Source organism: Coffea eugenioides, chromosome 2 (genome assembly GCF_003713205.1).
Source record: "Coffea eugenioides isolate CCC68of chromosome 2, Ceug_1.0, whole genome shotgun sequence".
Taxonomy (NCBI): domain Eukaryota; kingdom Viridiplantae; phylum Streptophyta; class Magnoliopsida; order Gentianales; family Rubiaceae; genus Coffea; species Coffea eugenioides.
This window is the reverse complement of record NC_040036.1, coordinates 39,258,822-39,310,269: the sequence shown is the minus strand read 5'-3', so window position 1 is coordinate 39,310,269 and position 51,448 is coordinate 39,258,822. Positions and strand designations below refer to the sequence as shown.

At 35.7% G+C, this 51,448-nt stretch overlaps 3 protein-coding genes across 4 annotated transcripts; 1 reads left to right on the top strand and 2 right to left on the bottom strand.

Annotated features, from left to right (window-relative positions):
• Positions 1 to 8,725: 8,725 nt before the first annotated feature.
• LOC113764159 lies at positions 8,726 to 15,077 on the bottom strand. 2 transcript variants are annotated; one of them, XM_027308234.1, is made up of 9 exons: positions 14,905 to 15,077; positions 14,721 to 14,812; positions 14,361 to 14,432; positions 13,482 to 13,588; positions 13,092 to 13,147; positions 12,689 to 12,863; positions 12,137 to 12,220; positions 10,295 to 10,594; positions 8,726 to 9,842 (listed from the first exon to the last, which is right to left on the bottom strand). In XM_027308234.1, the coding sequence occupies exons 1-9, from the start codon at positions 15,067 to 15,069 to the stop codon at positions 8,989 to 8,991; spliced, it is 1,905 nt and encodes a 634-aa protein (XP_027164035.1). In that variant the 5' UTR covers positions 15,070 to 15,077; the 3' UTR covers positions 8,726 to 8,988. The 2 variants fall into 2 exon arrangements, with proteins under 2 accessions (XP_027164035.1, XP_027164036.1); XM_027308235.1 differs by lacking the exon at positions 12,137 to 12,220.
• A 2,617-nt stretch (positions 15,078 to 17,694) lies between these two features.
• On the top strand, positions 17,695 to 19,462 carry LOC113764117 (geranylgeranyl diphosphate reductase-like). The gene has a single exon (XM_027308179.1). The coding sequence runs from the start codon at positions 17,959 to 17,961 to the stop codon at positions 19,318 to 19,320; it is 1,362 nt and encodes a 453-aa protein (XP_027163980.1). The 5' UTR covers positions 17,695 to 17,958; the 3' UTR covers positions 19,321 to 19,462.
• A 19,842-nt stretch (positions 19,463 to 39,304) lies between these two features.
• On the bottom strand, positions 39,305 to 40,245 carry LOC113759690. The gene is made up of 2 exons (XM_027302267.1): positions 39,783 to 40,245; positions 39,305 to 39,435 (listed from the first exon to the last, which is right to left on the bottom strand). Exons 1-2 carry the CDS (start codon positions 40,243 to 40,245, stop codon positions 39,305 to 39,307), a joined length of 594 nt encoding a protein of 197 aa, XP_027158068.1.
• Positions 40,246 to 51,448: the final 11,203 nt, after the last annotated feature.

The window sequence follows — 51,448 nt, the reverse complement described above, 5'->3', positions numbered from 1 at the left end:
CTACAGTTTTTGTATTTCTTGTTCATAGTAGAAATATTGCTCCTCTTCCGTCCGTGGACGTAGGTCAATTTGACCGAACCACGTAAATTTCTGTGTCTTTTATTTTGCTTTGTTATTTGTCTTTATTGGGTTGTCACAACCCTTTTATATGGTCGGTTTTACCGTCTAATTATTATATGGCTAGTGTTTACCGCCTAACCATTATATGGTCGGTTATACCGTCTATTTTGTTCTAACTTTAGTTTGTTTATTCCTGGGCCAGTCCTAACACTAATCCTATGCTGTGTGGTGCTCCAAGATTTCTTGTCCCTCCATGCACTACTTCTCCTTTTCACACATCAAGTAGGAAGAAGATATTATTAGTCATATGCATGTCGTCAGGTACTTTTGTAACAATGATTGTTCCTACCTCAGCAATTTTGTTTGTGCGATATAGAAGGAAGAATGTGGTTCCAGCAACAATTGATTTATCGCCCAAGAGAACACCAGAAAGAATCTCGTATTATGAGCTGTTACAAGCAACAACGGTTATGACGAAAGCAAAATGGAGTGCTTGTGGCTGTGAAAGTGTTCAGTTTGCATATGGAGGAAACATTTAAGAGTTTTGATGCAGAATGTGGAGTTTTAAGCAACATTCGCCATAGAAACCGAACCAAAGTGATTGGTTGTTGCTCTAACCTCAACTTCAAAGCCTTATTGCTTGAATACATCTCCAATGGGAGCCTTAAGAAGTGGTTGTACTCCAACAACCATTACTTAGATTTAATGCAAAGGTTAGAGGCCCTTAATTCAACATTGTAGAGTATGGACTTGAAGGTCTAGTGTCAACAAGAAGTGACGTGTATAGTTTTGGCATAGTTTTGATGGAAACATTCACAAGAATGAAGCCAGGTGATGACGTGTTTTCCGAAGATATGAGCCTAAAGCGCTGCTGGATTGAAGATTCTCTGCCTGACACAACATTTCAGGTCATAGATACCAACTTACTCGGGCCAGAAGATGAGTATTTCACGAAGAAGCTGGAGTGCATTTCCTTGGTTTTTGAATTGGCTTTGAACTGCTGCGCTGTAACTCCAAGAGATAGGATTAACATGATCGATGTCGTCACATCACTGAAGAAGATAAAACATAACCTCAAAGATTTTGCTAGGGAAACTTGAACAAAGAAAGTATATTCAAATTGATTTCAAGTACCCGTAGAACATAAGCCACGAATTCTACTACTCACAACTGATGCTCGAAACATCATCTTTTGCAGGACGATGCCAAATTTTGAGATATAAGCTAGAGTATTGTCTTATCCTCTCAATACACCAATGAGTTTTTTCCATGCCATTGCCAGGTTATAGTTATGCAAATGACTTCTTTGCTCAACATAAAACTCAATAAGCATGCTGTAGCTTTCTTAGGTTAATTCTTTTGCCTACATTCGGTTGAAAAAACTCTAGAGCATCAGCTTGTGATGTTTTCTTTAACCTGAAATTTAGCTAAAACTCGATAAAGGAAGCTAGGATTTTTTTTCCAAGTTTTCAGGTTGACGTTTCAAAAAAGGAAACAAAGCAACACATCATATGCCGGAAATGTTGATGCTAAATTGCAAATATATCTCGTCGGCCTGTAATGGACTTGCCAAATTGTGAGAATAGTTCAAAACTAATGTCATGTCAGAGTTTAGACTATGGCAAATATTTCACCTGAATAAATTATTGACTATCAATACCATATTAAAGCACAAATATGATTTGGTGATTTAGCGATATAATTTTTTCTTTTCTAAAATGCCCTTAGCAGTAATATTAATGATTTTAATCATTAATTTTAGGGATTAGAACGAATCCCCTATTGCTTTTTCTCTCAAAATCTCTCAAATTGCGAGAGGCAAGTACTAGAGTTTAGAACTGGCAACCATGTTTGATTAAATAATCCTCAATTAGGAGATAAAATCTGATGATTAGAGGTGGATCTCTAAGGATGGAGAAAGCACAAAGCGTGCTGATGACATAGAGAAAAATTGTATTGAGAATTTGAGGAGAGAGTTGTTTTGGCATAGATAGTTAAGTAAATGCGTATGACAACCTTGATGTTTATTCGGTATGCTTCAAATTTTACTATTCTCAGTGATTACATTACCGGAAACTCTATGTATATGTGCTGCTGCATTAAATTGCATGTTGCTTATTTGTGTTAATTCTGTTGCCTGTTACTACAGTCTAATTACATCCAAATTGTAAATATTGGTATGCACACGAGGGTAATGGTCAACACTGGAAAGGTGAAATTAGGTGCATGTCACTTGCCCGGCTCAGTTCTTGGTTTTTAGCGTTTAATTTACTGCACTACCTAGCTCCATACATGGTTCAATTGGAGCGCAGGCCCTTGGAGTTTGTTAACTAACTAGGGGTCGAATAGTAAGGTGATGCTTTACAATTTTTTTTCAGTATCGAACGCTGGGAACTTGGTGGATAGTATTTCTTCTTAAGAGTGTAAATGAAGTTAGGCCTGAAGGTTTCTTATCTGTCTCTTATTCTTTTCATGAAATTTCAAGAGATTAAATTGCTTGCAGGGAACCAGGGATTCTAGCATGATGTTACCGAATTGTGCTCAAGAACTACATCTTGTTGAGTTATGCTTAGATACCAAAAGAATATGGTGATTTGAGTCTGGATTTCTGAACAGCTTACTAGTGGCATTCGGATTGTGTTGTGGAGAAAGAAGTTTTAATTTAGGTACATATCAAGTGTAGAATCATTTTGATTGCAATTTTTTTTTAATTATCAAGTATTTATAACAAAATATATTTGTAACTCTTGTAAGAGTAAGATGGGAAGTTAACACACTGAATGCCCTTAAGGAAGTAATATACTCCCTTTGTCCTAATATTAGAGTCGTTTTTTGGGAATCTAATTTTTTATGCAAACATGGTAAAATCATTATATTTAGACAAGATGGCATTAGTAAATTGACAAAAGTGTTCTTTGAATTCAAAATATTCTCTTATAGATGTGCATTGGGATTTTAAAAAGAAAATTAAAAAGCATGTGTTAAATTTGAAATAGTAACTCTTATTTTAGGACATTAATAAAGTGAAAACGTGATAATAATAATAGGACGGAGGGAGTACTAGTTACTTCATCAATCTGGTGCATCGTATACCTTCAACAGGTTGAGTTTGCTGGAGTTGCAGGATCATCGCATGAGACAAGTAGGGGTCTAGATCCAATGGTACTGTCTTATGTGGCATGATTTGGACTGTGATTTTAAATTTAAATTCGCAACTGGTTCTGGTTCCCTATTTGCCTGGTAAAGTTGCAGCTGACTGCACCAGCAGCTATTTATTATTAACTTCTGGGAACAGTTAATTACATTGACCTCTAAAAGGGTTTATTATGACTAATGAACACATCCCTAGATTTTAGAAAGTAAAAAGACCTCCCTATTTATTGGGATTTGTTTGATTTTGGAGCTTGAAGCATGAACTATCACTAGTTTAACCACTAGTCGTGAGGACTAGTGGCCAGGGAGTTGAATTCCCGCCTGGTAGATCAGAGTTCAATTTTTGACTAACAAGTTTATGACGGGGAGGGAATAAAGGAGTGGGGGAGGTGAAAAAAAAAACAACTATCACTCGTTTGCAATAGGGATTATGTTGTGTAGAGTAAACTCATTCCCACAAGTCAGAGATTTTAATAAACAGAGAAAAACAAGTGAAACTATTTGGTAAGACCTGTGTATAGCACACATAAAAACATGTACATTAGTAATTGAATATTGAAATTTTGGACCAATCTTGGTCCTGAACCATCATGTGTATTTTGCAAATTTTCTGACTATTCTCCATCTTTATTTATAGTACTAAAAAAATAAAAGAAAAAAAAAGAAAAAGAAAAAACAAGGCTAGAGGAACATTTTTACAAACTTGGGGATCTTGCTAAAATCATGACAAAAACTCAGGCGAATTTACTATGATTTACCATCTTTTTCAGTTTTGAAGGATTATGAGATCATCTATTAAAGATAAGTCTGAATTTGCGCCCACTTTATGGGAAATGGTCAATCTCTACCTACTTTCTAGAATAGTGGTAATTTCAAAGGTCAAAGGAAAAGACGGACTGTTTTGCAGTACAATAATACCCAAATCTCAAGTAAATGACACTGATATAGTACAATGGAGGGCATTCAGACAAAAGAGGAGTACATGGTTGTACTAAACCAAACCCTGAATTCTTTTGGTCTATGTTATAACAGGAGCAAGGCAGTACCAAACATTGGCTCCTACATGTATCACATCAGGCATCATGGTTGTTATCCTTGTGCTGTCATGTCCAAAAATGCTTCAATCTTAGTCATGTCTATGCATTCTTAATTTCTTGTGTTAGATATATGGTGTCATGAGAAAGGATAAAATGTGGAAGGATCCAACAGGGGGCAATATAAGAATACAGTTGTCACGACATTGCTATTGTCAAGAAAAATCTCTAATTTGTGTCCCATATGTTCTCAGGTCAGCCCCTGCAGGATCTGTGTTCATTAGGGAAGATTTTGCAAGAATATTCTCAAGTGTTGGATGAGTGGTAAACTTCAAGTTTACCGCACCACTGCTTGATTTTTTTCAGTCGTACTACAAAATGTATAAATTCTCAAGAAACAATTTTAGAAACTTTCCTTGAAGTTTCTGACTGACTATTTTACTGACGTCCCTATAAATTTCGTTGATCTCCCCGTTACAATCTTGGGACCCAATGCTTATATCATTTATAGTGAAATGATTTTACTAGCCTCGCAACTTTTCAAAATATTATGCAATTATGCTAAGATGATCAATTAAATTGTCCTTAAACATTATTAAATGAATTTAACCATAATTATGAAACATAGAATTTTTTGACATACAACCAAAAAAGGCACCAATTGTAGGCACCCTTTTCTGATTGACAAACCCGACAACTTGTGTGAATGTTTTCACTCTAAAAAATATTGATTATTGCCTTGAAATTATGTTTGTAAAATCTATTCTTGATGCTAAATGTTGTTGGTGAATTCCATGATTCGCCTTTAAGGCTTGAAGAGGCCATAATTTTTCTTTCCAATTCTTGAACTTACTCTCGCAAATTCCAGCACTACTTAATTGACTACACCTCAATTGTTGAATGTTAACCAACGAAATTTCCTGTCAAATTCTATGTTCCTGCTGTTACATTCAATCTCAAGGAAATGGCCGCAAACACTTTGAGTTGTTTCTTACTTTGCGGTTGCCTTGCAATTTCAACAAATTGCGCTTGCGCACTCCTTCAAGTTTTCATTTGAAAAAAAAAATAAGTATTTATTTTTCATACGAGATTAACTAATGTAGGGCCCAAACTAACCTAGGAGAAGAGTGAATTAGGTTGTTTACAAATCAAGTAAATAAGGGTTATTATCATTTTACCTCCTTAAACTATATCACTGCTATTAGTTTACCCCCTAACGTTATCTTTTAATTACTTTACCCCCATAAGTAATTCAACTCAATATGTTAAGAAATTTAGGACAAAAATACCCTTTTATTTTATAGCATTACTACATTGTTATTATCACTTTATTCGTTTAGATTATAGTGATACAATCACTTTAGTTCCTAATATTATTTTCTAAGCATTTTAGATCATCGTTAATCTAACTAGTATGGTCAAAAAATTTTAAATATATTTACCCTTTTTATGTATAATTAAAAATAAAAAAGTTGGAATGGTTATTCTTCTTTTTTTTTCACTTTAAGAGATCAAAAAACATAAAAATAAAAGGGTTTTCTCAAATTTCCTTTTTTCACACTTATTAATACTAGGAAAAGAAAAAGAGATAGAAAAGAAGATGAAAGAAAATTAGATTTTGCAAAGAAAGAAAATAAAGAAAAGTCTAACATTATTGTATTACATTAAGGTTGTCGGGATTAGGATTGAAATTTGGTAGTAAACAGAAAAGTGAAATAATTTTAAAATAATAAAAGTATTTAATTCTTTCTTATTTGTAATTTTTTTTAAAAAAAGAATTGAGCTCTCTTCCTCTCCATCTTTCTATTCTTTTTTTATATTAATAAGATTGCCAAAAAGAAATACTTTGACTTTTTTTCTTGATACTAAAAAGGGAGAAAAGCCACTCTAAATTTTTTATTATTTTTATTATGCAAAGAGGAGGGTATTTTCTTCTAAAGTTTTTTAACTTGCTAAGTTGGTTTAATGGTAGGATAAATTGCCTAAAAAATAACTCTAGGGGGTAAATTGATAATGAGACTATAGTTTATGGGGGTAAAGTGATAATAATTTTAAGAGTTAAACATGTCTTTTCACTTTAATTAACAAAGGGTTAATCACATTTTATCCCCTTAAAGAATACCCCATTTCTCAGTTTACCCCCTAACCTTTAATTTTGCTCACTTAACGCCTTTTCGGACAAAATTGCCCTTGCATTACTTTGACTTTTTATTTACCTTATTTTCCTTTCTTTTATTTCTTTTTCTCTTTTTTCTTTATTTAATTTTTCCTTTTTCCCACAAAAATCTTCACCTTAATGATTGAAATTAAAAAAGAGAAATTGCAGAGATCTATCTTCTCCTTAAATGATTAAAAAAATATTCAAATCATTTCCTAAAGTACAATTTTTTTAGCTTTTCAATTCTTTTAATTTTGGATTTTCCTCTTCCTTTTCTAGTTTCTCATTTTATTCTCAAGAAGTACATTGATGTCCTTATCAATTCAAATATTCTTGCGGCCTGGGGTCCTCAAAAATCACTGGATTGGAATTGAGATTTGCCTTTGCGTAAAGTAAACTCCATCCTAGGAGCAGTGATTTTATTGAACAAAGTGTATTACTTAACACTAGCTGGTGAAACCCATACATCACACGCAAAAAAAATGTACGCTTGCTAATTACAATTGTACATTTCGACAATTAAAACTTTGGCTGGCCTAATCTTGATCCTGAACCATAGGCGATTTTGCAAAGTTTATTTAACTATTCCCCTTCTTCATTTTCTTCATAGGTACAGTGCTCATCACTCGTCAACGCACTTAATTTACACCAAACTTATCATATAAATACACGTAATCATATGTTACTTGTATTCCTTATATATATATATTTTTTGGTGCTTGTATTCCCAATGTTGGGTACCATGTAAAGGAGTCTTGGATGTCAGTTTTTCGGCAAGAGTTCTATTAATTTGAAAAAGTATCTAACTACAAGAGTATAATATATATAAGTGTGTATATTTATGTAGTAAGTTTGGTGTATATTAAGTGTATTATGAGTGCTCACTAGGCAATTGTTAAAAAGATTCGAAGAAAAAAATTCCTCGAGGGACGTGCGTTGCGATATTTGCAAACTTTGGGATCTTGCTGAAATGATGACAAAAACGCAGGCGAGATTACCATGATTTACTCTTTATCATTTTCAGTTTTCAAAGATTATGAGACCATCAATGAAAGGTTAAGTCTTAATTTTGCACCCACCTTCTGGGAAAGAAGGTCCATCTGGAGAAGAGATTGATTCCTACTTTCTGGAATCGTAGTAATATTATAAATTGACACTTTCAAAGGCAAAGATGGACTCTTTTGTAGTACAACAATGCCCAGATCTCACGTAATTGACACTGACATAGTACAATGGACTGTATTCATGGTTAGAGATAAAAGAGGAGTACATGGTTGTACTAACCTTGAATTCTTTTGTCTGTGTTAACAGTACAACCAAGGCAGTACACAATTTTGCTCGTGTATATATATATATATATTTATAACATCAAGCTTCATCATTTCCATCCTATTTCTATTATGTCCAAAAATTCTTCAACTTGGTAAAGAAAAGATAAAAAGTGGAAGGATCCAACAGGGGCAACATGAGAACACATATGCCACAAAATTGCTGTTGTCAAGATAAAATCCTTGATTTGTGTTCAATGTGTTCTCAGGTCGCCCCTGCAGGATCTCTTCACTAGCAAAGTTCTGGCAAGAAAACATGCATGCAATCAGTGTTGGATGAGTGGTAAAGTTCTGATTTACCACATTACTGCTTGATTTTTCGGTAGTACTAATCACTCTATAGTTTGGTTGCTGTACTTTTCTATTAATCACTACTACTTACAGATTTTGGTGACCTAATTCAAAAATTTCCCATGGATTTTAAGATTTATGATTAATCTTGTTTTCAACCACGAACTCCTTTGCACTTTTCTTCTTAGATTTAAAATTGTGCAACTCATTCTGATTTGGACCATGAACAGCTCAGACTGGGTAGGCAACCTATAAATTAAGCGTCAGACTGGTCAGCTATGTCCTTCACTACCTTCGACACATATGTATATGTTGTAAGTATGTATGTATTTATGTATATGAACATATATATCCTTCACAATCTACAATACACATTGGGGAGTATTTCAACAGCCTACATATTCATCATGTCAGGTGAACTATCCTTCTTTCCTTGACCCTAGAAATCAAGGTTGCTAGTTTATATTGGACATCACAAAGTGCTTTCACCCCAGAGCAAAAACTTCAATAAGACCCGGTCTACTAATCATTTTGATATTGTTACAGAGGGCATCACTTCAGGATACATTATTGTCATTTTGTCACCCTCATTTCTTGATACATCTCATGCTACTCCAGTTCTTCACTCTCAGGCCAGTTCAATACCGAAATGTTTTGATTTGATCTATGAAAAAGAAACTCAAATCATACGGGTTTTCAGATAGGGCCAAAATCAGGATGGAATAACTTTGCTTGTAGCCTTCATATCTACAACATTACAATGGCATACAAACAGAAAGAAAAGCTATAGCAGAGCAACGACAAGTAACAACCACCGAGATGAAAGAATACAACATTAGTAAAATATAAAACAACAGAAAGGGGCAAGGGACAGACAAGGAATCAGATTTCTTGAAGTTGAAAACTAAGGATCAAAATTGCTGTTCCGTGACTTCCGTCTCCGACAAAAACCACTAGAGTTGCTCTAAACTAAAATCCTTACAGCTGATGCAATGGCAAGTAGTTCTTCCTCACTAGCTTTCTTCCATACTCCACCTATCATCATATGCCCCTTGATATCTTCGGAAGTAAGATTTTCCTGGTCATCTATTTCACAACCCTCTATTGTCTTTCTTATTTTCTTTACATTCATCTTATCTAAATCATCGGCAACAGAATGAGGTTCTCTCTTCTTAGAGCATTGGTTTGGATCCCACTGATCTTTCCTAATTGCTAATGTTGGGATTTCAGGAGCTTCAAAGTTGCAGTCAAGATCTGGAAATCGGCCAGCAGAACCAAGGGACTGAGGCAACATACCAATGGGACATGGATTCCAAGATTTTACAATCACCCATCTCGTATTTTTCTCATTGTTGTTTGTTGACATCAAATTCTCAGTCTTCCTCCGATGAAGTTTGATTAACTCAAGGCTTCTGGCAGCAAAATCAATAGATTCTTGTTCATGGGAAAGGAAGTTCTCAGAGACACTATCATTGGAAGGGAAAGCTTCACTAACATCCAGATCCGGTCCAGTCAGCTGTAAAAGTTTCTCAAGTTTAGAAATCAAAGATCTATCTCCCAGCATACGGGCAAGAACAAGAGCAGAAGTCCTCAGCTGAAGGTTGCTGTGAGAGCAGGTGACAAGACATTTACGTAGAAGCTCAAAAATAGTTGCTTTAGGATGATTCTTCTCTATAAGAAAATCTTCACATTCGGCAGCAGAATTTTTGAGCTCCAAAGGTTTCACTGCACTAAGATGTCTGACAAGCCAGTCAAATAGAGTAGCAAGTTGTTCAATTTGGTGAGACTCATCAATATGGGCTGAGGAGAGGTGCTCATCTGATGAGGGATCAAATTATTTATCATCAGGTCACAAACATAATATGTTATCATTTGAAATTAACACAAGGGATAGAGAGACAAACTTTGCATGATGACAAACTGTGAATTGTATTTAGTTCTTATCAGCTTTCAAAAGAGTATCTATTTATTTGTCTAATGGGAAAAGGCATCTTAAAGAGTCTAGCCTCCGAATATCCATAAGTATTCTTTAATCTGATATACGACTACTCGGGAAACCAGCAGAACAGGTATAACAGTGTGCTTGGGTTTCCAGTATTGCATACGATTTTAGGTGCTATTCACTGAAACCAAAGCTTTTTATTGGCGACAATGTGAAAAATCTAAACCTATAAGGTTACACAACAATATCAGTGCAGTTTAACAAGACATCCAATGTGTATGTATCTGTGCATGTAGAAATGCCAAAATCTCAGTAGGTACTTACCTACCTATTTCATTGTTGTTGCCTCCCTTGGTCTCAATCTTTATAAGCACAGCCTTCAGAAGACTCCAAAGCAGTTCTGGTTCCTTCTTGAACAATTTTATGACAACAGGTTTCCATGCATTGGACACAGTTGGTATAGTCTCAGATCTATGACGGGTTTCTTGATTCTCACAGAGCTCCACCATGTTTGACAAATCCATTGCCTTCAGCAAGAGTTCCAGTAGAACATCTACTACTTCTCCAGAGAAGGAAGAATATAACCGTCGAACATTCTTTAACAGCTTGTTTACCTGTTTCTTAGAAACTAATAACAGCCAGCAAACATGAAATGAGGATTTCTGCCAATTTGATAACTTCTTTCAGTAAAAGAAATTAATGGAAAAATGCTCGAAAATTTCATCCATATAATAAAAACTACTTGTCCCATAGACAAATTTCACTATCTTACTGTTTGCTATTTAACCCCAGGGCTTGCGAAACTCAAAATCTCATACTCACCACAAATACAATAAAACTGACATTAACCTCAAGTGTAACCTCAAGTTTAATGCATGTCTTATGCGAGACTTAGGGCCAAATTTACTTAACCGTAAAGAGCTTCCTACAAAGAACATTTACACAATTTTTTTTTTTAAAAAAAGAACCTTTCTTTTAACACTTTTTGGTATGGATGAATTCGAAAAATATGACATAACTATGATTGCAATAAAATCGCCATCTTGAAAGCAATGGTAAAGAAACATTCTTATTGTATTTCCTATTGTTACCTTATGCCCATTGCCTTTGCTACTATGACAGCCGACAATACAAATAACACAATAGAACTAAAGAAATAGAATCAGAGTAACTGTAACCACAGAAGCAGTAACATTCTCAATAAGGAAAGACTAATTTTAGTAATGAAAGTCGGAGATCAGAGGTTTCCATCAGTGGTAACTAGCAAAAGTAGGAGATATACTGACTAGTAAGCAAGCAAATGGAATCCTAGCATAGTTAGCTTAATTTTTCATGTCAGGGTGTTAAATAAGGGAGGGAAATCAAATTGTAACTAGAAGCAGTTGAAAGGGGAGAACACATTGTTCTATTCATGAAGGTGAGGATTTAATGGGTGTGGAAAACTGTTGGTGATGAGGGCCATTGAAGAATGAAGACAGGATGTCTACAGCTAGTCAATAGTCAAATGACTTGTGCTAACAGAAGCTGAAAGTGAGTCCAAAGAAAAATATGTTTTTCATACCAGGCATTTTGTCATTCAGCCAAATTTTGTAAATACTCTTCAAAGATATCATGGAATAGACCAAAGAAAATTTACCTTCTAAACTCACATATCTCCTAGCTCTAATGTAATTTTCCAATCAGTTATGATTTTGGTGCGAACTTATTCCAATTTTTCCTCAGAGATACATAAACAGTTCAAGAATAGTACAGGAAATACTTCATATTGACAACTATCGTTTGATGAACACTTAGAAAATAGAAATATTTTTTCCAGTAAACACAAATCATCAAAAATTACAGCATTTTGTTGGAGACATGATCGGGAAGCTTTCAAGAAAAAATGGAGCATATGCACTTATTGCTTGACAGAGGAAATACCAGCTTATCCACTTTCTGACCTAGCAAGCTATTTTGTCTCCCAGTATCTGAGCAATCATTTTCTGGAATATAAACTTTTCTGTTTGGTAGACCATATAGAATAAGGCATGCCTTCCAAAATTTTGATTAAAACAACTAAGTTGACATCTAATCTTCTGAAGCATGCATTGAGTTTAGATATGGAAAACTCAAATAATTTTCCAAACCATGGATTGTCAAGTGTTCATTTACAGTTAACAGACTTACTCACCAGAAGATTTAGAATTGGTATACTTCATGGCCATTAAAGAGAGAAATTTGTTAGGCCCATGAAGACATTCTAAATGCTTAAATCCTGAAAAAGCATCAATGTAAATTATATAAGAATATAATCATTGACAAAGAATAATCCAACAAGGGAAGGCTAAGATTACAGTGTTTATTCTCAACAGTAACAATTCTCTTCCTCTATGTCTATCTCTCTAAGTCTCATGATATTGAATATTTGAATGTTCAAGACCAAGGAGATCTTTTTTAAAATGGTAAAGACTAGAATTGAGGGACGCGTCACAGCAGAAGTAACCAAGTGCCCTGGTACCATTAATTTATTAAAGACTGGAACTTCTAACAAGTAGTCTATTGTGCTGCCAAAGCAAGGTGAAAACTTTGAATTTCATCTAAGGGTTAAGCATATAAAGGAACTAATCTGGCGAAAATCATTGGACAAAAGACAGCATTCTGTCATCTATTTTCAAATAGAGAAAGTTCGACATGAAAAGAGTATTATGAACTAACATAGTGAAGAATGAAGGTATCCACTCACGTTTCCCTTTAACTAGTGAAGAGCCTGATCTCAAGCCGCACTTTGCTCTCAAACAAGATGCCAGTTCATATAACCTATGCTTAATTTCCACTCTAGCATTGCTAATTACGTCTGCTTGATTTGGAATAGCATTCTTCTGAGGTTCCCAGTAATATTCTTTCAACCAATCAAGTGCCTGAACGTCAAAATCATGTTAAAAAAGCTGTGATCTTCAATTTCATACAAAGAATTGAAATGATTAAGAAGTATGTTAAGTCAAATGAATTCTCACACAAAGCTTGCATGTGCAACTTCAAATGAATTTCCATTACTGTGCTCTCTTAGCCAAGCAAAAAGTTCATGCATGACAAATTCCAGTAAGCAGTACAGTTGATACATATATAGATCAAGGACAAAATGCTACCTTCATGGAGGCAATACGAACCAGGTGAAGAGAAGGGAGATCACGATGAGAGCCCTCTACAAATAAAGAACAACCAACTCAGATGAAAACTTATCCATAAGTCAAGCCATTCCACATCATTTATTACTAATTTTCGTATTAGGAATTGAACTCAAAAAATATGCATTGGTAAATAATCAAGGGAACAGATGAATACCCATTTTTCCTTTTTCTTTTGGAAGTACAGGAAAACAAGGAAGCTTAACCAATATTATGCATCTTATATGCTGACAATCAGCTACTACAACATCAAATGGTGATCTGCGTAACCTAAAACTTTGTCGCTACATTTCTTAGAAGAACTATGTGAGTAAAATAAGAAATGAAGAAACAGGATGTAAAGTTGTTTACCATGACGAATATCTATCAGCATACGTGGAATACCAATAGCACCAGCAGCCTCTGCTATTGAGACCTCTGTCTTCTTGCGAGTTTTCTCAATGATACCATTGACTAGCCTTAGAAGACAAGAAGCAAAATTTTTAGCAAGAGTTTAAGGATAGAATAAAGCATGCAAGGAAGATACATGAAGCAAGTTCTTAATTAGGCATACTTTTGCAGGGGTCACATAAGTACTTGGGCCACTACTCAATGACTGTAGTTTTAAGTATACACGCACTCATGGCCCTCACACCCCGTTTTGACAAACATTTTCTTTCCATCACACAGCCAATGAGGTAGGCAATGAAGAGTGAAGAAAAATGAAAAATGACATTAATTGGATGCCTTGGAAAACAATGAATGCAAGAGAAAGGCATAGACAAGAGCTGCTTATACTATAACATAGCACTACAGAAATTTTAAAAGATTTTCTTACTGTCTGCCTTTTATTTAATAAGTCACTTCAATTTTCTTCTGAAAATTTTGTATTCATTCATGCCAATCACAACAAAATAAAGAACTGGCACAATAACACTCTAAAAACCAAAAGTTTTTAAAATCTCCAGGGGTAAATAACTTCCCGAGAACTGAACCATTATTCCTTCATGTCCTTAACCATCAGAGCTTAGCAAAATGTTTTCATCACCTCATTGATGCTTTTTAAACAACACACAAGTATACCAATTGAATCTTCACCATTGACACCACAATTACTTGTCAATATTGAAAAACCCAGTCTTCTTGGAGCACTTTCATTCTAGTTTAAATAAGCAAGCCATATATGATGAGATAGCTCAATTGATCCCAGAGGTAAAAATACATTAAATTTGCTAAGTAATGAAGAACTACCTCATGATTGCCATACAATACAACATGGCCAGCATTTCCTCTGAGTCCACAGCTTCTCCAGGTAAGTCATGCCTAAACAGTAAAAATTCATACCTCCAATCAGCACAAAATTCACAGATTGCAATTTTCACGAAGGGCATGAATCGAACATCATGTAAGTACATTCTAAACAAAAAATGATAATAATAAATATTCCAAATAAATTATACATTTTGATGATTCATGGCCTTACAAAGTTACAAACAGGTAAATACATAAAAACTGTGTCCTATTTATGAACGTTCATTTCAAAAGCATCAGACAACAGACCATTTCACTTTTAGCCACCTTAAACTAATCAAATTTGTAAATCAGGGTTACCTAAAAAAGGGATCTTTCTGCTGAATTTCTACAATTGACGCAGTGACTTCAACCACTACAGGCAGGCATCCCTTGCTCCGCCAAGCCGTAATCTGAAGAAACCCCCAAAAAAATCATTCTTTAACATAATAATAAATGAGAAAAGAATAATAAATTGATGAATTTAAATTTGGCCTTCAATTACTCGTTGGAGAGCTGAGGCAACGGATGGTGGAGAAGAAGAGAAGAGGGAGATTCTGACAAATTCCCACTCGTCCCAGCTAATCCATGGTACCAATTTGAAGCTGTGTGATTGGTCCAGAACGACGTCGTTAGCAGGTGGTTCAGTAAACCCTAGCAGAGGCTCCATTGTTGAAGGGTTTTAGCTTCTATAAGCTCTGTGCAAAGTAATCTAAAAGGAAGTTTTCAATTTGCCCCGACCCGAAATATTATTGCTCCTAATTAAAATTGGATAAGAAGAACCGGACCCGATGACCCATCAGATTCTAATAACTAATAAAGAGTTTTTTTTTTTTTTTGTCTGAGGACCAATAACTACTAAAAAGTAAATATGCATATTAGAGAACTAAAGTAATTTAGAATTCATTTTGATCTAGTTGAGATTTTATTTTATTTTTAAAAATTTTTCAATATAGGGAGGGACGAAATTTAAGAAGTGAAGAGAATGCAGCGGAATTTATTAAAGTACGAATTATGCACATGAATATTAGATATAACTAGAGGTTTCTTCTCCTATTTGTGGACATTTTGGGATTGACTAGTTTTACAATTTCTTTTTTGACTGATGTCTATTAGATTTACATAGAGGTGGCAAAATGGGCGGGATGGGCGGGATTTGCTTGGGTTTGAGATGGAACCGAGTCATATGGGTTTGGGCCCAACCTTACCCATATGTGTTTTGGGACTAACTTGGGCGGGATCATTTTGGGATGGGTTTAGATTGATCCCGCCCAATACCCAAATCCATTTTCTACATATTTTTTTTCCTTTAATTCATTTTTTATTTTTATATAATTTTAATATTTTTGATTTATTAAATTTCTTTTAGTTTTATTAAATAAACATGCAAGTGCTTTATACTCAAGATTCCCACCAAAAATTGGATTAACAAATAAAGGAAAAGATAGATATACAGCCATATTCCAACATATATCAAGATGGCCAAGGTCCTTAGGATGTTGAATATTTATCCTTATCATTGTCCAAGGATGACATGTCTAAACTAACTGAAATGCTGGAAATTCTTGTGGATAATGACTAGGAAGACTACTAGATTATATTCGCTGGTATGACTATAAAAATGATTAAAGATAATTTTTGAATCTAAGATTCCGTTTGGATTGACTTTTTTTTTCAAAAAATAAGTTTTTCAAATACAATGTTACAGTAATATACAATAACTCAAGAAACATCCCATCCATATTAATATATCAAATATTTCAAAAAAATTTTATAGTAAAAATTTTTCATATACATTGCTACAATAAAATATTTCAAAAACACCTACCAAAAACAGCTAATCCAAACGGAGCCCTTGCCATTTGAGCCCAATGGGTACCCAAGTATTTCCCATCCTTTCCCATTCATTAATGGGTATAGTTGGGATGTGTCCCAACTTAAACCCAATACCAAATTATAATACCCATCCCGCCCAAAGTTCCTTTGGGCATGGGTAGCCCATTGGGACTTGGGACAAATTGCCAGCTCTAGATTTACATATTAGAGAACAGATGTTACAAAGTGCTAACTCGGTAAAAGATGATTATTTGACCGTGAAAGAAATAATTACTCCAAAATAAATGAGAATTTTTATTTTAATCGATTCAATATTTTGACAAAATCAACGACTTGATTGAGAATATAAGCAAAATCAAAGACTTGAAGGAGAATAATAAGTTTTTAGAAGTAGTGTTAAATTGTCAAAATCACAAGTCCACTTAAAGGTGGCAAGAATTTTTATTTTATGTTGCTCAACTTATAAATCTTTCAGTACACTAGTAGTAAATTAGGTTTGGCCACACAAAGCGACACATGCCAAACTCAAAATCCACCAAAGGTGACAAAGAACTTTTCTCAACTTTATTTCACACTAGGAATGTGTGTAGAAAGGATTCATATATTACAATTAAGATGCAGGTATAAAAAGTAATCGAAAACTTAGGTTGAAATTAAATTTTATGAGCTTTTTTTTGTAAGAAAAGTAATGTTATCATTTTAAGTAAAGGACAAAAAAATGTAAAATGTTGTGAGTGGATTTAAAATTAATGTTAATACTTTATACAAGATGGACTTTTTTCTGTCGGTGTTCCTTAATTTATATATCCAGCACATTTATATAGTATTCTTAGATCAAATGAAATCATAATATCTCAAGTGTTTAAGCTGTAAAGTATAAACGTAAAGTATCATTGACACTTTACGTATTATTATTTAAATAAATCTTATACACACTAATAATTCATACAGTATCACGATTAGATTCATGACACACGAGCAAAATTTGAACTTTAAATTTAAATTCGGTGGTGATGATGGTGTATATACTATTAATATATAAAAGATTAATTCATGTTATTTTCCTCCTAAATGTCAACTGATAGCATGCAAATGTTGAGCATAAATATACACCTGCACATGGTTATACAATATTCTAGGCCTAAAAGCACGCAATTGCAAAGAATTTCTTAATCAAATTAAACTCACTGTTCCTTGCGCCCCAATCAAAATGTCAATACTTTCTATTTTGAAATGTCCTAAAACTTTTTATTCTCTCCTTTCAATACAATCCCCCCTTTAATTATATATATGTTATCATTTAAATTCAAATTTTGAATTTACTGAAACAAGATAAAAGAAAAATACAAATATTTATAATCAGACTTAAAAAGTTAGACTCCCTTTGATCATACGAGACGGATGAAGTATTATATTCCAATTCCCGAGGCCTTTATCCTCTCTTCCTCTTGGATTTGTACAACCAAGGAGCTGATAGATTAATTTAACTTTTTTTTTGGGGGGTAAGAATAGACTAATTTAACTAAATCCAAAGAATAAAGCACCATTAGTACATATTTTATTCACTAATGGCACAACTTTACATAATAATCAAAGATTCCCATCAATTTTAAACAAAACCCTGTTGCATTCACCATCCCATATGCACTTTCACCGGTGGGATTCCATGTACTGACGACCTTAAGAACGCTGGTTTTTGCACAACCCCACAAACCACCAAGAAATGGCCGCCCAAACTCACTTGTTTCATCCACTCCACTCCTTATCTCTGCCACTGAAAACCCGATCTAAATCACCTGACTTTAAACCCAAGCTAAAACCCTCCACATTCATCGTCTCCAGCAAGCTCCGGGCAGCGGTGGTAGGAGGAGGTCCAGCTGGATCCTCTGCAGCTGAAGCACTTGCTGCTGGTGGCATAGAGACCTTCCTCTTCGAACGCAGCCCCTCTACTGCCAAACCCTGTGGTGGAGCAATCCCACTTTGTATGCTAGATGAGTTCTCCATCCCTCCTCACCTCATTGATCGGAAAGTCACCCGCATGAAGATAATATCTCCGTCTAATCTGGCCGTTGATTTTGGTAAAACTCTGAAGCCCCATGAGTTCATCTCCATGCTCCGCCGAGAAGTGCTTGATGACTTCCTACGCCGCCGTGCTGAGTCTTGTGGCGCCGCACTTATCAAAGGACTTGTCACAAATGTGGAGGTTCCCCTAACAAGCAGCTCTTCATATGTTATTCACTATAATAAGAATAATTCACAGAAATCTCTTGCTGTTGATGTTGTTATTGGTGCTGATGGAGCCAACAGTAAGGTGGCTAAGGCCATAAAAGCAGGAGATTACACTTGTGCTATTGCTTTTCAAGAAAGGATTAAGTTGCCTGAGGAGAAAATGGAATATTATGAAAATTTGGCTGAAATGTATGTCGGAAATGATGTTTCACCTGATTTTTATGCGTGGGTTTTCCCCAAGTGCGATCATGTGGCAGTGGGAACGGGGACAGTATGCTCAAAGAAGGATATCAAGATGTTTCAACATGGCATAAGAGCAAGAGTTAGGCCAAAAACTCATGGCGGTCAAGTAATTAAAGTTGAGGCTCATCCAATCCCTGAGCATCCACGTCCAGTTAGAGTCAGGGGACGAGTGGCTCTGGTGGGGGATGCAGCAGGATATGTGACGAAATGTTCTGGTGAGGGAATTTACTTTGCTGCCAAGAGTGGAAGGATGTGCGGGGAAGCAATTGTCAAGGCATCAGAGGGAGGTGAAAGAATGATTAGTGAAGAAGATTTAAAGAGGGAGTATTTGAAGAAATGGGATGAGAAGTATTTAACTACATTCAGGTTTTTGGATTTGTTGCAAAGGGTGTTTTATGGTAGCAATGCTGCTAGGGAGGCATTAGTGGAGTTGTGTGGGGATGAATACGTGCAGAGGATGACATTTGAGAGCTATCTGTATAAGAAGTTGGCCCGGGGGAATGGATGGGATGACATTAAGATGGTCATGAATACAATTGGGAGTCTAATTAGGTGTGATATTGTAGGCAGAGGGATTGAAATGTTTGACAAACGAGTTCTTGCACAGTTGTAGTGTATCAGGGAACTAGTTAAAATGAAAGAGAATCAAATGAAACTTCATCAGTACTTCCCAGAGAAGTACAGATCCAGGAAGTTTTAGCTTTAAATCACCTAAAAACCTTTTGGTATGAACAAATGGTTGTACTATTACTCTATTTCAGTTCTTCATAAAGCAGATTCAAATTGTTGTTTCCAAGAAAATCTTTGCTGCGGTGGTCAATTTAGCCTTTCATCATTGCCTTAAGTATCATCCTGTAAAGTAATGAATAATTAAGAACTTGACTGCATTATTATAACTTCTGGGTGCATAAATACAGCTTTACAGTGGAAAGAAGTGAAACATTTAAGCAAGCTATAACTTTTCAGCAAAGCTTCAAGTTGAATTAACAGTTTCCTACCATACACACACTATTTACCTTGATTCTAACATTATAGCCCAGTCGAGCTAAGAGTTTCTTACCCACTTTGTACCTCGATTCTAACATTAGCCAGCTCCTGTTTTTGCCTCTACTGATACCACAATTTATTTGTACAACTTATTCGCTATATGCATAGAGTTCAAGTGTTTCAAGAGAAAATCAAATCCCATTTTCACACCATTCTGTATCCATCCTTTCTTGACCCCTCTGCCCTCCGCCACAACCAATTTCTTTCTTCATGTAGTGCACATTGTGTTTGAATCTTTTGCGACAAGGTTTTGAAAATAAAAAAAAAACCCAAGTGCCTAGTGATGAAAAAGTAATTAGAGCAGTAAAAGGGTTAAAGCTTGATATATTTCCACATATAATAGGACCCAAATAACAACCTAATAGTTGAATAGGTGGCTATGCAGCCACCAATCATCCCTCTTGGTTAAAGACATACAAGCATAGAGGATATAGGCTCTGATTTAGTAGACGTAGTTTGCAGAACTTGGAGGAATATGTGCTTTGCTGCCCGTGTTATGCAGCATTTCTGGGACTTAATTTAGTCAAGGGAGAAGATTTTGAAAGCAATGCAAGGCAGAGATGGAGTTGAGGATTGAAAAGAATGAACAGGAGAGGAGCATGCATGAAAAACATAGGCAGGGGGGAGGGGACTAGCCAAGGTAAGCCCCTTAATTATGACAGAGAAAAGACAAATATGCAAAGAGGAAATTACAGAATATTAAGGAAAAGAATTCACCTTATACTTAGAATCTCTCTTGATGAAGTGCATAAGATGCCATATTCTAGGCCAAAGAAGTTAATTCTTAAAAATGCAGAGAACCAAGGCTTCAAAATAGAATGAAAAAATCAGTTTATGATGCTAACTAGCCTCTTTGATTTTAATAACTATTAATATACTAGGAATAGAACTATATATGTTTACACATACATATACAGTACGGCCTTCAACCCACACTTACCTGACTCCACCCAAAGTGCCCTTAGCTAAAGGTTTTCTCAAAAGATTAATGTTTCTTCTAAATGTGTTTCAATTTTAGGTAGCCATGTAAATACTATATGTATGCCTCTGTGATTTATGTCAATTTCACTCTAAACATTTTAAAGCTTGGGATCCTCCTCAAAACACCAGAGTATCTTAATCTATAACTAACATGGTCTTAATTGGTTGGGCAGAAAACAATCACAAGCATAAAATGTAATTATCCTACTCATGTTAGGGGTTAGCATTTTTGTATTTTCAGAGACCCTATCCAACATTACTCCCCCAATTCAAAGAATTTCAGACTCTCTTGCAATTACTCATGCACTGTTAAGCTGCATCTGTATATTAGCATAACACCAGAGAAGCCTAAGCAGTATGTCTCTCATAATATAACATAAAAAGGTTTGCTGATACACAACAAAGTCACTTAATACCTGCAATTCACTAAAACTTTTGCACAAAGGGTACTTTAAAGTATCAAGATGTCACTAATTTCACCAATGATCCACTTAAGGTCCTCTTTAAACCATACGCTTCAAATTCTTATTTGGCTAGAAAAGTCCAGATAACTTGCACCTCAACTGCAATTTCTCATATTAAATCTCTAGCACAAAGTAGCTTCATATAACTACGTTTTGATATTAACAAAAAAAAAAAAAACAGCAATACAAGAACCCAGAAGAACCAAACCGATGAAATCCTTTTATTGTTCTATTCTTAATAACAACAAGATAACATGAAAAAAGGTTGCTGCACCATATTTAATAAGCATTGCAATCAGACCATCAAAATGAAGCGCAAAAGGTCGAAGTTGAAAGAATGTGAGCTGTGAAACTAATAGACATGAAAAATACAAAATGATCTTAATAAAAGCTACCATAAATTAAGGAATCAAAACTGTGAGCATAAGCGAAAAGAGTTCATGGAAGATAAAAAGAGTTAAAAATGTTAAAAAGCAGAGGATCTTACGTTTTTTTTTTGAAACCTTTTGTCATTGAGATCAGATAGAGCCAGCAATTATATTCTTGTAACAAACATAACCAGAACACAAACTTTGAAATTTCCTCAAATAACCAAGACAGGGAGGTTCCTTGCTTGTCGGCAAGTGGACAGAAAACAGAAATACCTACAAAAAAGAAAAAAAAAAGTAAAATGGAACCAAAAAGTAAACCCGATACTCCGGTATTTGATGCTGGAGATGGATAGTTTGCATCCACCTGTTGATTTTGCTGGAGATGAATAGGTTTACTTGGGGCTGATACGGCTGAAAATATAAGGTTGGAATTGAAGGAATTTTGTGATGGTTGAAGATGATACAATCATTCAATTGGAAATTCCCTGGGAGAAAGAGATGAAATTGAGGTGGAACAATGAGGTGGAGAAGGAGTTTTGAGGGTTGGATTTTTGGGAGAAGATGGATTCCGGCGTTCATGAAGCCGTGGCGGCCCAGGAGGACGACGCCTGGAGCGAGGAGGAGGAGAACCACCCGTACTAAAGGACTGGACGGCGCCCTTTTTTTCTGACGAGGACGACACGTGGCAGATACGTAATGTCCTGCTTAGTGACGTGTCTATACAGTCATCATACACATAAGCATCATGAATGACATGGCATCCATGTCATCATCACACGATTTGTATGACTCGCTGTACGGTTGCAATTTCTTTCACTTTCTTCATGGTTAGGTCATTGAATTTGAATTTTCTAAATTAGGATTTGATTTTTATTTCTGGCAAGGTTTTTTGTAATTAATTTGTTAGTTCAATTTATGGATTCACTCTTTAATTCATGTAGAACACATATTGCCTTTTCGGTTAGTGATTTAAAGATTTTTTAATTGCCTTTGACAATTTATTAATTGTATTCGACAATGTATTAATTTTTTTTAAACTTTCTAGGTTTCTGGGATTAGAAAATTTTTGTGCAGTTTTCAATGTTTTTCTTTTAGACTTTGGTAGAAAGCAATATACATCACACTATTTAGATTTTTTCATGTTTTTGACTTAAGAGCAAAATACATTTGTTCTTTTTTGCCAGCAACGATACATTGTATAACCTACTCTATTCTAATTTAGGGGGAGAGGGAGCCTAAGGAGGCTTGTGTTAGGAGCTAGTGGGTATACAGACCCAACTAGACTAAGGGAGTGCTATAACACTACTTTTAAATTTTTTTTTGCTGCATGTGAGTTTTGAACCCTCACCTACAGCCCAAAAAAGAATTTAAGTCCCTCCCTCCCTGGTGGCTACTGAGCTAAGCTCAGTGGTTAAAATACCTCTGTTCGCCAAATGAAATTATGTTTTCGTTTTGGTTTCTATTAGTTGTGAACAGGTTTAGAAGGTTGCTGTGTTACTAGCAGTTTTGTTAATACTTCATTCAGATTTTTTTCTTTTCACATTAACCTTTAAGCCTTATAATATAATCTATCATAATCTAGAGAAATGGGGAGCCACTGAAGGCAGCTATATATAGTAGCAATTTGGTGGAAGGCAAGGTTGAACCCTTAACCTCCCAACACTATTAAGACTTAAATGCTTGGCAGTGACCATCGGGCCAAAGGACTGGCAGGTGATAATGTTAAGTAGAAAGGAGATAACTTGGGAGATTAGTAGGTCCTATATTAGTGGAAAGGAGGCAACTTTTGCTTTTCAAGATGAAACATTAAACTAAATTCAATCACTAAATTTTGTTTCTTTCTGTTGCTTAAATTATAAGTTTGTGCCAGCATTTATCTATATATGACTATGCCATGAAACAAAATGTTAGGATTGGGCCGATAAGCAATGGATGCAGAATAATTGCATCCAAAAGTTGTACAAAAGGGTGACTTTTTATAGTTCTATGAGTTGTAATCAGTTCACACTACTTTGGGGATGATTTTTTTTTTGGCCCTTCTTCCAATTTTTTTTTTTTTGAAAGACCCTTCTTCCAATTTTAAGGCAGTGTTGGCTTTATCCTTTAGAGATGCAAACCTGACCAAATTAAATGCAACAACTTTTGACCACGCTAAGAATAAGACATGCATTGCAAAGAGTGAGTTTCAATTGTGCATTAATTGTCCATTCAACTACTTACCCTAAAGGATGGATTTAATTCATTAACTTAGTTTGATGTTATTTACGGTCTTGGTGAGAATTTAAAAATTCCACATCGACTTTATTTTTTGCAAAATTAAGACTTAAACTAGTAGGTAGTGATATATAAGAGAGAATTGGAGACAATGTCGAAGCTAAGAAAGACAAAGGATGCGTTTGATAAAACTGAAATCTGAAGCTTGAAATATGAATACATTAAGTTGAATAGTGCTATGGTATCGATGCTGTTGGGTGACTTAATATAAAATAATATCAGTTGATCTGAACATCCGATTTTCTTTACTTTTATGACAGTTTACAGCTTTTTGCGTTCCTTTTTTTTGTGAATTGAATAATTCATCCAAAGTACATGTAACTTTTCAGCTAAATTAGTAAGATTGTCTTGTAAAATGATAAGTTTTAAGTACTTAACAAAATTTAATTTTTAGTATTGAATCTTAATGAAATTTACTATATTTTTTGTCAAACTTACTCAGTTTAGCAATAGGTAAGTTTTTGAGGTAAATTAGTAAGTTTGTCCAATAAAGTACCAAAATTCAAAAGTTACCTTTTTATTAGTAAAATTTACTATTTATCTAACAAAACTTACTATTATTTTGATTAAACTTACTTGTCTACCTGTATGTTAGTTTTTCAAGTAAAATAGTAAGTTTGTACAATAAAAAAGTAAAATAGTAAATTTGTACAAAAACTTACTATTACCTTTTTAATAGCCAAATTTACCATTTATCTAGCAAAACTTACTATTGACCTCATTAAACTTATTGATCTAGTTGTATGTAAGTTTTTCAACTAAAATGGCAAGTTTAGACAATAAAGTAGTAAGTTTTAGTCATCCATACAAGTTACTTTTTCAATGTACAAACTTTCAGTTTATCTTCCAAAACTTACTATAATTGTAAAAAATTTACTAACACTAACCTAGCTTTAAGTAAATTTCACAAATATATTTGTAAGTTTATGCAATGAAGTAGTAAATTTTAGTCACTTATAAAAACTACCCTTGATCAATAAGGCTTACCATTTGTCTTTCAAAACCTACTATTATTGTAATTAAATTTACTAGCCCAAATTTGTGTAAGTTTCACATATAAAATAGTAAGTTTGTGCTATTAAGTAGTAAATTTGGCAAAACTAATGCTTAACAAATCAGTATTCAAACTTACTATTTTCATAGCATAATTTACCCTATAATCAAAATACTTTACTACTTTCTCATCTAATGTTACTGTTTTTAAAGTAAATCTTAGATGGGTTGGGTCTCACACGATTAATTGAGAATTAAAAGTGAGAACTGAGCCTTTTTGGACGGGTAAAAAAGTCAGGTCTTGAGCTAAAAAATGAGAATTACTCGGAGAAAACCTTGATAGGGTTTATCAGGGGTTTTGCTCTAATTGGCCTGACAACATATAGCTGCTAAGTTTCCTTCGATCCTCCTTCCCTTTTTCTTTCACCAGCTCTTGCACTATTCTTCTAACTAACTACTCCCTCTAAATTTAGAAAGGGCGAAGCCAGCTGCTTGGCCACTATCCGAGCAAATCGTATTTTAAGGTAAATATTTCTATTTTATTTCTAACAATTCGTTGTCTTGAGTTTCCGTGGTTATGTTTTGGGGCTCTTGCCATCTCATTTTGCATCTCATGCTCTATTTTTATCTAAGCTTGTGCCTTTAGTGACAGGTTATTGAGTCTGTGCAATAATAATAAAAAAATCTAACAACCACCAAAAGCAGCTAATAATCAATTCCAAGTACTAGAGCAGGGACTCTAGATGTGTAATGGGTTACTTGATTCACCTTGGTTCTGAAGAGCGTGCTTAATCCAATATACCAGAATTGACTAATTGACAAAATTACTAACTAGTAGACAGTGGCAAGTAGGATCGTCTCTTCAGGAACTGAGGAAAAGTTTGTTTCCTTTTGAGTCAAGACAAACGGGGGGTTTTAGGATTAAACGCTAATGAATTGCTAACTAAATAAATTAAATGCGAAAAATAATTAATTGAGAACCAAGGATACACTTCAGAAATGGTTCATGCAACTGATCATCGATTCAAATATAATTCCAATATTTATTAATAGATTGGTTATAGTTGTCATACATGCGATAAACAACCAGTCTTTCCTTATTTTTTCGATAGTTAAGGTACAACCGTTAACTATTTCTCTAACCAAGAAATAACTCTAGGTACGACCGTAGGATTTAATTTCTAGATTGCATTAAGAATTAGAAAAGCCTAACCCTAACTAACAAACACGCTCCGAGGGTTTGTTTACGTTAGATCGTATGTTTTTTTTACATAAATCCAATTATGCCAATTGCTATCGGGACGGAAGTAATCGAACAATTACGAATTCAAGTACCCCCCAATTAGCAAATAGACTACGTGAATAGTTAAATTTTGCGCAAATATTCAATCATATAAATAGCTATAACAATTAAAAGCAGAAACATACAAATACCAATAAATGAAGGAAACAATTAAAATAATTTAGATTTCACAGTTATTGTTGAACCAAATCTTCAGTTGTCCCCTTGACTAGAAATAAGAAGTTAGTTCTCCATTATGGAGAACAAACCATGTGAAACAATTGAGAAAAGCCTTCACTTTTTTGTCTCCCCAAATTCGGTCAACAGAGGAAGTAAAAGACAACCGAAAAATGTTGTTGTTTTGTCCCTAGCTACAAAGGATCATGATTGACATGCTCAGCCGATTCTCTCCCTACTTTTTCTCCTAATTGATTGGTAATCTAATACCAATCAACTTCCTAAAAGAGAGTCCTATTACAAGTCAACTTCCTCAACTTTCTTCTTTCCTCAAAGTGGTCCCACTAGTTTCCCAATTTGTAGCCAACTTCTTGATGTAATTTTGGAAGCCTCCCACGTGCAATAAATCCCGAGAATCGGATTTGAAGGCCGGAATTAGGTGTGCCCACACCTAACTGTCAGGAAGTCTTTTGGAATGTTGATTTTCAGCACTTTTTCTTTACCAATTTCTGCAATTAACACCAAACACATAACCTAAGTAGAATCCACCAAATAGTGTAATATTTAGTCCAACAACTATGAAATATTAGCAAAATAACCTACTAAAATGCACCCTATCACTTAGCTAAGAGTTTTAAGGTTTTTCTATTATGGAAATTTAAAATTCACTCTTTGGGATAAAAAGCTAGTCCTTTTCTTTTTCTTTTGCAACCTTTGGTTTGTTTTCTCTTGCAACAATTTCTTGGTTGTTATGTCTTGAATTTTCTCTGGATGTGCCCGTCAAGGTTAATTTTTGGTCTCTGTGTATGCTTTCCAGTTGTAGTAAGTCTAATTTTGGTTGTCTATTAAGTTTCAATTGATTTGGGATTTTGGGTTGTGGAAGTCATACACATCTAATTTTTCTATAGAAGTTAGTCCACTCAATGGTATGCAAATAGACAAAAACCAAGAGTGGGTGTAGTAAATTTGATTATTTATTTAGTGCTTGAGGTTTTGATAATCTTTTACGTATATTAGGTTCATAAAATGAAGAAAAGAACTCTTAATTTAGGTTCTTGTAACATGCCATTTTCCATTGTTGACATTTAGCATGATTTTCACTACTTAGATGTGTCAATTGTGCATCTTGTAATAATAAAAGAAACCACGACTATCTTTTTCATTGATGGCATGCACATTTATCTCTGATTAGAACATTTCCCGTGGATAGATGCAGTTGATGCTAGATTAAAAGCTTAAAATGACAAGTATTCCTTGTTTTTGTTGCTGAAGTGATATGAATGCAAGTTATAGCATCATGCTAGACAACAAAAACATGACAGTTGATATAGATGATAGGCCTATGAGGTCATCTAGGAAATCATTGAACTCTGAAGCTGGTATTAATTGGTGAGCTATTGTTGATCGGCTTGACAACTTATCCTTTGATGACATAAGACTATTAAGATTTGATGCCATTGAAGATGCTGTGAGGACTCGAAAAGTTATTTTGTATTTTCTCTTATTTTTGAAAAATTTAATTTATATTTTCTTTTATTTTACTTTGCTTGCCTTAATTTCATTGTGATTTTATTGGTTGAGTCAAGATTTTTATCATTTTTCTTTTTTTATTTTAGTACATGTTAAGTTTCGTAGTACATTAAGGTAGTGTGACCGGCTAGTGAGGTGTGAGTAATAAATTTGGTGAATTAAAGGGAGTTTTGTGTAAAAAGAGATTCTTAGAAAAGAAGTGTTAAGAGTTGATTGGTGGAAAAGAGATATTTAAGGTTAATTAGATAGACATTAGTTGGTTGTTTGCCATTTGTCAATCATCTAACTAGGGTTGACCAAGACCATGACTAATTCTCTTATAACTAAACTTCCATTTCACCTAACAAACATTTCTTTTTCTTGAGCTATGGCTGGACGAAATTAGAGGAGAGAAAAGAGAGAAAAACTTCATAGTTCAACTTGATTTCCTTGCTTGTTTGTGAGAAATTCAAAGATCAATCCTAATCCATTCTGATCAATTTTGAGGGAAGTTTGGAGGTGAGCCTTGGTGGAGTTTTTTGGAGGAAGAAAAGCTCTTGTCTTGCCATTTCTCTTAGAGTTTGTGGTATATCACTAAGAAATATCTCTTTTCCTTCTTATCTTGAAATTTAAGTAACACATGACTTGATTGTGATGAATTTCATCGAAGATTCATGATTTTTCTTAGTAGGTTGCAATTTTCAGCTTTGAAATGTATTGGTCAGCCTTGATATGAATGGTTTAACTTTGATATGAAGTTGGATATGAAATTTTAGCTTTGGTATGAGGTTATCTAGCTTCTATATTCTAATTTCTAGTTTTAGTGTTAATTTCCAGCTTTCATTCGAAATTTCCAGCCTTGAATTATTATTTTCCAGCTTACTATGAAATTTTGGGCTGCCATGAAGATTTTCCAGCTTGTACATGTATTTTTGGCTTCACTTGAAGGATTTCTAACTCTTGGTGTTAAATTCCAGTTTAGGGTTTAAATTTCCAACTTAGATTTATGTTGAATGTATGCTAGGTATATGCCTAATATAGTTAGTTTTGTGGCTAAAATAAGGACTCTTTGTAGCTTTCAACTTGTGGAATCGTTTGAGGCTGTTTGGCTATGAAAGTTAGCTTTGATTGGAGGAAAATGAAAGACAAAACAGGGGAAATGCTGCCTGTTTCTTTTCTTGTAGTATAAGTGAGTGAAAGTGAAAGTGAAAATGTAATTTTTGGATGATTTGGACTTAGTTTGCTTAGGGATGTTTGAGTCCACTCTAGTGGTAGTATATGTGTTGAAATTTTGCTAAAATACATACATTTTGCATGGTGAACGTGATGAACATTTTAAACATGATGTTTAGTTGCGTATGTCAAGTTTTAAACTTAAAATATTCTACTTGTTTTCTTCCCAAGAACAAAAAGGAGCGAGCATGTATCTTGCATAGGGTTACTAAGCCATGAGATCTATTTATATAAGTTTTATTTACATGATTTTCCTTTGATATTAACAAGCGAGGGTTGAGGTGTGAATTTAGAGCAATTTTGTTTTTCCCTTACATATGATTTTACTCAAAACACTTGATTTATTTCTTTGCATGTGTGTTAGTTTTGAATCAAAACAAGAGGTTTAAATGAAAGGAAATGAGTTTCTTCAAATCATTTTCTAGTTGGACAATTTCTAATTTTGCACTTTGAAAGTCTTGTTCTAATTTCCTCAAACGCCTGATTAGAATTGATGCTCTTGTGTTCCAAATGACTCTTGCAATATTGATTTAGTATGCACATGAGGTTTTCTCCTCGATTTCAACAAGAAAATGTTCTATTTTTTATAAGCTATACAGGTATAAAATTCGTAAATTGATGCAGTTTTTAATTGAAGTTTTGAAACCTCAATTTTTTCATGTATTTTGTCTTTGTATTGCAAGTCTTTTAATATGGAATATGACCACAGGACTCGAGAGAGTTCAAGAGGACGAACCAGGGTTGAAGTGAAAGATTGCGATTGATTGGGAGTGTTCCTTGCATGTTGTGCTTCCAATGACTATGTGAAATGTTGTAAATGTTTGCTTGAATATTAAATGTTTTTCAATGATTGTTAAATGGATTTTCAATGGACAAGTGTGTACTTTATCGCACTCGACCTAAGTGAATGTGAATTTTTAATGATCAAATGATTGAATGTTACTTATGCATGAATGTAAGTCTTTGGCTGAACTGGACCCTTGCCCTTTGTTGCTAGTCGACTTGAGCTAAAAGCGGATTCGGTCGGGCGGTTGGTGACCCTGGGACAGTGTTTGGTATATTCGAGTATGACCATGAAATCGGGTAAAGAACTGGCCAATGAATGCAATGCAATGATTGAAATGCATGACTGAATTAATAACTGAAATGAACATTGAAGGAGTTTTTACTTTTAAATGCTTTCAAATGTCGGAGGTATAAGGGAAATGGATAGCGACTGAATGACCGAATGAATGGGTCCAAGTGAGCACGTATCCTTCCAATGATATTTCTGTGCAAAGTGTGTGACTGAATGACTGTTGTTTCTTGAATGACTACTCATTACTGTGCAAAGTGTGTGAAGTGTTAAATGTAATTTTTCCGTGCTTTATGTAACAGCCCCACTTTCCCCTAAGGCGAACCAAAGGGGTGAGCGGACTGCCTGCCCAGCTCTCGCCAGGACTCACGATGCAGACTAGAACTATCTATAGCGATCCGGAACTTACGAACGAGCGTAAACGAGTCAAAATGGTAAAATAACCCAAAATAAAAAAAAATGAAATCCGGAGTCGGCCATGAATAGTGACCGACCCGTCAGAACCCAACCGAAATAGCCAACAAACATTCACATCTGAACTTTAGCGTTTACAAATCAAAATGACATACAAAAGTTTTCAAATTTGCCAAATCAAAAGAGAAAACGCCCCAAAAGTACACTTAGGGTTTTAATACATGAGCTATACAAAAGATATGTTCAACTAGCTCAATTTGGCAGCCATTTGTCAAATCCAGACCAAAAGGGGTTTATTTTCCTGTAAGGAAAACAAAAGGAACAGAAAGGGGTGAGCTTGCGCTCAATGAGATACCAAACAGATAGCATTAAAAGCATGGCATTTCACATTTAACAAATCAGGTACACATGTCAGAGGTAAAACAAAAGAACCAATAATTCAAATCAGAAGGATACGGGTGGCTCTCATGAGCCAAATTTTCCCAGCGCAGTACTTGATCCAAACCGGTTGACTCTCCGTCAACGTATATAGAACCAACGCGTCCGTAGACCCCTCTTTACACCGAATTTCGTCCACCAAACACCCCTTTACCGGGCCCGCTCACCGTAACCGAACAGAAATGGTAATACTCGAGTATACCCGGAATCAAGGGTCTCAATACCCAAAGATCCCAAAACAGACTACCGTGGTTCGTTATCTAATCGTCCAGGCCCTTGCCGGCCCGACTTGAATAACTTAACCACAGGATTGAGCTCATAGGTCATAGAAATCCGAACAGATGCAGACACAGATAACAGATTCAAATTTTGCATAGTAAATTGGCATATGAACAGACTAGAGAACGAGTGTGATAAAGTACACCCTCGTCTCGAACAAATAAACAGATTTCAGAGCAGAAATCAAGTTAAATAGCAATGGAGGGGAGTGGTACACTCACCGGCTTAACTTCAAAAGTTTTCACTTCAGATTGGCCTTAATCGCCAAGAAACCCTAAAATAATCAAAATAAACCAATTGAAGGTTTTACTTCCAGAATCGGGTAAACACAATGCACATGAGGCTCGACTACTAGTCATATGCCTCGCCAAAATAATTACTAATGCAAGGGTGGAAAACATGATTTTCTTGGAAACAAAAAGGTAACATGAAGACTTAGGCGCAAACAACCCAAAAGCCTTTCATTTCCACCAAAAGGCAAATCTACTTTAAGGAACCAAACGGCCTAGAAAATCGGGCAGCACCGTCCCTCAAATTCTTACTTTTCCAGGCATTAAGGCTTCATTATTTCCTCTAATCAGTCCCAACATTTCACACAAAAGTCATCTCATTTCCTAAAAGCCGCTCACTAGGCTCAAAGTAGTACAAGTACAAAAGTTAGCTAGGAAAAGACCGGAATGTGAGCGAGCCCTAAACATGCAAACAAAAACATGGAGACTCGATAACGAGTCATAAAGCCATACCAATCTTAACCCTAATAGGGTTTCATATGCATAAATAAGCATCATAGGCAACCAGAAATTAAGAAAGGGCTTTAATGTAGGCCTTGATAAGAAAACCGGTTTTGACGTCATAATGCGGTAATGGCACAACTCTCACTACAATTATCGGTTGGGGGTGTAAGACCCACCATTTCGAAGCTATGAAACAGGGCTACAACAATGTAGAAGGCCTCTCAGTCCAAATCCTAGCACAACTAGGTCAAAAATGCAGAAAACCCAGCCAGAACTGCAATTGCAGGTTCCCAAATCACACAAAACTGTAATACGTCTATCTCAGGCTACACAGGTCCAATTGCATTGATTCCAAAGGCACATGAAAGCTAAGATATCCAGCTACATTTCATCAGAAGACACCAACAACAGAATCCAAACCAATTCCAGTCAAAACAGACAATTCCTATCGCAGTTCGGACATTCTGTTCACCAAAAACAGCAACAGTAAAAACGGCATAACTCACTCTATACTACTCCAAATGCCCTGAAATTTTGCAGGCACTTCATACTCATCAATACCTACAACTTTCATGTTTTGAGCAAAGTCCAATTCGGCCTCTATCTATGACCTAAAATTTCAGACAGATTAGGGGTTCATGAACCCTAACTTTTCACATTTCATTCCAAACCCAAAATTGATTGCATTTAACCACAATTCACACCTACTAGAGCCAAAGCCCCTTATTACCAACCATCATACTAGTCCACAACATCAAAATCATATGAAACCAGAAAATTCATCATAAAATGGAAAACTTCACCAAAACTCTTCAAATCAAGAAATAAATCACATATTCCATCACTCAAGCTACTTCTAAGCATAACATAAACATCATTAGGTGTAGTAGAGTGTTCTAGCATCACTTACCAAGTAACAAGAGAGAGAGAGATGTTGGCCACCTTAGAGCTTCAAACAAACTTCACTAATACACTTACTATCACTAGAAGAAAGGTTTTTATGGAGTAGAATCTAATCTAGGCTTTTGTTTGTAGAAGATTGAAGCATATGGAAGCTTGAAAGTTGAAAAAGTTCCTTCCTTCTTTGCTCAAGGAGAACCGGCCACAAGGAGAGAAAAATGGTGCATTTTGTGCAATTTTTGATATTTAATCCTTTGGTAAAAAAAAAGTCAAGAAAGTGAATAGTGTTTCTTAAAGTCCAACTAATGAGAAGATGACACTTGTCCTCATTAAATGCATTCTTATCTTTCTTTTCTCTCTTACCTCAATCACTTCACACACACTACTTATCTCTTAACACCCGATAAATTTTTCACAGTATCCGAAACTTAACCTTATTGGCCGAATTTTTCCGAACTTTTCGCACTAGTGGGTCCCACATCCAATATATATTCTTAATTTTCTAAAAATTCTCCAATACTAGAAAAATTATCTAAAAACTATAATTGCTCATAAAATTTCCCCAAGAAAATATTTCTAGCCAGAAAATGCAGAAAACATGCCATTAAAGGGGAAAACCCTAGGGAAAAATATTAGGGAAATACGGGCTCTCACACTTTATCTACTTGATTGCTTGTTTGGGAATTTCACTGGACTTTTAACTCATTCTTTTAGTTTTGTTTTCCTTACAGGAGTGGAGGCTGGAGCAAGTAAGTGTGAAATAGTGTGTATAATGTTCATGTACTTGTACTTTTGTAGATGAAATGTATTTGGGATCTTTGTTAATGAAATCTTATATTTCACTTTTGGTTTGTAAATTAAGTTGAAATTCTTGGATGAATGAAACTTTTTATGTTAATTTAGAGATGTGAAAAACTATTTCAAGAATGTAAGTGAGTGAGTCCTGATGATAGTTGGACAGACGGTGCCAAACCCTTGGTTACGCCTTAGGGAGAGGTGGGGTCGTCACAGATGCCACAAAATTTCACTCATGTTATAGCAAAATGGTCGGCTTCAGTATTAAAGACCGTGATCAACGAAAAGATAAGCATGGTATAGTGATACAAATGGTGGGTCTGCAATATAGAGGGCTTTAGCAACGAGCAGTGATCTAGAGCATCGCAAGAAAGAGGCTAAACGGCTAACAAGAGTTGGTTGTTTAGCAACTATTGAAGTTTCAAGAAATACAGGTATTGGAAAGTTCACTATTGGCCTCTTTGTTAGGGAACATAACCATGAATTGGCAAAGCAAGGCTATGTGCAATTTCTTCGATCACTGTTGGCTTGTCAAACCAGCAAAAATAAAAGTTCCTACTCTAAAAATATGAATTTGAGTGTAGCAGTGAGTAGGGTCGTATCCATAGGGATTGGGTGATTTATTTCTTTGTGAAGAATGGGGGATTAGGAGAAATTAACTAAATAGCTCACTTGAATAAAAATAAAGACAATATTACAAAATTAAATAAAACTAAACCAAGAATAGGCAACACTCTAGTTGAAGGTCTAATTTTCGCTTTGGTTCATTTAACTGATCATCGATACAAAGGTGAAATCACTTATTCATAAATAAACTGGTTATGGTTGTCAATACGCTCTGACAACCTGCCTCTCCTTACTGTTTCGATAACCACAACACGCTCTATGACTATTTCTCTTGCCAATTAAGCAACCCTAAACAAATTCTTAGGATTTAACATATTGACAACATTAATAATTAGAGAAGCTACTAATTCTAACCAACAAACACACAAGCTCGATTCATTTAAGTTAGATTATATATTCCTATGACATAAATTCGAAAGTCTCTTTTACAATCAAATTATATCACGCGCCACAGATACTAAAATCATCAAGCAATTACGGATTTGATATTTTAGATGGCACTAAACTATTTCGACAATTAAATATTGATCAGGTATTTAACTATAGAAAATAATCATAATCATGAATGAACAGAGAATATATAAATACTGATAAATAAATGAAACAAACAAATCAAATTAGATCTCACAATATAGTCGAATCAAAGCTTCAATTAACCTTCAACTAGAAAAGAAATTAGCCGATCCTCATGGTGGATTTGCGACCAAGACTAAATAATGGTTTTCTTTTTTTTCGAAGAGGGAAAGAGGAAAAGGAATCAGAGATAGAGCCCACATCCATTTTCTCCCCTATTAATAAGGATGAGATCTCTTTTTCCTTCTAGGACTCCTACCTAAACTAAACTAACCAACCAAGACCTATCAATTAATTTCCAAAATAAATTACATCAAGTCATAACCCCTCAAGATCTCCAATTCCGTGACTAATGTGTAAAATCATGGGATGCAACCGGCTTCTTGATCAATTGACAGATTGATCTCATGTCCTGAGAACTCTTGACTGTCTTGTCAAATAAGACGTGGGCACGCTTAACAGACTGGAGTCTTCTAGACATAGATCTTTAGAAGCACCACCTTGCGTTTGACCAAGCGTGGGAACGTCTTATAACAAGACGTCTTATGGAAAGTCGACTTTTAATGCACCTTTTACTTCATTCTCACCAACAATACCAAAATTCAAATATGAGTGAAATATATCGATTAGCGCCATATTTTAGCAAACTAAAGGGGAAAATATTCACCAATTATATGCACAATTAGCCACTTAAAAAATTCCCCTACACTTAAACGATGCTTGCCCTCAAGCATTCACTATCCAAAAATCACAGTCAAGATGGTAAATATTTCATAGTACAATGTATACTAACACAAGTATCATGTCTTCTCAACAATTTTATCAAAATCAGGATGCACAAGATTCAACAGTTCTCACACGGATAATAGTGTATACACTCTGCACTCAAATGTTTAAGGAATTTTTAGCACTCAAATCAACTCCATGAAATGACATTACCATAAGCTTGCTAATATATCACGTTTCCACCACTTAAAATGAATTTAATGCAACAATCAAAGGATCTTTATAAGGGTTGTAATGAGGCTTGGGTTAAGGGTTGAAAAAAAGGAAAAATTTTAGGTGTAAATATATCAAAGGAAATACCAAATAGTACTTTGCATGAAGTCAAACTCCTTTGTCATTCACATGTATAGCTGGCTTCCAGGAGTGTCAATAGCTTCACTAAACTTGGCAAGTGCAAACACAATTTAGGCATTGGCCCAACTACTACAAAACAACACAAGTGCACTTCACGACAAAAAATTTTCTCTTTTTTTTTGTTTTCTTCTTTTTGTTTTCTCTTTTTTTTGTATTTTTTTCTTTTCATATTTGCATTTTTTTCTTTCTTTCTTTTTTCTTTTGAACCAGCATGACTATCACACTTGCCAACCATAAACGTACTTTTGGAACACACTTGAGATTGTCATGCAAGAATATTATGGTATTCCTTTGACACAAGGTTCAAATGAGAAGGTCTAAACAAAAAAGTTTAAGGTAACAAATTTGGTTATTAAACAAAGAAAAGGGTTGACGCTCAAACACAGTTAACTAAGGGTAAACATAATTAGGGAAGACATTTAGATAGTAAAAAGGGTTAAACCTAATTGCCCTTGTCATTTTAATGATCAAATTCAAGAGTGGTCTCCACATGCATAACAAAGCAAGTTCTAGAATGTCAAATCATGTGTGATATCACTCAACAAAAGAAGATAGAGCAAAATATACTAAATTGCTCATAAAGCCCAAAAGCTCACAAAATAGTTGAAATTATGTCAAATCTAGCACATCCATCATTCAAATCAATTGCAAGAAAATAACATACTCATGCTAATAACATTGCCCTACTCATATTTGCATTTGAACTGCATTTTCATCCTACCTAAACTGCATTTTACTTGTCTCAAAATTAAAAATTTAGAAATGGCTACAAATTTTTGATACCATAAGAAATACCCCTCGCCCACATCTAAACATGACATTGTCCCCAATGTAAGATATTAAGAGCAAAAGAAAGGCAGAGGGAATGTCCCTGAACATAAAGATCAAGAATGCGGGGCAAAGGGTGGTGAGAAGCCCACAGAAACGAAGTAAGCCACCAAGTTTTCTACCATCCGCGAACTTGGAAGCTCAATATTGATAATTCGACTATCTAGCTATTGTATCTGTGCATGCAAACTCTGGAACTGAGCATCCCATTTAGATGGTAGACATGAGTTGGATGTAGAAGGACCTGCGTAGTCTACAGACGAAGTAGCAGCGGGGACAGCAACAGGGGGCCGAGTGATACTAGCCGGTGACCGAAGCCGTAGCTCCCCTGGAGGTGCAAACTAGTATTGGTCCTGAACACGATGAATAACACCCATTCGCTCTAAACAAGCCAAATCCAACGGATCCGTTGGGTGAGCAACATGCACTTCGAAATCTTCCCCAAATGAGTCACACATCCGGTGGGCTATATGCGTGATAATAGACCCCAATATTAATGGCTTGTGTGGTTTGGTGAGCACGGTCTGTAATTGAGAAGCTAACCAACATCTAAAATTAACTTTGACATTATTGACCATGCACCACGGAAAATAGAATTCAGCTTTACTGAGAATACAAGACGCATCCTTCCGTCCAGAAAAATTGAACGCTAAGAACTTGTGAACGTATCTTAAAACTGGATCTTTCAAATAAGAACTCTTGGACCTGCTAGGATTATAGGTGAGCTTATCAACAGACCATTCTCGCCAAATGTCAATATAATCCCTAGCAAATGGTTCTCCATAATCACATGCACTGTTTATGTATTCTGGAGATGAGACAGCCTCCGAATCAATGAAACCCAAAAGTATATTGAACTCATTGAGGGACATATTTATAGCAACACCCAACTACCTAAACTTTACCACGTCAAGAGTACTCAAAGTTAAGTTACTTGGTTTGTCAAAACTGAATGTAGTATAAAATTTCCAAGACAACTCACTATAAGAAGGATAATCAATTGTCAAATACTGTTGCCAACCAATTGCAGCAAATAACCGATCCACGTCACTAGCAATATGCAGGTGGTCAAGTGTAGGGTGATGGACAGATTTGCATGCAGCAAAAGGTCTGACTCACAACATTTGAAGCCGTTCTAGTTGCTCGGAACTAAACCCATCAAATGCACCTCCCAATTCGTTATCTCCAGGTGGTAGTATACTTTGTGAATCCCTAAACATGACCTTTTCTTCGGTTGGATAGGGGCTCTTCGTTTCTTAGGTTTGGGAGCAGGATTAAGCAGCGCAGAAGAAGTTTTACTTGGTTTTGTTGAAGTAGTCTTTTTCTTTGCCATAGTTCAACAATTCAAATGCACCCACAAAGGTTAATAACCAAAGAGTAATTGTGAACCAGTCAAAGAAAGAGGCTAAGTGGGATCCCCAGTAGAAGCCAAACTCGAGTCGAATAACCCACTATCAATTGTCTTTGAAAACAATAGAAGACAATCATGCAATTGGCAAGCAATGTGGACGGATGGAAGATTAATCAAGCTTCCTAAAGCCAATAATGGAGGGACCCACAAGCTATTGTTGCAAAATTGAAAGACTATAACAATGGCAATTGTGCAATTGACCACCGACTACTACTTTGATAAGCACAATCAACCAATGACCAAGAACCAAATATCTACCCAATGTCCATAAATCCAAGAAATCAAGTGCAGTTGGTAAAGCAATTAACTGGGGGAAAACAGAAATTGGTAGCAAGGAATTTGAATTGATGAAATTGAACTGCCAGAAATTGATGAATGAAGAGGTAAGTAGCCTAGATAATACCCGTTTCTTGTTGGAACTCGGTAGAACTCCAGGCGAGCAGTCCCAAGATGGTGCGTTCGCCGATGATGGAGCAGCAGCGACCAAAGGTAGAAGATGGCACTCGGAGGTTCGATCAAGGCTGTGGGAAAAGGAAAGGGAAAGGAACAAGTTAGGGTAATTGAAACAAACAGAAGAGGAAAGATAGAAGCCCTTGCTAATAAGAGAGACGAGCCCAAAACCGAATTGGGAATGAAGGTTTTTTTCTTGTTCTTTTTTTTTTCTATTTTTTTCAATTAAATCAAACTCAAGACGATGCTACAAGGCATGGTCATGCTTTATAACGAAAGCTCTTATGCCCATCCAACTTGAAAATCAACAGTGCACTCCGGACATAAAGCATGGGCACGCTCAACAGATGGTCTTCTGCCCATGCAACTTGAAAATCAATGGTTTGCATTTAGCATAAAGCATGGGCACGTCTTATAATCGAGAGTCGTCTGCCTAAGAGTTTACCTACAATAAAAATTTTCTGTCAATAGGAACCAAAATAAACTTACCTTTAACACAAAAATATGAAATAAAAAACACAAAATGACTAAAAATTGAAACTCTTGGATTGCCTTCCAAGTAGTGCCTTTCTTTAATGTCGTTGGCTAGACAAAATTATACTTCAATCAGAATAAGTAGGCTCTTCGAGAGCCAACTCCTCGATGGTATATGCCTGAAATCCTTCATAAAAAGGTTTAAGACGATGACCATTGACCTTGAAAACCTTGTTGGTCTTTGGACTTAGAATTTCCACTGCACCATGAGGAAAAACATTAGTGATAATAAAAGGCTCTATCCAACGTGAACGCAATTTACCAGAAAAAAGTTTGAGTCTAGAATGAAAAAGTAGCACTTTTTGACCAACACAAAAATTCTTCCTAGAGATCAATTGATCATGAAAAGCCTTTTTTTTCTCCTTGTAAATTCGCAAGTTCTCATAGGCGTCATTGCGGATTTCCTCTAATTATTGTAACTGCAATTTCCTTTGTTCTCCCGCATCATCCATCCGCATGTTGCAATGTTTCACCGCCCAATACGCCCTATGTTTCATCTCAACCGGAAGATGACAGGATTTGCCAAATATCAGAAGATAAGGGGACATACTATAGGAGTTTTGTAAGCTGTTCGATAAGCCCATAGTGCATCGTCGAGGCGCAGACTCCAATCTTTCCTATTTGGATTCACTGTCTTTTCAAGTATGGATTTGATTTCTTTATTGGAAATCTCAGCCTGTGTACTGGTTTGCGGATGATATGAAGTAGAAATACGATGGGTGACACCATACATCTTCATCAATGCCTCCACTACGCGATTACAAAAATGCTTCCCACGATCACTAATAATTGCTCTTAGTGTACCAAACCTGTCAAAAATGTTAGATTTGACAAAATCTACCACAACCTTAGCATTATCAGTCCGAGTAGCCTTAACTTCGACCCATTTGGAGACGTAATCTACAGCAAGAAGAATATACACATGGCCAAAGGAGGAGGGAAATGGACCTATAAAATCGATACCCCATATATCAAATATTTCGCAAACAAGTATTGGGGTAAGGGACATTTGGTCTCTATATCCTAAATTACCTGTCTTTTGACAACTCTCACAAGTCTTACAAAACGTGTAAGAGTCACAAAACAAAGTAGGCCAAAACAAACTACATTCTAAAACTTTATGTGCAGTCCTCTTGGGACCAAAATGTCCACCACAAGCATATGAGTGACAAAAAAAAGAATCGAAGGAATTTTCTCATCTGAAACACACCTGCGAATAACTTGGCCAGACCAAAATTTTCATAAGTATAGTTCATCCCACACATAATATTTAGCATCACTTTTGATTTTATCATTCTGAGCCCTAGATAAATCATTAGGTAGTGTCTTAGTAACCAAATAATTAATTATATCTGCGTACCATGGAGTTAGCTTATGAATGGCAAAGAGATGTTCATCTGAAAAATTTTCTCGTAGAGGTGTGGGTGTCTCATTTAGGACCAATCGACTAATGTGATCCGCAACCAAATTCTCAGCACCTTTTTTGTCCCGAATCTCTAAATCAAATTCTTGGAGTAGAAGAATCCACCGTTAAAGTCTTGGCTTCGTCTCCTTCTTGGTGAGCAAGTACTTAAGCGTTGCATGATCAGAATAGACAATTACTTTAGTGCCAAGTAAGTATGAACAGAATTTTTCTAAAGCAAAAATTATAGTTAAAAGTTCTTTTTCCGTTGTCAAATAATTGCACTGAGCACTGTCCAGAGTTCTGGAAACATAATAGATGACGTGAGACGCTCTCCTATTTTTTTGGCCAAGTACAACACCAACAGCATTATTACTTGCATCACACATAATTTCAAAAGGTAGACTCCAATTTGGGGGCGGGACAACTAGTGCTGAGGTCAGTGATTCCTTAAGTGCATCAAAAGCAACTTTACAGGATTCATCAAAATTAAAATCTACATCTTTTTGAAGTAGTTGGCACATAGGATGAGATATTTTCGAAAAATACCTAATGAAGTGTCGGTAGAAACCTGCATGACCAAGAAAAGAACGAACATCCCGCACACTTGTAGGGTAAGGTAAGCATTTAATGACTTCTACCTTCACTTTATCTGCTTCAATTCCTTTAGAGGACACCACATGTCCCAAAATTATGCCCTGATCTACCATAAAATGACATTTCTCATAATTTAAAACAAGATTTGTCTCGATGCATCGTTCAAGTATTTTAATGAGATTAGCGAGACATGCATTAAAAGAATTACCATAGACCGTAAAATCATCCATAAACACTTCTATAATGTTTTCTACAAAGTTAGAAAATATACTAACCATACATCTCTAAATGTAGTGGGGGCATTGCAAAGATCGAAGAGCATTCATCGATTTGCAAATGTACCAAATGGACATATGAAAGTAGTTTTCTCTTGTTCCTCAGGTGCTACCGGAATTTGAAGAAAACCTGAAAAATCATCAAGGCAACAATAGTGAGACTTTCCTGCTAATATTTCCAGCATTTGATCAAAAAAAGGTAGTGGAAAATGGTCCTTTTGAGTTAAGGCATTCAATTTTCTGAAATATGTGCAAATTCGCCACCCATTTTGAACGCGGGTGGGCATCAACTCGCCATTTGGATTTTCAACAATGATTATCCCCGTCTTTCTGGGAACCACTTGTACAGGACTTACCCACTTACTATCCAAAATTGGATAAATTATACCTACATCAAGAAGTTTTAAAACTTCTTTCTTTACTACCTCCATCATTGGTGGGTTTAGCCTACGTTGGGCCTCTCTTGAAGGTTTAGCATCTTCTTCCAATAAGATTCTGTGCATGCAAGTAGCTGAATTTAGTTATTTGATATCTACTAAAGTCCATCTTATTGCCTCTTTGTGATCTTTTAGCACCCGAATGAGTTTTTCTTCTTCTGGAGTGGTTAACTTGCAAGAAATAATCACTGGAAGCGTGTTTCCTTCCCCAAGGACTACGTATTTTAGATGACTGGGTAATTGCTTCAATTTCAATTTCGGGGCATGTACAATAGATGGTAAAAGTTTTGAATGTGACTGTGACAATTCAACATAAGGCGCTTCATATCTTATATGTTTAAGAGAATCTAATTCAAAAATAGTTTCTTGCAAATCAAGGGAAAGGTCAAACTTTCCTCTCATCTCCTGAATATACTCCCGATTGTAAGGCCTGGTGCAACCCAATGAGTACAAACAATTTCACAATGATGCACAAAGATATATCAAATTTAAGCACAATAAAGAAAACTTAATTAAAGAGAAAAGATGAGAAATGCAAACCAAATATCAATCCAATAGCCTCTTCAATAGATGGCGATGCTAACCAAGATGTACAAGTGAAGGCTCACTCCTTCCTCACCCCAAACACACTTTGGTTGAGCCAAGGAGTTTTACAACTATTCTAGTTAACCCTCAACAACCTACACTTGAAAGATCACTCACCCAAATAAGAACTATTTTATACAAATGAGGCAACCTTCACCAAGGTTTTACCACTCCAAGTGATAGGTTCACCTTCACCAAGGTTTTACTCCTCCTAGAGAGAAACCTTCACTTGAGCAACCTCACAACCCAACTTCCCCAACCCCTTATACAACCAACAAAGAATCTTTCTACTCAAAAATCTCACTTGTAAGCTTGTATTTTGTGTTGGCAAAAGTCTCTTGTCTTCTTGTGCTTTGGGGTATTTATAGAAGGTGAGAAATGGCTTCAAAAGGCTCTCTAACGGTCAAATATTAAATGCTGTCAAAACTAGCCGTTGGCCTGTCGGACGTCCGACAGGTGCCTGTCAGTCGTCCGAACCACATGTCGGACGTCCGAACCCTGCGTCCGAACGTAGGCAGAGAGTCATCAAATCTTTGCGAAATTTCTCGGACGTCCGATGCGATCGATGTGCGTCCGAGGCGTGCGTCCGATCCTTCCGGACGTCCGATGCTTCCTCACGAGCGTCCGACAGAGTTTCCTTCTTGATGTTCTTCATCCTTTCGGACGTCCGATAGTTTCCTTTTGGCCGTCCGACATGAGTGACCTGATTTTGCTTCTTCATTTTGTTGGTTTTCTTTCCTTGACACCATTGAACCTGATTCTAACAAATTTCTCACATAAAAACATTAGACCAAATCTACATTTTGGTTTGTTAATCATCAAAACCAAGGATTGATCGACCAAGGTCAACAATCTCCCCCTTTTTGATGATGACAAACAAAATGAAGATTTCTTTTATCAAATAAGTTCAAATAAAGCTCCCCCTTAGAAAGTGCCAACATGCAAAGAAATTTCAATAAATCCTACTCCCCCTTTTGGCATCAATCAAAAAGCAAACTCCCCCTTTATTTTTCAAGTCAAGACCATAATAGGGTCCTTGGGAGTTATTACAACATGATCTAGCAATCCACATGGATTTCATACCTTTTCTCATATTTTTCTTTACATAGCAATCATTTTGCATGTGTCCAAATTGGCAACAAAAGTGACACATGATAGAAGTATTTTGCACATAAGTGGATTTAATGCAACTAATTTTCTTAGCAAACTTATTTGTGCCTTGAAAAGATTTGCTTTCTTTTGTTTGAGAAAACTTTTGTTTTTCATCTTGGAGAACCTCGTTCAAGTCATTAATTCTTTTCTTTAACAAATTTTGTTCCTCCAACATTTTTTCATAAAACTTTGTTTTCTCTTCCAACTTCCTTTTCAAATTATTTTTGCAATCAAAAACACCTTTTTGATTTTTTAAATCATCATTTTCCATTCTCAAACATTTGTTTTCTTGAAAAAGTTTGGAGTTTTCTTCCAACAAATCATTTATTTTTGTTTTCAAATCTTTATTTTTAGCATAAGATTTTTTCAAACTTTTATGCATTTTAATCATAAGAGTTTTCACATCATCATCTTCATTATCTTCATCACAAGAAGAGTGATAAGAACTTACCTCATCTTCTCCAACGGCCATTAGTGCCATTTGGGCAAACTCTTCTTTTTCTCTTTTTGAATTGCATTCATCCCATGTAATTTTGCAATCTCCTCTTGAACATCTCTTGTTGAAGATCTTCTTGAAACTTTTGATGTGAGGAGTTATATCATTGTCCACTTCCATGATTTCATTACCCATGAAGGATGGGTTATCCCCCACTTGAGATGCTTTAAAAGCTATGCCTCTCTTATACATTCTTGCATTTTCTTCCTCTTGCACTTTGAATTCCAGCTTTAATTCATAGGAGGTTAGGGTATCCACAAGAGATTCAATGGACATAGAATTTAAATCCTTTGCCTCTTCTATAGCATTTATTTTGTTTTCCCATTCTTTTGGCAAGGCATTCAAAATCTTTCTATTTTTCTCACCCAAAGAATATTCTTTTCCAAGCAATTTAAGATCTTCAATAATGTCACAAAATCTACTACACATCTTATCAACATTTTCAAGAGGATGCATTTTGAAAAATTCATATTGAGAAACAAGTAAAGATTTCTTTTGTTCTTTAATATCTTGATTACCTTCATGAAATACACACAATTTATCCCAAATATCTTTAGCTGATTTACAACCTTTAATCCTACTAGATTCATTTACATCTAATGCATTGTACAATATACACATGGCCTTGGCATTCAAAGAAAGGTATCTCTTGTCTTTTTCATTCAATTCTTGTCTAGTCTTTAATCTACTCAAATTGGTGATAGAGTCAACTATTCTAGCTTCATAAGGACCATCTTCTACCACATACCATAATTCAATGTAAACAGATTGTAAGAAAATCATCATTTTTTGTTTCCACATGCTAAAATGAGAACCATTAAACATAGGTGGTCTATCAATAGATTGCCCTTCTAAAAAAGAAACTTTTATGGTTGCCATGATCTTTACTCTAAGCGGTTAAGCTTGATCAAAAGAGACCAAGCTCTGATACCAATTGTAAGGCCTGGTGCAACCCAATGAGTACAAACAATTTCACAATGATGCACAAAGATATATCAAATTTAAGCACAATAAAGAAAACTTAATTAAAGAGAAAAGATGAGAAATGCAAACCAAATATCAATCCAATAGCCTCTTCAATAGATGGCGATGCTAACCAAGATGTACAAGTGAAGGCTCACTCCTTCCTCACCCCAAACACACTTTGGTTGAGCCAAGGAGTTTTACAACTATTCTAGTTAACCCTCAACAACCTACACTTGAAAGATCACTCACCCAAATAAGAACTATTTTATACAAATGAGGCAACCTTCACCAAGGTTTTACCACTCCAAGTGATAGGTTCACCTTCACCAAGGTTTTACTTCTCCTAGAGAGAAACCTTCACTTGAGCAACCTCACAACCCAACTTCCCCAACCCCTTATACAACCTACAAAGAATCTTTCTACTCAAAAATCTCACTTGTAAGCTTGTATTTTGTGTTGGCAAAAGTCTCTTGTCTTCTTGTGCTTTGGGGTATTTATAGAAGGTGAGAAATGGCTTCAAAAGGCTCTCTAACGGTCAAATATTAAATGCTGTCAAAACTAGCCGTTGGCCTGTCGGACGTCCGACAGGTGCCTGTCAGTCGTCCGAACCACATGTCGGACGTCCGAACCCTGCGTCCGAACGTAGGCAGAGAGTCATCAAATCTTTGCGAAATTTCTCAGACGTCCGATGCGATCGATGTGCGTCCGAGGCGTGCGTCCGATCCTTCCGGACGTCCGATGCTTCCTCACGAGCGTCCGACAGAGTTTCCTTCTTGATGTTCTTCATCCTTTCGGACGTCCGATAGTTTCCTTTTGGCCGTCCGACATGAGTGACCTGATTTTGCTTCTTCATTTTGTTGGTTTTCTTTCCTTGACACCATTGAACCTGATTCTAACAAATTTCTCACATAAAAACATTAGACCAAATCTACATTTTGGTTTGTTAATCATCAAAACCAAGGATTGATCGACCAAGGTCAACACCGATCAAGGCCACGAGTAAGAGCAACTTTCAAAGCATCATCATCAGTTAGTTCAAAAGTGTGATGCATCAAAGAATCGATTACATCTATAACAAAAACTAATTAAGATTCATTAGGATATTTCATGGCGTCATAAATATTGAATCTTATAATATCGCCATCAAACTCCATAGTCAGTGTTCCAGAATAAACATCAATTTTGGTTCTAAAAGTTCTAAAAAATGGTCTTCCCAATAGAATTGGAGGTGAGTTAGCAGAATGATCTTCCTCCATGTCAAGTACATAAAAGTCCGCAGGAAAAATCAATTTGTCTACTTGAACCAATATGTCTTCCAAAACCCCATCAGGATAAGCATTTGACCTATTAGCAAGTTGAATAATTATACCAATCTCTTTTAAAGGCCCGAGATTCAGCATGTTATAAATAGAACGAGGCATAACATTTATGGAAGCATCCAAATCCAACATTGCTTTCTCAATCCTAATATTTCCAATGTTGCAAGGGACAGTAAACATACCTAGGTCCTTACATTTTGGAGGTAACTTTCTCTGAAGCACTGCTGAGACATTCTCCCCCAGATGCATTTTTTCATTTCTCTTCAATTTTTTCTTAGTAGTGCATAATTTTTTAAGAAACTTTGCATATCTAGGGATTTGCTTAATTGCATCTAAAAGGGGAATATTTACCTCAATCTTGCGAAAAGTTTCTAGAATCTCTGACTCCTGCTCCTCTTTCTTTGATTTAGCAAATCGACTGGGAAACGGAGGAGGAGGTGTTACCACTACTGGCAGTTCATCTCGGGATTTTTGCTGCGGCCTATCTTTAGGGTTGGGTTCCACTTCTTCTTTCTCAATAGCCTCCTCAATGGCCTGCTCAGAAATTCTCGTATTGGGTTTTGGCAACTCTTTGCCATTCTTCAATGTAATGGCACTGGCATTTTGTTTCGGATTGATAATAGTCTGTAAAGGCAACTTTCTTGAAGCTTGAGACTCTCATCTATTAACTGTAGATGCTAGTTGGCTCACTTGATTCTCCAGATTTTGAATACTAGCTCTCGTCTCCTGTTGAAATTGTTATGCGTTAGTAGCTAACGATTTAACAATTTCTTCAAGTCATGTACTTGATTTTGGAATTGGTTGTTGTTGTGAATTTGCAGGCCTAGGCTGATATTGCTGTTGGTGAAATCCCGATAGCCTTAGAGCATAACTGAAATTTGGATGATCCTTCCACCCTGGATTGTAGGTGTTTGAATAAGGATCATAGTGCTTTTGAGGTGGACTAGGAAATCCGCCAATTGCATTCACATATTCATTTGGATCATCTTGTAGTGTGGGACACGTATCAGTCTGATGGCTAGAAGTATAGCAAATTCCATATGTTTTGGTTTGCTGAACCTGTAACCAACTTTTTCACCAAAGAGGTTAGAGAATCTAATCGCTGTTCAATAGAGGAAATACTCACCTCATTGACTATTCTAGGAGCATAATCCTGTCTCTCACAAAATTGTTGACCATTGGCTGCCATACTTGAAATTATCCTTCTCGCTACTGTTGGCGTTTTATTTACCAATGCTCCTCCACTAGTTGCATCAATGATTTTCCTATCTGTTGCTGATAATCCCTCGTAAAAATATTGAATGAGAAGTTGATCAGGGATTTGATAGTGAGGACAACTTGCACATAGTTGTTTGAATCTTTCCCAATACTCGTGCAATGTCTCTCCATTAAATTGTCTAATCCTACAGATATCTTTCATAATGCTTGCAGCTCGGGGAGCAGGAAAAAATTTCTCAAGAAATTGCTGCTTCATATTAGTCCACGTGGTAATTGATCCAGAGGGCAAATAATAGAGCCAATCCTTAGCTTTATCGGGGCTAAAGAAAATGGAAAGGCTCTCAATTTTATTTGCTCCTCCGTGACTCCTTGGGGCATCATGGTTAAGCATACCACATGAAATTCCTTGAGGTGCTTGTGAGGATCTTCGCCTGCAAGTCCGCGAAAAGAAGGAAGTAAGTGAATTAATCCAGATTTCAATTCAAATGGTACTTCTAAAATAGGATATATTATGCAAAGGGGTTGCTGATTTAAATCTGGTGTAGCTAGCTCTCTCAAGGTTCTCTCGTCCGCCATGGTTTCAATCTCCTCTTCAGATTCACTAGAAGGTTCAACCAGGTTAGACGACCTTGCTTGTTGCTTAGTTTTCTTTTTCAATCTACGTGTTGTCTTCTCAATCTCAGGATCGTATTGCAACTCACCTGTACAAGAAGATCGAGGCATAAACTAGCAATCGAATAAAAATAAAATCAAAATCAAAATCAAAGAAAATAAATCAATAAGGCACCAATCCCCAGCAACGGCGCCAAAATTTGTTGGCTTGTCAAACTAACAAAAATAAAAGTTCCTACTCTAAAAATATGAATTCGAATGTAGCGGTGAGTAGGGTCGTATCCACATGGATTGGGCGATTTATTTCTTTGTGAAGAATGGGGGATTAGGAGAAATTAACTAAATAGCTCACTTGAATAAAAATAAAGACAGTATCATAAAATTAAATAAAACTAAACCAAGAATAGGCAACACTCTAGTCGAAGGTCTAATTTTCACTTTGGTTCATTTAACTGATCATCGATGTAAAGGTGAAATCACTTATTCATAAATAAACTGGTTATGGTTGTCAACACGCTCTGACAACCTGCCTCTCCTTACTGTTTCGATAACCACAACACGCTCTGTGACTATTTCTCTTGCCAATTAAGCAACCCTAAACAAGCTCTTAGAATTTAACCTATTGACAGCATTAATAATTAGAGAAGTTACCAATTCTAACTAACAAACACACAAGCTCAGTTCATTTAAATTAGATTATATATTCCCGTGACATAAATTTGAAAGTTTCTTTTACAATCAAATTATATCACGCGCCACAGATACTAAAACTATCAAACAATTACGGATTTGAGATTTTAGATGGCACTAGACTATTTCGACAATTAAATATTGATCAGGTATTTAACTGTAGAAAATAATCATAATCATGAATGAACAGAAAATATATAAATACTCATAAATAAATGAAGCAAACAAATCAAATTAAATCTCATAGTATAGTCGAACTAAAGCTTCAATTAACCTTCAACTAGAAAAGAAATTAGCCACTCCTCATGGTGGATTCGCGACCAAGACTAAATAATGGTTTTCTTGTTTTTTTTTCGAAGAGGGAAAGAGGAAAAGGAATCAGAGATAGAGCCCACGTCCGTTTTCTCCCCTATTAATAAGGATGACATCCCTTTTTCCTTCTAGGGCTCCTACCTAAACTAAACTAACCAACCAAGACCTATCAATTGATTTCCAAAATAAATTACATCAAGTCATAACCCCTCAAGATCTCCAATTCCGTGACTAATGTGTAAAACCATGGGATGCAACCGGCTTTTTGATCAATTGACAGATTGATCTCATGTCCTGAGAACTCTTGACTGCCTTGTCAAATAAGGCGTGGGCACGCTTAACAGACTGGAGTCTTCTGGATATAGATCTTTAGAAGTACCACCTCGCATTTGACCAAGTGTGGGAACGTCTTATAACAAGATGTCTTATGGAAAGTTGACTTTTAATGCGTCTTTTACTTCATTCTCACCAACAATTCCTAAAAATAACACCAAAATTTAAATATGAGTGAAATATATCGATTAACGCCATATTTTAGCAAAATAAAGGGAAAAATATTCACCAATTATGTGCACAATTAGCCAATTAACAATCACACAGGTTTGTGAAGAAACTGGACTTGGATCGTGCTTTATTGATGTATAGAATTAGCATTCAAAATCCTCGAATAGTTGATCTACAAGCACACCAATGTGGGTGGCATAATAAAATTGGATTATTGAAAAGAACCTATGAAATGGTGTGTACAAAGTACAAAGGAATGTGCTACAAGTTGGCGATGCTTGTGATATCTTGGCATATTTGGATGGACGAGCAAAGAGCGATCCAAATTTTTTTATAAGTATGCCATTGACAAAAAGAATCGATTGAAAAGAATATTTTGGTCAGATGCACAATCTCGGTTGGATTATCAATATTTTGGTGATGTTCTAGTATTTGATTCCACCTATCACTTGAATATCTACATGAAACCACTGGTTCTTTTGGCTGGTGTGATCATCATCTTCTAACAATAATCTTTGGTTGTGCAATGATTGTTGATGAGACAGAAGACACATATAAATGGGGTCTAGAATCTTTTTTAGAGCCAATGAATATGAAAATACCTATCTCAGTTGTCACTGATGGAGATAATGCAATGCAAAATGCGATAAAGATGACTATTCATTTGCCCATCACTGGTTATGTAGTTGGCATCTAAAGAGAAATGTTAGCACCAATACAAACAAGGATTTCTTGCATAATTTTACTGTAGCAATGGAAATGACTTGCAGTATTGAGGAGTTTGAGAAAAGGTGGTAGCTTATTGTTGAGAAGCATAATTTAATAGATAATCCATGGATTGCAGCGTTGTACAAAAAGAGTAAAAAATGAGGTGAGCATTTTTAAAGGGACACTCCTTTGCTGGTATGCATACTACACAAAGATCAGAGTAATTGAACGCTTTTGCACACAAGTACCACAAAAGTTGAATGTTGCTTTATGCATTCATGAATAGGTTTGAGTTGTTTCTTGCAAAAATTAGACAAAATGAACATGAGGAAGATTGTGTCACAAGTCAGTCATCTCCTGTTTTGATTATCCATCACAAGAATTTGGAAAGACATGCATCAAGCTTATTTACGAGAAATATTTTCTTAAAGGTTTGCATTGAGATCTCTATAGAGACCTTATTACGGATCACTTCAGTGGCAGATCAAGGCTCGCAGAAATTGCATTTATCGAGTACATGCATAATTTTTGTTCTTGGTAAGTTCATTTCGATAAACTTAGACATACGATGGCGTGTTCTTGCATGAAACTTGAATTAAATGGAATTCCTTGCTCCCATGCATTTGCTGTGATGAAAGTTGAAGATATGGACAAAGTTTTCAAATGTTGCATAAATGTAAGATGGACTCGACAAGCAAAGACAACATATAAATGCACTGATTTGGATCAACTTGAAGAATCTGCAATTGAAATAGCTCGGTTTGGTGCATTACATGCAATCAGCAATCAAATATGTTTTAATGTTGCAAAGACACAAAAAGGATATGATGGAGATAGAGATTGCATCACAAATTCATCTTCTTATTTCAAGTATTTATAGGAGATAGAAGTTGATGGAATCTATAAAGGTAAGTAATAGGCTAATGTAAAGGATGAGGA

Coding starts and splice junctions, on each gene's coding strand:
- LOC113764159 (XM_027308234.1), bottom strand. CDS start 15,069: ATGGAGCCTCTGCTAGGGTTTACTGAACCACCTGCTAACGACGTCGTT. Junction 13,589..14,360: donor TATTGTATGGCAATCATGAG/GTAGTTCTTCAT, acceptor TTGTCTTCTAAG/GCTAGTCAATGGTATCATTG. Junction 13,148..13,481: donor GCTGATAGATATTCGTCATG/GTAAACAACTTT, acceptor CTTTATTTGTAG/AGGGCTCTCATCGTGATCTC.
- LOC113764117 (XM_027308179.1), top strand. CDS start 17,959: ATGGCCGCCCAAACTCACTTGTTTCATCCACTCCACTCCTTATCTCTG.
- LOC113759690 (XM_027302267.1), bottom strand. CDS start 40,245: ATGTCCCTTACCCCAATACTTGTTTGCGAAATATTTGATATATGGGGT. Junction 39,436..39,782: donor TTACAAAACTCCTATAGTAT/GTCCCCTTATCT, acceptor CTCATGGTGCAG/TGGAAATTCTAAGTCCAAAG.